We start from the raw sequence: 72,089 nt of genomic DNA, 5'->3' as shown, positions 1-72,089 counted from the left end.
CAAACTTTCAAAAATAAAAATCATTCTAGTTGTTCCTTGAACAGCTTCCAATTGCACAAGCTCCTCTTGCTCTGACATCCATCATTTCTGTGGTGAGACTCAGTTAACCACCCCCTCCCTGGTCAGGTCGGAAATAAAAGGACAGAATGGCAGTGCTCCCAGGGTTCTAATTGTGTCCAATGGAACCAACCCAAAGTCTACCACAGGGCTATTTTGTGTGTTGTGAACCGCACACTTTAGGAGGGACCTTGGCAAACCAGAGAAGAGTGACCAGATGGAGAAAGATCTGAAAACCTAATCAGAAGGCTGAAAGGTGTTTAGTTTAGAGAAGACTGTACTTGGAGCATATGCCCAAGCATTTGAAAAGCTGGCCTGGGAGAGGAGGAACATGAGGGACTGGGATGTGGATATATGCCTATCAAAAAAAGAGAGTTGGGTGGGTGAATAAATTTGGAAAATGCCACAAAGGCAATCCCCCCCCGAGATTCACAGAGCACATTAGCATACAAAAGATTCTGAGAAAATCCTCTAAGAAAGAAACCTGTGTTAGAATTTATTTACCGTATCTACTGTGTACACTACTCTTATTTCCCCATATAATGTCTCTATTGCAGGCAGATTCTTTACTGTCTGAGCCTCTGGGAAAGCAAATAAGGCAAATATTGCAGTAAAGTGAGTCACACGAGTTTTTGGTTTCCTGATGCATATAAAAGTTATGCCTACACTATACTGTGGTCTACTAAGTGTTCAGTAGCATTATGTCTTAAAAAAATGTATATACCTTAATTTAAAAATACTTTACTGCTAAAAAATGCTAACCATCATCTGAACCTTCAGTAAGTCATCATCTTTTTACAACTGTTACATCAAAGATCTCTGATCACACATCATCGTAACAAATATAATACCGATCAAGTTTGAAACATTGCAAAAATTACCAAAATGTGACAGAGAAACACAAAGTGAGCAGATGCTATTGGAAAAACAGTATTGATAAACTTGTTCAATGCAGGCCTGCCACAAATCTTCAACTTGTGAAAAACACAGTATCTGAAAAATGCAGTGAAGCAAAGCACAATAAAACAAGCTATGCCTATAGCAGGCTCAAGATTCTGTGGTTCTATGATAATCATCAGGAAAGAAAACAAAATTTCCACGTTGGGGTTCCCATGCTCATTTGGCCTTCCATCTGGAGTCAGGGGTCTCCACTTCATTAGAAACAAACAGTCTCACTATTCTTATGTTCCAACTACATTTATAGCGTTGTAAGTATTTATAAAGATGCCTGTCCCTCTAGACAATGACTCAGCCTGGAGGACCCGGTCCACCTGCTCCTCAGCTGTGTAATGGACATGATAATAATACCTACATCGTGTCTAGCTTCCATGGTCTTCATGACCTTCCTGCTACATTTCCCACGCAGGGCAGAGTATTGCAAAGAAGAGAACTACACAAGTTGCTGGGGGATGGGAGGAGTTGGGGAAGGGAAAGAGTGAGAGAGCGCACACACTCCAGAGATCTGTACAGTATTCCCTTGAATAATTAACAGAGTACTGATTAGAGCATGTGTGTGAGAACTACGTGAAAGGGTTAAAGGAACAGTACCTAGATTATCTGCAGACCTAGGATTAGTGTCTGTTCCTGCTAACTAGACTGGAAAACACTATTAATTCAAATATGTGGTACTCAAAAGCATCATGCATCAGTAATAAGGAATAATTAATCCTTTAATAAAGACAATTCTTGTTCTGCCTAACAAATCTTGAAAATAAGCCCTGAAAGGATTAAACTGTTCTTTTTAATTTTAAAATTTATTTTTTTACTGTTATAAATGCATTAACTGCATCCCAGAACAAAGCTCAAGAATCTTTATAAAGATATAAAAATATCCAGTACCCGAAAAGGTAAAATTTATAATATCTAGCATCCAATCAAAAATAACTAGACATGCAAAGAAGCAGAAAACTACAATCTACTACAAGGAGAAAAAAAAACAATTGAACTCAAAACATAATGGACACAGATGCTAGAATAATCATAAAATGACATTAAAATAGTTATTGTAACTATATTTTTATCCACAAAGCTGGAGAAAATATTGAACATGTTAAGTAGTGACATGGGAGTCATTCTTAAAAGAGGCAACTTCCAGAGATGAAACTCATAATATTTGTGATAAAAAATAAACAAAATGAGGTTAATATGTAAAATAGATAGCCAATGGGAATTTGCTGTATGACTCAGGGAACTCAGACAGGGGCTCTGTAACAGTGGGATGGGGAGGGAGATGGGGGTGGGGGACATGGGTGTACCTATGGCTGATTCTTGTTGATGTATGACGAAAACCACAAAATTCTTTAAGGCAGTTCAGTTCAGTTCATCGCTCAGTCGTGTCCGACTCTTTGAGACCCCATGAATCGCAGCACACCAGGCCTCCCTGTCCATCACCAGCTCCCAGAGTTCACTCAGACTCACGTCCATCAAGTCAGTGATGCCATCCAGCCATCTCATCCTCTGTCGTCCCCTTCTCCTCCTGCCCCCAATCCCTCCCAGCATCAGAGTCTTTTCCAATGAGTCAACTCTTCACATGAGGTGGCCAAAGTACTGGAGTTTCAGCTTCAGCATCTTTCCTTCCAATGAACACCCAGGGCTGATCTCCTTCAGAATGGACTGGTTGGATCTCCTTGCAGTCCAAGGGACTCTCAAGAGTCTTCTCCAACACCACAGTTCAAAAGCATCAATTTTGGGGCGCTCAGCTTTCTTCACAGTCCAACTCTCACATCCATACATGACCACTGGAAAAACCATAGCCTTGACTAGATGGACCTTTGTTGGCAAAGTAATGTCTCTGCTTTTGAATATGCTACCTAGGTTGGTCATAAGGCAATTATCCTTCAATTAAAAAAATTAAATAAACTAAATGAGGTTAGAAGCATATTAAATATTATGAGAAAATGATTAGAGTTTAAAAACATAGCAATAGAAGTTATCCAAAATAAAACACAGGAAAAAGACTAAAATATAAACAGAGCATCAAAGAACTGTGCAAAAACATCAAGAGGCCTAATACACAAATAGCGAGTTTCCAAAGGAGAGAAAAGAGACAAATAAGCAAAAACACGTGCATAAATCACAGCTTCAATTTTATAAAATTTGATAAAAATTATAAAAACATCCAAGAAGTTCAACAAACTCCTTACACAAGCCCAAGAGACATGAATACAACTATACCAAAGCATATAATGTATCAAATTTCTGAAAACCAATGTTAAAGGGAAAACTCGTTAAACCAAACAGAGAAAATAGACACTTTACACTCAGAGGAACAAAAATAAGCAAGATATTAGAAATAATGTAAACTAGCCAAAAATTAAGCAACACCTTAAAGGAACAAAAAGAAAAAAATTCACCTATACCCTGTGAAAATATCTTTCAAAAATATATGTGAAGTAAAGACATTGAGGCCTGTAATAGTGACAAAAACTTCTCATTGGCAGTTGTACACTATTGGAAAAAAAAAAAGGTAAAGTCCTTACCTTTGGAAATGAAAGAATGAGGAGGGAAAGAAATGGAAATGATGTCAAGTGAAAATGTGGATCCATTCAAAAGATTGAAGACCACTGGAAATGATGACTATGTTGGTCCAGTATTTTTATTCCTATTTAACTCTTTAAAAGACAACTGTCTATTTAAGAAGGATAACACATCATGACCAGTGTGTGGGGGTTAATCCCCCAAATGCAAAGTCAGTTTAACATTTAAGAATCTACCAATGTTTTATGAATACAATACACTGTATTAACAAACTAAAACGAAAATCCACATGATCATTTCAATAGATAACAGAAAAAATGCTGGACAAGATCCAACTCCTTTCTGATAAGATGAGCAAACTGAGAAACCTGAAAATATTAAGGAACTTTCTTAATTAGATGAAGGATTTCTATGAAAAACCTATTAATTACATCATATATAATTGGGAAAGACTAGGTTCATAAGGAAATACAAAGGGCATAGAATAGACAACTTTGGAAAAGAAAGTTGAAAGAGTAGCGCCATCTGACTTTAATGTTATTATAAAGCCACAGATATCAAGACAGTGTGGTATGAATGTAAAGGGAGACAAATAGATCAATGGAACAGCACAGAGTCCAAAAGTAGATCCACACTGTGGGCAACCAATTTTCAACAGCGGTGCAAAAGCAATGCAGACGAGAACGGACCATCTTCTCAGTAAATGATGCTGGAGCAACTACATCCACACGCCCCCAAATGGACTTCGATCCGTATATCGTATCATCTTTAAGAATTAACTCAGAACAGTTCATATACCTAAGTATAAACCTAAAACTATAAAACTTCTAGAAGGAAACCTAGGAGAAAATCTTGTGTTAGGCAAAGATTTCTTAGCTATAATAGTAAGTATACAATTCCAATAAATGAAAAAAAACTGATAAATCATACTTCATCAAAAAAAATAAACCTTTTGCTCTTTGAAAGATGCCCTTAAGAATGAAAACACAGTCATAGATTGGAAGAAAATGCTTAAAAATCATATATCCAAAAAAGGACTTACATTCAGAATATATAATGAACTCTCAAAACTCAGTAACAAGAAAACAACCAACATTAACACTCGGCGATAAATTTGAATAAACACTTCACCAAAGACGACATAAAGATCGCAAATAAACACGCTTTTAAAAAGACGCTTAACATCATTAGGCATTCAGGAAATGCAACATCGAGTAACAATGAGGTAACACTACACACCTGTTCCCAAGGCTAAATACTTGAAAACTGAATACAGTAAGGTTAGTGAGGTGTGAAAGAACTGGAAGTGGGGATGTAAAATAGAGCAGCTATTTTAGAAAACAGCACAAAAGTCTCTCAAAATGTTAAACACCCTTAGACTATATCCAGACCATATTCCCCTCCTAGGCATTTAGCCAAGAAATGAGGGCAGACATTCACACAAAGAACCACACATGAGTATCCACAGCAGCTTGATTTGCAGTAGCAAAAACTAGGAACGATCCAAATATTCACGAAGAGGCAAATGGATAAACCAATTGTAGGCTATCCATACAATATAATACTGCACAGCAATAAAAAGGAATGAGCTATTGATACCCTCAACAATGTCGATGAATCTCAAAATAATAATGCTGGATAAAGGAAGTCAAACAAAAATATAAACTGTTATGATTCTATTTCCATAAAACTCTTTAAAGTGCAAACTAATCTATAGAGACAGAAAGTTGATCAGCGGTTGCCTGAGGACTGAAGTGGGTGAGGGAGGAAGGAGAGGAAGAGATTACGAAAGGGCACAGGAAACTTTAGGGGTGATGGCTATGTGCCTTATCTTACTTCTCATGATAGTTCCATGGACATATGAATATGTGAAAACTTATCAAACTGTATACCTTAAAATGCACCCTTTATTATATGTCAATTACACCTCAACAGAATAGGTAAAAATGAACAAATAATAATAAATGCTAACTTGATCAAACCAGTAAAAGTAAACAGAAGGTAAGTTGGCAGAATACAATGAGCTTATCAATTGTCATTAAAAGTAAATAAACTGAATTAATTCATTAAAAGAGACAGTAAGACTGGCTTAAAAAGAAATTAGACTCTGTACTACACACAAAAAGCAGATGTAACCTACCATATGTTAACTTCCCTCACCCAGAAGAATTAAAATCTTAGTAAATTAACGATTTCTCTTAAACAGAGGAGTTAAAACTTAGGATACTTACTAACATGATTTTACATAAATCATGATCCGAGAGAGAAGGCAGTATTGATTTTTAAATTAACACTCTAAAGTCTAATTAACAAGTTTTTCAGAAGAATGTTGTCCTTGTTGGAGGTTCTGGGAATACCACCACTTGTTAACTAATGCACTGCAGTGCTCTTTAATCTTTTATTCCCAAGGTTTCCAAGTTGTTGCTTCTAAATAACTATACATGTTGGAGAGTCTTTGAGGGGGCAAGTCATAATCTATGATTTAACCAATGAGTTAACAGCATTTATCCATCTGGAAAAATACTGGAGGATACTAGTTTAACACATTATTCATTTGCTAATCATTGGTGGCCAACAGCTCTGATGAATCTTGGGTTAGAAACATATCTCCTGATTCTCCTTTCTAATGGAAAAGGGATTTGGGGTCAGTGTAATGACTGGCTCTGTATTTTGTTGCTTATTGCTTGGTCCAGAGTGTCCATCGGGGTGGGGAAGAGGAAGATAAGGATCATGTCCAATCTGTGATGGGCCTTGACTGGCCCTCTACAAAGGTCCAGAGCTCAGTAACTATTCACGGACGGCTTTAACCGGTACTACAAATGGGGTGGATTAGAAGGAACACTGGTTGTATCAGAATCACCTGAGGTTTGTTAAAACGCAGATTCTTGGGCCCCTGTCCCAGTGGCTGACTCGGGAGGTCTGGGGAAAGGTTAAAAATGTGGATTTCTACCAAGTTGCCAGATAAGCTGCTGCTGCTAATTGGGAGACCACCATCTGAGGATCATTCTTTTTCTTTTTTTGCCACGCAGCGTGTGGGATCCTAGGTCTCCAAAGAGGGATTGAATTCGTTCTCCCTGCATTGACAGCTCTGAGTCTTAAGCTCTAGACCACCAGGGAAGTCCCATGAGGAACACTGTTTCGCCTGTTTTCCCTTCTCAGCTTCAGCCTCCAGCATTTCTCTTGCCACCTTTTGAGGACAAGTGTGTGGTAGTGAGTGCCTTCTCCAGGTTCCCCTTGTAAGACTTGACCCCTCATTCCCTGACAGCGGGGAGTGTTAGGCACCTCTGATTGCACTAGCCTCAGAAAACTGGATGTTCAGAGATTTCCTGAGTGCCCCTGGGTGTCAAGAACATGGTGAACGCACACAGATAATCCTCCGAGGTGGTGGTCTGGCACGTAACAGGGATGCCTTCGCTGCCCTCCTGGCTTCCAGCTGGTCACAGGGTGAAGCAGCCGCCACTGCCAGGCGAGTCAGATGGGTGCCTGGTGTGCTCACCAGCCTGCAGGCAGACTCCCAAGGAATGTGCAGCGCTCCAGGTATGCACAACCACGCAGGCAGGCGGGGTCAGAGGGCCGGGCTGCGAGGGAGCAGGGAAGGAGCCTGGAGGGTTCCTACCCTGATGAGGGGTACTGTGATCTCCCAGCCCATTACCCCCAAGAGGCCAGCAAGTTCCATCCTGTACTCACAACCCGTCAGACACATTAGGTCTAAGAAATGCAGGGCAAGGAACAATGGTTTAACTAACGCCTTTTTTCATTCATTCAACCAACATTTGTTTGAGCTTCTACTATATGGGCTTTAGGTTAATCTTGATATCTAAAGGGGATTAAAACATAATCAATCCCTTTCAAGTTGTTCACAATATGGTATAGGAAGCTGGACAGGAAGAAGGTATCCCAGTGAAGCACCTTTAGAGGCGGTATAACCCATGGCTAAGAGCTCTAGAGCCAGAACATCTAGCTCCAAATTCTGTGCACCCTTGGGCAAGTCACTTAACCTCTCTGGGTCTCCACATCCTTACCCGTAAAAATGAGACAATACGTCATAGGTACATCTGGTGTAAGGTCTAAATGAATTAATAGAGATCCAGTGGCTAAACCTGTGTTCCCAACACAGGGGCCTGGGTTTGTTTTCTGGTTAGGGAACTATTAATAGATCCCACACGCTGCAACTAAGAGCTCACATACCACAGCTAAAGATCCTGCCTGCCGTCATCAAGACCCGGCACAGCCAAATAAAAATAAATAAATAAATATTTTTTAAAATGAGCTAATACATCCGAAGTGCTAACAGTGTAGCTGGTGCCGAATCCTGGTTGCTAACTATTGGCAATATTGGCATGACAAAGCGAAAGGTGCTGAGGACATGCAGGGAGGAGAGGTCGGAGACCCAGACATAAGGCTCAGCACCTCAGAGCGGCAGCCGGCCCTCTGTCACACGAGCAGGTGCAAACAGCACCGCAAGGCCCCTTCCGGTGAGAGCGGCGGGCCGGAGGGCCAGCCAGTAGGCACACTGGACACAGAAGTGGAATTTCTCCTGCCTAGATGTGGAGGAGTTAGGGAAGAGTGAAGGGCCTCTCTACTTCACTTGGATTCAGGGGACGTTTGACAACATCTCACTCACAGTCAAGGGCATCAGCTGAGACTAGCCCTGGTGGTTCCGTGCTCGGGCAGGCCTCTCCTCCACTCAGGGCCCCCCGGAATTCGGGGCTACATCCTCCGTCCCGGCCCCACCCCTTCAGTGCCCCCACTCCATCTCTGGGCCTGTTTTCCTGTTCTTTTCGCAACTGCCACTGAGAACCTGCTGCTGTGCACACACACCAGCTCTCCTGGCCAGAGGGCCTGCCAACACCGCAGCACTTGCCGGCTGGAAACTCTCAGACAGCCTCGGGCCAAGGCTTTTGGGAACACAGCCCTGTCCATGAAGACCCAGGTCAAGAAAGGATGACATGAGAGCCAGAGCTCACAGCAAGGCCAGTGGCTCCCTGGACAGTGACTCAGGGGCAAGTGGGTCAGGAGAGAACTGGCCAGCAGGCAGCCCTCCTCTCAGCTGCCAATCTGGGTGGCCCCGGCCATGTGGATCACCCTTGCTGGACTCAGCTGGACCTCCAGCTTGTGGTCTTCCGGTGCTCATGTGCCGTGAGGGTGACTGATCACAGAGAAGAGAGAAATCACCGAGCAAATTCAGAGTGTGCCCAGGGTCTGCCTTGTGCTGTCTTATTCTCTAAGCACTTCTTGCCTGCTCCCTTCTCCCCAACTCCAATTAAGAAAAAAGGGAGGGACCAAGTGCTTGGAACATCCTGGATGCTAATTTCAATCTAAAACCTTGGGTAAGAGCCCTGGCCTGCAGCCCTCAACTTCCAGCTCAGCCACCCTAGGCCTCCATGGCTATAAACACCCAAGCGTTTGATGAGGCAGCAACAGACCCCAGGCAAGCCTGGGGGTCTGGGTGCCCTGAGCAGCAGAGTGGACCCAAAGATCTCAGGTGAGACCCGCCAGCTGCAGACAACAGCCAGTGTGATGACAACGACAACATCTGGAGGGAAGGAGAGCCAGGGAAGGGAGATGGAGAGGGGTGAGGTTCTCACAGCCCAGAGGCACTGGTACTGCCAGGACCCAGGGGCCCAGTGCTGCCATCAGCAGATACCCAGAAGGTAGCATGAATGAGCAGAGCATAAAGATGGAAAGAAAAGGGAACGGTAGGAACTATGATGAACTGAAATTCAGATTTTTAAATAATACCATATCAGCCAAATAAAATCCTGCCTCAGGCCTGCAGATGTCGTGCATGACACACAGCCCCAGCTGTGTGGAGGAGGCGACCCCAAAGGGATATTCCACCATCAGCCATTCATTCTTTGTTTCTTCTGTCTCCGGGTAAAATGCAGACTGTGGGCTTTAAGATTTCTTAGCTAACACAGTTTTCCTTACTGGTTTCTTTAAGATAGAAGGAAGGAAGAATAGAAAAAATACTCAGCATGAATGGGTAAATTATTTGATAAATTAACATTTATTAATATGTTCGGAATCAAATGTTACTTGTATGAGGTGGCAGTTGTTCAAGGAAAGGAACACTTGGCTTGGAGTCAGACAGGCTTGAGTCTAAATCCTGGCTCTGCCACCCACTAGGAAGTTAATTAACTTCCCTAAGCTGCAGCTTCCTCCTTGGGAAAGTAGCAATAATATGCCTACCCTGGATGACTATGAAGATTCAATAAAACAAATCCAGGACAGTGTGCGACCTAAGATAATTCACACTCAATAAATGTTGTATGAACTCTAACCATCTGAGAGCCAGGTTCTGCAGGACAGAGACTAAGGGCTGGAGGAGAGAAGGGCAGGGAAGAGCCCTTCAGAGCAGCGCTCTCCCGGAGCCTGCGTCAGAGTCCAGTCTACCTCGGAGCCACATGGGGCCACACTGCCCCGCTGCGGCCACTGGCCGCACTACAGCTGCACCTGGCTCGTGCCTCATCTTTCCTCCGCCACTGGAGGACTAGCAGGCCAGTAGACCTACTTCACCCTTGTCTCTGCTCCCTGTGAGGCCCTCATGCTGTCTTACACAGAGCTGGTTGGCTGCTGAAGGTAATTATCTGAGACTGCAAGAGCCAGGCTTGTCCAATCTCCCAAGCAAGCTGCCCAGACTGGGGGGCATTTGCTTAGCTTCCCTGATCCAGCACTAACCTCAGATTTCCAGCCCAGATGGTGTATCAGGACACCTGGGGGAGACATTTAAAGAGGGAGTGATGTGTACATTCTACCCTACTCCAGTGGAATCAGAATCTCAGGGTGAATTGGAGAAGCCATATAAAATGAAAAAAACTCGAGGAATCTCAAACATAGTCAGTCTTGAAAACAGCATTGTTTCAACCTCCGCTGTGCCGCACCCAGTCCCCTCCCGAGTCTGTCGCGGCTGTATAAGTAGCACAAGCAAGAAAAGACAGTGTTCCGTGCACTGAAGTTAGTATTCTCGTGGAGCGGGAAAAGCGAGGGGTGAGGAGCCAGTGAGATGGGTAGAGAGAATAAGGGGCACGAGGAAAGATGCAGAAAGGCAGGACAAGGGGAAGCAAAACTGGTGTGCGTGTGTGTGCACACACACACACACGTGCACAAAGATGGGGCAGAAAGGAGAAAGGAGGGAGATACAGGAAGGCAGATATTCATGACCATGACAACATTTTGTAAGGCAAGAGATAATTCAAGCCAAATCAATGAATAAATCCTAGATTAAGAAAAAAATGTTTTAATCTAGGCAAAGGGTTAATATATGTGACATGCAAATGCTCTTACATATTGACAAGAAAACAAACAACACAATAGAGTCAGAAAGAGAAAATCCAAATAGCAAAGTCATGAAAAGATGGGGGAGTGCACAAGTGGTTGGGGAAATGCAGATGGTTATTTTATATCCAAGCGGCTGGCAAAAATCAAAAAGCCACTTACTTATGGCTAATTAGGATGCAGGAGAAGTGATTTCTTTAAATCTGCATGATAAAAATATCAACTGTCAAAGAACTTTGAAAAGCTATCTTACACCATGTAACAAAATTTACCTCTCATCATTTAGTCCACCTGTTCCAGTGCTGGGACTAGATGACCTAGAGATAAAATCCCCTGTACATAATGACGTATGTTCAAGAATGTTCACTGCTACACTGCTCGTGGTAACAAAAACACTGGTAACAAAGAGGAAGTCCACAAACAGGGTACTGTTGAATAATGTTAATACATCCCGCCAGCTTAATATGCCTTAAACATCAATCAAGGAGAATGAATAAAAGCCTTACCACAGTTGGATTGCAGAGACTGAGTGTTGTTGGATAAACTGCAGTAAGGCAAAATGTTTATAATATTGGTCCGTTTTTGTGAAGCATAAACACTGATAGAAACTCCTGTCTGTGTGTTCATGTGTGTGTTTACGTGTGTGTAGAGAGCTGGCTTGTAGGCAGCACACACTGATAGAGCCACTGGTATTCAGCTGGTGTTTATTCTCATTGGTTGCTACTGTGCGTATTTGTGCTACATATTTTGAATGTCACTCATACATGTATGTGATCATATTATTGCACGTAAGTACACAAGAAGTACGGGGCTTCCCAAGTGGCTCAGTGGTAAAGAAACTTCCTGCAACGCAGGAGACGCAGATTCAATCCCTGGGTTGGGAAGTTCCCCTGGAGTAGGAAATGGGAACCCACTCCAGTATTCTTGCTTGGAAAATCCCGTGGACAGAAGTGCCTGGTGGGCTACAGTCTGTGGGGTTGCAAAGAGTCAGACACGACTTAGTGACTGAGCATACATATAAGAAATACGGAGAAAATACAAATAGGAATATTATAAGGTGTTAACATGAAGTATGTGGGAAGGAAAACAGGGCTTTGGTGGGATGGGGGAAGAAGGGTAGCCAATCTAATAAACAAAGACAAATAAAGCAGTTTAAAAAAATGTGTAACATGATCATAGTTATGTTATCCACCCATGTAAAATTATATGCATATATGTTTTCATGTATACACACTTTCCTAAAATATAATTGTTAAGAGTTTATACAATTTGATTATTTTTGAAATAATGTTGTTTAATAAACCAAATCCCAGAGAAGCTACACAGGCTTAAGAATCCTGCCAGAAGAGGGAACTAGAAGTGTGGAGCGGGAGTACCCATACAAGGCAGAAGTAAACCTCTGATGTAACACGGCCAGCAAACTCTAGACCCCACCTGAATGCAACAAGTAAAGGCTTAAGGAGGGATCTGCTTACTTCAAATGCAAAAGCAGCGATGAGGAACACAAAGGATCAAGGAAACACGTCATCACCAAAAACTCCAGTAACCCTCAATTAGTGAGACTCTTCGACAAACGGTGCTGGGAAATCGGGACAGCTACAAGTAAAAAAAGCAATTAGATCATTCTTTAAATGATACACAAAAATGAGCTCAAAATGGATTAAAGACCTAAATGTGAGATTGGACACTATAAAACTCCTACAGAAAAACACAGGCATGACATTCTGGGACATAAAGGTATCTTTTTGATCTGTTTCTTAGAATAAAAGAAATGTAAACAAAAATAAATAAATGGGACCCACTTAAACACATTTGAACAGCAAAGGAAAAATTAAACAAAACGAAAAGACAACCGACAAGGAAAAAATACTCCCAAATGATGTGACCAACAAGGGATGAGTCTCAAAAGCTGACAAGCGATTCACAGCACTCAACAGCATGAAAACAAGCAACCCAATCACGAAATGGCACAAGATCTAAGTAGATTTTTTTTTCCCAAAGAAGACATATACCTGGTCAAGAGGCATATGAAAAGATGTTTAAAATCACTAATAATCAAACAAATGCAAATCAAAATTACAATGACATGGGGCATCACACCACTTTAAATGGCTGTCACCAAAAAATCAACAAAAAATAAATTCTGGGGAGGGTGTGGAGAGAAGAGAATCCACCTACACTGCTGGTGAAAATTTAAACTGAAACAGCCACGATGGAAAACAGCATGGAGATTTCTGACAAAAAACTAAAAATAGACTGTCATATGACCACACACTTTCACTCCGTAGACATAACCATGAGGCAAAACAATACACGCAAACCAATGTTCCCTGCAGAACTGCTTCCGAAGACATGGAAACACTTATATATCAAAAGATGAATGGAAACATGTGGTACATATACACAAAACAAACTTACTCAGAAATAAAGATGAAGAAAGAATGCCATTTGTACCAACATGCCAGGACATAGCAGAGATCACACTAAGGGAAGGAACTCAGACACAGAGAATGTGAAAACCATCTTGGTGTTCTGAATGGGGAAGCATCAGGGAGGGGAACTCATCAGGAGTTTGGAATGATCAAAGCCTGAAGCCTTGCTAACAATAGCCACGACATGGAAGCAACCATAACATCCATCCACAGAGAGTGGACCAGGAAAATGTGGCACACGTATAAAAGAGAATACTATTCACCCACTAAAAAGAAGGAAAATATGTCATTTGCAGCTAGCAGGACAGACCCACAGATTGTCATACTGAGTGAAATAAGGTAGGTGGAAAAGCAATTATTTCCAATTGCATCTCCGTGGACCTGAATGAAGTTACTGTTCTGATAACCGCACACAATATGGAGCATCCAATCTAGTCCAATACAAAAGAGACATTCATTTGGCACACAAATGGAAAGCCTACTGCATTCTGCTGAAGGCTCGGTGACCCGCGCTGGGGTCCCATGCTTGCACCCCTAACAGCCTTGGGGCCCATGGCTGCATGGTCATGGGACTGAGGGAGCTGAGAAACTGCTGCCTGAAACTGAGCCCCCACTGAGCCTGTCATGTTTCTCCCCACCGGATGAAGCCAAAATCTCCCAACAGGGGTCTCCCCTCCAGAGCTAAAGCAAGTCTAGTACACCCAGAGGATGGTGGACCCTGTGGCTAGAAGAGCTCTGAAAAGGTAAGGCGTCTCTGCCTCTCCAGGGGTGGGGTTCCCACCTCCAGCCTCCTTCCTAAAGACTTGCCCCACTTCTGGATGACAGCATTGAAGCCAGGCTAAATTCAAGGGCTTGGGACTGGTGGGAAGTGGGGCAGGGGAAGGTGAAGGGTAAGTTTAGGAGAAGACATTCACTGAGGCCCAGGTGCCCCTTGAGCACACATGGGAATGACCCAGTGCCGCCACCTTGTGGCCATTTCTGGTAACAACAACGTGAAAACCCCTGTCTCTGGGAACTTCAAACTCACAAGGACTGTGGAGCTAGAAATGACTCCAGCCCTCAAAGATTGGCCTGAGGTGGGCCATTTGAATCACAATTTGAAACAGGGCAGGCTTTCCAGAAGCAAATCTCAAAGGGTAAATTTAACAAACCTCGTACATGGGAGAAGAAGAAGAAAACCTATCAGATAAAATACTCCTCTCCATGGCTCATTCCCTAGAAAACTGCAGATCAAAGTGGCAAAGAATAAGCTCGAAGCTCATACAAAAGCCATCATCAAAACAGCTGCAAACAATGAAACCAAGAGAGGACCTGGATAAGAGGGAACACTCCTGTGCCTCTGCTGGGAGAAATGAATAGGCAAGAGCCACATGGGAGAACAGCATAGAGGGTCCGTCTAATCCTAAAGCAGAGAGACCTTCTGATCTGCAATCCCCAGTTAGGCTCATATACGGAGGCTTATCAAGGGAGAAAAGTCTAATTGAGAAAGACAGGCACCGCAAAGTTCCCTGCAGCCCTACTCACAACAGCCATGACAAGGAAGCAACCATAATGTGCACCGACACTGAATGGACCAGGAACATGGGGCACACATACAGGAGGGAATGCTACTCAGCCATTAAAAAGGATGAGAATATGCCGTTTGCAGCCACATAGATGGACCCAGAGACGACATACTAAGGGAACTAAGACAGATGGGAAAAGAAATGCATCTGATGACATGCCTTATATGTGGCATCCGAAAAGAAATCATACAAATGAACATATTTACAAAACCGAGACAGACTCACACACATACAGAATGAACTTATGATCACCATGGGGGAATAATGGGGGGTGGGGGAGGCTGGATCCTTAGGGAGCTGGCACTGACTGTACACACGGCTCTATTCAAAATAAATGACCAACGCGGTCATACCGTGGAGCACACTGAACTCTGTGTGACAGCATGGGGGGAGGGCTGTTTTGGGGAGAAGGGCTGTGCATATATGAAAGGCTGAGAACCTCGCGATCCACATGCAAAGAACACCACAATGTCAATTGGCTATTTTCCAAAACAAAATAAAAATTGGAAACAACACCCAACAACTTATTATCACCTTCGAGCCCACAGGATGGGCACCATCAACACGTGGGAAAACCAGGAATCCTACAGAGGGCCTGGGAAAAGGGAACGCTCTTCTGCCTCCCCTGGGAATGCCAATTAGTTAACACCCACTCTAGAGAACAGCAGAGCAGAGCCTGAGAAACCTCAAGAAAGAGATGGCCTAAGATCTGGAGCACACATCCTTGGGCCTGTTGCCAGAGGAAACTATACTTGAAAAGATACATGCACCCCAACCTTCACGGCAGCACTGCTTCCAAGAGCCAAACCATGGAAGCAACCAACAGGGAAATTGACACAGGCCTGGACAACACGATGTGGTACATACGTACAAGGGAAAGGCACAAGCCATCCAAACAAAAGGAAAGAATGCCACTGGCAGCGACAAAGGAGGACCTAGGGAGGAGCCCAGGAAGCCAAGCCAGTCAGAAGAAGACCGATAGCATACGGCATCACTTCCAGGAAGAAGCTCAAAATTCATTCAAATCGACTCACTGAGAAAAGAGACACCGACTCACACTGGAAACCCACTGGAAGTTCCAACTGGAGAAACCTCTGAGCGGAATCCATCAGGAGTCTGAATAGACAGTCACATACGGATATAAAAACAGGCCTCCACGAGGACCTACAGGAGAGGACGGGGAACCCTACCCGTCGCCCTGTACAGCCCAGACAGACAGGCAAAGCGCCAGAAATGACTACATATACATCTCTGTGGACCTGAATCAAGTTGCTGTCCCCATAACCACACACAACATGGAGAATGCACTCTAGTCCAGTTAAAAAGAAACATTGATTTTGCACATAAAATGAAAAGCCTACTGGATTCAGCTGAGGCCTCGGTGACCTAGGATGGGATCCCATGCCTGCACTCCTAGCAGGCTCGAGACCCAAGGCTGCACCGGTCCTAGGGCTGGGCAACTGACATGCTTGTGCCTGAAACTGAGGCCCCCGCTGGACCTGTCATGTTTGTCCCCTCGGGATGAAACCACGATCTCCAGATGGGGCCCCGCCCTCCAGGGCTAAATCAAGTCTTCAAACTATACTTCAAAATGACACATGCAGCCCAACCTTCACGGCAGCACTAATTCCAAGAGACAAATCATGGAAGCCACCAACAGGGTAACTGACACAGGTCTGGACAACACGATGTGGTACATACGTACAAGGGAAAGGCACAAGCCATCCAAAGAGGAGGAAAGAATGTCATTTGCAATGACAGAGGAGGATCTCGGGACGATGCCAGGCAAACACACACTAGAAGCTAAAGCAAGTCTAGTGCATCCAGATGATGGCGGACGGCGTGGTGGAAGAGCTCTGAAGTCATGGGGTCTCCACCTCTCTCAGGGCCAGGGTTCCCGAACCAGCCTCCTTCCTAAAGACTCGTCCCACTGCAGGATGATAACACCCTGAACCGGACAATATTCCAGTGCTTGGGATTGGAGGGAAGTGGGGCAGGGGAGGGTGAAGGGTAACTGGGAGAAGACGACTTTCACGGAGACCCAGGTGCCCCTTGAGCGCACATGGGAATGACCCGGTGCTGCCACCGTGTGGCCATTTGTGGTAACAACAACCTGAAAACCCCGCCTCTGGGAACTTCAAATTCTCAAGGCCTGTGGGGCAGGAAGACTCCAGCTCTTGTCAAAGATTAGCCTGAGGTGGGTCATCGAAAACAATTTGAAACAGCACCAGCTTTCCAGAAGTCAGTCTCACAGGTAAATTTGACACACCCCATGAAATTAAAAGACGCTTACTCCTTGGAAGGAAAGTTATGACCAACCTAGATAGCATATTCAAAAGCAGAGACATTACTTTACCAACAAAGGTCCGTCTAGTCAAGGCTATGGTTTTTCCTGTAGTCATATATGAATGTGAGAGTTGTACTGTGAAGAAAGCTGAGCGCTGAAGAATTGATGCTTTTGAACTGTGGTGTTGGAGAAGACTCTTGAGAGTCCCTTGGACTGCAAGGAGATCCAACCAGTCCATTCTAAAGGAGATCAGCCCTGGGATTTCTTTGGAAGGAATGATGCTGAAGCTGCAACTCCAGTACTTTGGCCACCTCATGCGAAGAGTTGACTCATTGGAAAAGACTCTGATTCTGGGAGGAATTGGGGGCAGGAGGAGAAGGGGATGACAGAGGATGAGATTGCTGGATGGCATCACCGACTCGATGGACATGAGTTTGGGTAAACTCCGGGAGTTGGTGATGGACAGGGAGGCCTGGTGTGCTGCGCATCATGGGGTCACAAAGAGTCAGACACAACTGAGCAACTGAACTGAACTGATACATGAAAAAAAAAAAACTTCATCACATAAAATGGTTCTCTCCAAGGCTCATCATTCAAAAACTGCAAATCAAAGTGGCAAAGAGGTATCACCTGAAAGCCCACATAATGACAATAATCAAAACGGCTGCAAGCAATGAAGGCAAGAGAGGACCTGGAAAAAAAGGAACCCTCCTGTGCCTCTGCAGTAAATAGCTAACAGCCACAGTGAAGAAATCATAGAGGGTCCTTCCAGTCCTAAACACAGAGACAGCTTCTAATGCGGCAATCCCAGAACTGGGCTCATATATGGAGGCTCATCAAGGGAGAAAAGTCTATTTGAAAAAGGCACAGGCACCACAAAGTTCACTGCAGTCCTACTTACAAGAGCCACAGCGTGGAAGCAGCCATCATGTCCATCGACACATGAATGGACCAGGAACGTGTGGGACACATATATGAGGGAATGCTACTCACCCATCAAAAACGATGAAAATGTCCTATGTGCAGGCACATGAATGGACCCAGAGACTGACATACTGAGGAAACTAAGAAAAGGGAAAAAGCAATATATCCGATGACATCCCTTATATGTGGCACCCAAAAGGAAATCATACAAATGAACATATTTACAAAATTGAGACAGACTCACAGATATCCAGCATGAACTTAAGGTTGCCACAGGGGGAAAATGTGGTGGTCGGAGTGGAGGCCAGATCATTAGGGAGGCAGCTCAATGTGTACACGCAGCTCTTTTTAAAATAAATGACCAACAAGGTCTTACTGTGAAGCACAGAGAACTCTGCTTGACGTCATGTGGCAGCCAGGATGGGAGGGCAGTTTTGCAGAAAGGTGTGCACATATAGCAGAGAAGGCAATGGCACCCCACTCCAGTACTCTTGCCTGGAAAATCCCATGGACGGAGGAGCCTGGTAGGCTCCAGTCCATGGGGTCGCTAAGAGTCGGGCACGACTGAGTGACTTCACTTTCACTTTTCACTTTCATGCATTGGAGAAGGAAATGGCAACCCACTCCAGTATTCTTGCCTGGAGAATCCCAGGGACAGAGGAGCCTAGTGGGCTGCCATCTATGGGGTCACACAGAGTCGGACACGACTGAAGCGACTTAGCAGCAGCAGCAGCAGTGCACATATACGGACAACTGAGAACCTCAGCTGTTCGCCTGGAGTGGCCACGTCACTGTCAAATGGCTAGTCTCCAATACAAAATAAATATTGGAAACAACACCCAACAACTCGGTGTCACGTTTGAGCACACAGGATGGACACCATCCACATGTGGGCAAACCAGGAACCCTGAAGAGGACTGGGAAAAAGGAAGCCTCTTCTGCCTCCACTGGGAATGTCAATTAGTTAACAACCTCTCTAAAGAACAGCAGAGTGGGGCCGAAGAAACCTCAAGACAGCGATGGCCTAAGCTCTGGCACCCCCATCTCTGGGCCTGTCACCAAAGGAAACTACACTTGAAAAAGACACGTGCACCCCAACCTTCACGGCAGCACTAATTCCAAGAGCCAAACCACAGAAGCAACCAACAGGAAATCGACACAGGCCTGGACAACGTGATGTGGTACAAACACACAAGGGAAAGGCACAAGCCATCCGAAAAGGAGGAAAGAATGCCACCGGCAGCGACAAAGAAGGACCTAGCGAGGACCCCAGGAAGCCAAGCCAGTCAGCCAGAGGAAGACCAGGATCACACGGTATCACTTCCAGGAAGAAGCTCAACATTCTTTCACATCAACTCACTGAGAAAAGAGACACCGACTCACACACTGAAAACCCAATGGGATTTCTGACAGACAAACCTCAGAGGGGATTCCATCAGGAGTTTGGATCATCACAGGCACACTCACATACAGATGTATATAAAACAAGTCTCCACGAGGACCTACAGGAGAGGACTAGAAACCCTACTCACACCTCTGGACAACCCAGACAGATGGGCAAAGAGCCAAAAGACTACACGTGCCTCTCTGTGGACCTGAATCAAGTTGTCTGATAACCACACATAACAGAGTATCCACAATGCCTGCTAAGTCTCTTCAGTCGTGTCTGACTCTCTGTGACCCTACGGACTGTAGGCTCACAGGCTTCTCTGTCCATCAGATACTCCAGGCAGGAATACTGGAGAGGGTTGCCATTTCCTTCTCCAGAGGGTCTTCCCAACCCAGGGTTCGAACCCATCTATGGACCGATACAAAAGAAACATTCCTTTGGCACAGAAAATGGAAAGCCTACTGGATTCTGTTGAAACCTCGGTGACCCCGGGCTGAGGTCTCATGCCTGCACCCCTACTAGCCTTGAGACCAAGGCTGCACGATCCTGGGGCTGAGGGAGCTGAGAAGCTGGTGCCTGAAACTGAGCCCCCACTGGGCCTGTCGTGTTTGCCCCTCGGGATGAAACCACAGTCTCCAGATGGGGCCCTGCCCTCCAGAGCTAAAGCAAGTCTAGTGCACCCAGCTGATGGTGGAACCTGTGGTGGAAAAGCTCCGAAAAGTCCTGGGGGCTCCACCTCTCCCAGGGGCAGGGTTCCCACCTCCAGCCTCCTTCCTAAAATCTCGCCCCACTGCAGGATAACAGCACCCTTAACCAGGAAAAATACCAGGGCTTGGGACTGGTGGGAAGCGGGGCAGAGGAGGGTAAGGGTAAAGTGAAGGTGAAGAGGACATTCAGGGAGGCCCCAGGGCCCCTGGAACACACGTGGGAATGACCCAGTGCTGCCACCATGTGGCAGTGTCTGGTAATAACAACTTCAAAATGCCTGCAACAGGGAACTTCAAACTCTCAAGGCCTGTGGGACTGGAAGTGATCACAACCCTCAACAACTGCTCTGAGGTGGGTCATCGAATAACAATTTGAAACAGGACAGGCCTTCCAGAAGCCTGTATCAAAGGGTAAATTACACACACCTCGTACATGGGGGAAAAAATCCATCACATAGAACAGTCCCCTCTATAGCTCATTCTTAGAAAACTGTGAATCAAAGCGGCCAATAGGTATCCCCACAAAATGGCCATCATCAAAACAGCTGCAAACAATGAATGCAAGAGAGGACCTTGGAAAAAATGGAACCCTCCTATGCCTCTGCTGGGAGAAGTCCATGGAAAACAGCATAGAGGGTCCTTCCAGTCCTAAAGACAGCGATAGCTTCTGTTCCAGCAATCCCCCTATTGGGCTAATACACGGAGGCTTATACATGTAGAATAACTACTGAGAAAGACACAGGAACCACAAAGTTCACAACAGCCCTACTGAAAATAGCCACGCCATAGACGCAACCATCATGTCCCCCAACAGATGAATGGGCTGGGAAGATGTGGGACACATATACAAGGCAATGTTACTCAGCCATCAAAGAGAATGAAAATATGCCGTGTGCAGCCCTGTGGATGGACCTCGAGATTGTCCTACTGAGCAAAGTGAGGCAGATGGAAAAAGCAATACATCCGATGACATCCCTTGTATGCAGCATAAAAGATAAATCATACAAATGAACATATTTACAGAACCAAGACAGACTCACAGACATCCAGAATGAAATTATGTTTGCTACAAGGCATTAAAGTAGGGGGCTGGAGGCTGCAGAATTAGAGCGTTGGCGTCGACGTGTACACATGGCTCTGTTTGAAATAAATGACCAGCAAGTCCCTACAGTGGAACACGGGGAACTCCGCTTGTCGTCATGTGGCAGGCTGGTTTTGTGGAGAGAGGATGCACATATACGGATGGCTGAGGCCCTCCACAGTCCAGGGGGAATGAGCACCACAATGTCAACTGGAAATTCTCCAACACAAAATAAAAATGGAAACGAACTCTTACAACTCAGGATCACCTCACAGCTGCCAGGATAGGTTCATCAACACACGGACAAAGGACGAAAGCTGCAGAGGGACTGGGAAGAGGGAACCCAAAAATGCCTCTGCTGCAAACGGCAACTGGTTAACAGCCATTGTAAAGAACAAGGGAGCGGGGCATGAGACATCAGGACAGCCATGGCCTAAGATCTGGCACCCCCATCCTTGGGCTGTTGCCGAGGAAACTATACTTGAAAAATACACATGCACCCCAAACTTATGGCAGCACTGCTTCCAAGAGACAAAATATGGAAGCAACCAACAGGGAAATCAGCACATGCATGGACAACATGATGTGGTACAAACACACAAGGGAAAGGCACAAGCCATCCAAAGAGGAGGAAACAGTGCCACCAGCAGCGACACGGAAGGACCCAGGGAGGAGCCCAGGAAGCCAAGTCAGTCAGACAGAGGAAGACCGATAGCACATGCATCCCTTCCAGGAGGAAGCTCAAAGTGCACTCACATCAACTCACTGAGAAAAGAGACACTGACTCACAAGCTGAAAACCCACTTGGTATTCCGAATGGAGAAACCTCAGACGGGAATCCATCCGGAGCTTGGTTCATCACAGACACACTCACATACAGATATGAAAACAGGCCTCCACGAGGACCTACAGGAGAGGACTGGGAACCCTACCCGTCACCCTGTACAGCCCAGACAGATGGGCAAAGTGCCTGAAAAGACTACACATACATCTCTGTGGACTTGAATCAAGTTGCTGTCACATAACCACATACAACATGGAGACTCCACCCTAGACCACACACAAGAGACATTCATTTGGCACATAACTGGAAAGCCTACTGGATTCTGCTGAGGTGTCAGTGCCCCCGTGCTGGGTCCCATGCCTGCGCCCCTAGTAGCCTTGGGACCCAAGGCTGCATGTTCCTGGGGCGAAAGGAACTGAGAAGCTTGTGTCAGAAACTGAGCTCATTGGACCTGTCCTGCTTGTCCTCTCAGGATGAAACCACAATCTACAGACAGGGGCCCGCCCTCCAGAGCTAAAACAAGTCAAGTGCACCCAAATGATGATGGACCCTGTGGCTGGAGGAGCTCTGAAAAGTCATGGGGGGGTCCACCTCTCCCAGGGGCAGGGTTCCCACCTCCAGCCTCCTTCCTAAAATCTCGCCCCGCTGGATTACAGAGCCCCCATTGGACCTGTCGTGTTTGTCCCCTTGGGATGAAACTGCAATCTCCAGATGGTGCCCGACCTCAGGAGCTAAACCAAGTCTAGTGCACCCAAAGGACGTGGAAGAGCTCTGAAAAGTCCTGGGGGCTCCACCTCTCCCAGGGCGGGGTTGCCACCTCCAGCCTCCTTCCTAAAGACTTGCCCCACTTCCAGATGACAGCACCCAAGTCAAGCAAAATTCCAGGGCTTGGGACTGGCGGGAAGTGGGGCAGGGGTGAGGGAAGGGTAATGGTAAAGAGGACATTCAGTGAGGCCCCAGTGCCCTTGAGCACACATGGGAATGATCTAGTGCTGCCGCCTTGTGGCCATTTCCTGTAATAACAACTTCAAAATGCCTGCAACAATCAACTTGAAGCTCTCAAGGCCAGTGGGACTGGAATTGACTGTAACCCTCAACAATTGGCCAGAGGTGGGTCATTGAATAACAATTAGAAACAGGGCAGGCTTTCCAGAAGCGAGTCTCAAGGGGTAAATTACTTCGTACATGGAAATAAAAACAAAACAAAACAAAAGTCCATCACGTTAAATGGTCAACTCTAAGGCTAAGTCTTAGAAAATTGCAAATCAAAGCAGCAAACAGGTATGCCTACACAATGGCCATCATCCAAACGACTGCCAACAATGAATGCAAGAGAGAACCTGGAAGAATATGGAACCCTCCTATGCCTTTGCTGGATAAGTCTGTGGAGAATAGCACAGAGGGTCCTTCCAAACACAAAGACAGGGAGAGCTTCTGATCCAGCAATCCCCCTATTGGGCTAATACACGGAGCCTTATAAACTGAGGAAACTGTAATTGAGATACACAGATGCATCGCAAAGTTCACTGCAGTCCTGCTTACAATAGCCCAGCATGGAAGCAACAATGTTATCAAAGGATGAGTTGACCAGGAAAATGTGGGACACATATGCTAGAGAATGTTACAAAGTCATTAAAAAGAAAGAAAATATGCCATTTGCAGCCATGTGGATGCACCCAGAGATTCTCTTCCTGAGCAAAATAAGGCAGATGGAAAAAGCAATATATTCAATGACACCCCTCCTATGCGTCATCCAAAAAGAAATGATACAAATGAACATAATTACAAAACCAAGACAGACTCACAGACATGCAAAATGAACTTAAAGGTTTCCACAGGGGAATAACTGGGGTTGGAGGGAGAGACAGAATCGTTAGTGAGTTGGCATCAAATGTACACAGCTTTATTTAAAGTAAATGACCAACAAGGTCCTACTGTGGAGCACAGGGAACTTGGTCGCATCACGTCCCAGACTGGATGGGAGGGCAGTTTTGGGGAGAAGGGATGCATGTGTATGAAAATGGAAAGCCTACTGGATTCTGCTGAGACCTCAGTGACCCCGGGCTGAGGTCCCATGCCTGCCCCCCTAGCAGCCTTGCGACCCAAAGCTGCAAGTCTGGGGCTGAGGAAGCTGAGAAGCTGGTGCCAGAAACTGAGCCCCCATTGGACCTGTCCTGTCTGTCCCCTCGGGATGAAACCGCAATCTCCAGACGGTGGCCTGACCTCAGGAGCTAAACCAAGTCTGGCACACCCAAAGGACGGTGGACCCTGCGGTGAAAGCGCTCTGAAAAGTCCTGGGGGCTCCTCCACCTCTCCCAGGGCAGGGTTGCCACCTCCAGCTTCCTCCCTAAAGACTTGCCCCACTTCCGATGACAGCACCCGTCAGGTAAAATTTCAGGGTTTGGGGTCGGTGGGAAGTGGGGCAGGGGAGGGTAATGGGAGCAGAAGACTCTCACGGAGGCCCAGGTGCCCCTGAGCACACGTGGGAGTGACCCAGTGCTGCCGCGTTGTGGCCGTTTCTGGTAACAACAACTAGAAAACCCCCGCCTCGTGGCACTTCAAATTCTCAAGGCCTGTGAGGCAGGAAAAGACTCCAGCCCTCAAAGATTGGCCTGCCGTGGGTCATTGAATAACAATTTGAAACAGCACAGGCTTTTCAGAAGCCAATTCAAAGGTAAAGTTTGTTTTTCATACATGAAAAAAAAAAACTTCATCACATAAAATGGTTCTCTCCAGGGCTCATCACTGGAAAACTGCAAATCAAAGCGGCAAAGAGGTATCACCTGAAAGCCCACATAACGGCAATAATCAAAACGGCTGCAAACAATGAATGCAAACAGGACTTGGAAAAATCGGAACCCTCCTGTGCCTCTGCAGTCAATAGGTTAACAGCCACAGTGGAGAAATCATTGAGGGTCCTTCCAATCCTAAAGACAGAGATAGCTTCTAATGCGGCAATCCCCCGACTGGGCTCATATATGGAGGCTCATCAAGGGAGAAAAGTCTGTTTGAAAAAGGCACAGGCACCACAAAGTTCACTGCAGTCCTACTTACAAGAGCCACAGCGTGGAAGCAGCCATCATGTCCATCGACACATGAATGGACCAGGAACGTGTGGGACACATACGAGGGAATGCTACTCACCCATCAAAAAGGATGAAAATATGCCATTTGCAGGCACATGAATGGACCCAGAGACTGACATACCGAGGAAACGAAGAAAAGGGAAAAAGCAATATATTCGATGACATCCCTTATATGTGGCACCCAAAAAGCAATCATACAAATGAACATATTTACAAAATCAAGACAGACTCACAGATATCCAGAATGAACTTAAGGTTACCACAGGAGAATAAACTGGAAAGGCAGGAAGGGGAGGGAACAGGTGGGATCCTTGAGGAGTTGGCATCAACGTGTACACACGGCTCTATTTAAATGACCAACAAGGTCTTACTGTGAAGCACAGAGAACTCTGCTCGACGTCATGTGGCAGCTGGATGCGAGGGCAGTTTTGCAAAAAGTTATGCACTATATGGATGGCCAAGTCCCTCTGTAGTCCATCTGTATCTGCTGCCACAATGTCAATTGGCTATTCTCCAATAAAAATAAAAATTGGAAGCAACACCCAACAACTTGGTATCACCTATGAGCACACAGGATGGGCACCATTCACATGTGGGCAAACCAGGAACCCTGAAGAGGACTGGGAAAAGGGAAGCCTCTTCTGCCTCCACTGGGAATGTCAGTTAGTTAACAACCACAGTAAGGAACAGCAGAATGGGGCCGAAGAAACCTCAAGACAGCAATGGCCTAAGATCTGGAGCACACATCCTTGGGCCTGTTGCCAAGGAAACTACACTTAAAAAGACACGTGCACCCCAACCTTCACGGCAGCGCTACTTCCAAGAGCCAAACCACAGGGCAACCAACAGGGAAACTGACACAGGCCTGGACAACGTGATGTGATACAAACACACAAGGGAAAGGCACAAGCCATCCGAAAAGGAGGAAAGAGTGCCACCGGCAGCGACAAAGAAGGACCTAGCGAGGACCCCAGGAAGCCAAGCCAGTCAGCCAGAGGAAGACCAGGATCGCACAGTATCACTTCCAGGGAGAAGCTCAACATTCTTTCACATCAACTCACTGAGAAAAGAGACACCGACTCACACACTGAAAACCCAATGGGATTTCTGACAGACAAACCTCAGAGGGGATTCCGTCAGGAGTTTGGATCATCACAAGCACACTCACATACAGATATGTATAAGACAAATCTCCACGAGGACCTACAGGAGAGGACTAGAAACCCTACTCACACTTCTGGACAACACAGACAGATGGGCAAAGAGCCCAAAAAGACGACATATACCTCTCTGTGGACCTGAATCAAGTTGTTGTCTGATAACCACACATAACAGAGTATCCACAATGCCTGCTAAGTCGCTTCAGTCGTGTCTGACTCTCTGCGACCCTATGGACTGTAGGCTCACAGGCTTCTCTGTCCATCAGATACTCCAGGCAGGAATACTGGAGAGGGTTGCCATTTCCTTCTCCAGAGGGTCTTCCCAACCCAGGGTTTGAACCCATCTATGGACCCATACAAAATAAACATTCATTTGGCACAGAAAATGGAAAATCTACTGGATTCTGTTGAGACTTCAGTGACCCCAGGCTGAGGTCTCATGCCTGCACCCCTACTAGCCTTGAGACTCAAGGCTGCAAAGTCCTGGGGCTGAGGGAGCTGAGCAGCTGGTTCCTGAAACTGAGCCCCCACTGGGCCTGTCGTGTTTGTCCCCTCAGGATGAAACCACAATCTCCAGATGGGGCCCCTCCCTCTAGGGCTAAAGCAAGTCTAGTGCACCCAAAGGATGATGTACCCTGCGGCTGGAAGAGCTCTGATAAGTCATGGGGCCTCCAACCCTCCTGGGGTGGGGTTCCCACCTCCAGTCTCCTTCATAAAAACTCAGCCCACTTTGAGATGACAGCACCTTCAGCCCGGTAAAATTCCAGGGCTTAAGACTGGTGGGAAGTCGGGCAGGGAAGGGTGAAAGGTAATGGGGAGAAGCCTTTCACTGAGGTCCAGGTGCCCTTGAAAACACGTGGGAACAACCCAGTGCTACCACCTTGTGGCCGCTTATGGTAAGAACAACTTCAAAACTGCTGCTGGGAACTTCACTCACAAGTCCTTGGGGCTGGAAAGGTCTCTGGCCTTCAATGATTGGCCTGAGGTGGGTCATAGAAAAACAATTAGAATCAGGGCAAGGGTTCCAGAAGCAAATCTCAGAAGGTAAATTTCATACACCTCATACATGGGGGAAAATAAAAAACTTCATCACATAAAATGGTCCTCTCCATGGCTCATCCCTAGAAAACTGCAAATCAAAGGGGTAAAGAGATATCAGCTCAAAAACCACACGAAGGCCATCATCAAATTGGCTGCAAACAATGAATCCAAGAGAGCATCTGAAAAAAAAGGGAACCCTCCTATACCTCTGCTGGGAGAAGTAATCGGTAACAGCCACAGCGGAGAACAGCACAGAGGGTCCGTCTAATCCTAGAGATGGAGAGAGCTTCTGATCCTACAATCCCCCAATCGGGCTTATATACGGAGGCTCATCAAGGGAGAAAAGTCTAACTGAGAAAGACACAGGCACCACAAAGCTCACTGCAGCCCTACTCACAACAGCCACAACAGGGAAGCAACCATAATGTCCACCGACACATGAATGGACCAGGAACAAGGGGGACACATATAGGAGGGAATGCCGCTCAGCCACTAAAAAGGATGAAAATATGCCATTTGCAGCCACGTGGATGGACCCAGAGACTGTCATACTGAGTGAAACAAGGCAGACAGAAAATAGCAACATATCCGAAGACATCCCTTATATGTGGCATCCAAAAAGAAATCATACAAATGAACGTATTTACAAAGCTGAGGCAGAATCACAGACATCCAGAATGAATTTGTGGTTGCACTGGAGGAAAAATGGGGCGGTCGAGGTGGTGGCCAGATCCTTAGGGAGATGGCTTGAACGTGTACCAACAGCTGTATTTTAAATAAATCACGAACAAGGTCCTACTGTGGAGCACAGGGAACTCTGCTTGACATCACATGGAAGCCTGCATAGGAGGGCAATCTGGGGGAGAAGGGATGCACATGTATGGAAGGCTGAGACCCTCTGCAGTCCAACAGGAACAACCACGACACTGTCAACTGGCTTTTATCCAGTACAAAATAAAAATTGGGAACAAAACTGACAACTCAGTATCACCAGCCAGCCAAAAGGATGGGCATCACCTTTTGGTGGGCAAACCAGGAATCCTCTTCTGTCTCCCCTGGGAATGTCAACTGGTTAACAGCTGCTGTAAAGAAAGAACAACGGGGCCTGAGAAATCTCAAGACTCAGACAGCCTAAGATCTGGTACCCCCATCTTAGGGCCTGTTTCCACAGGAAACTATACTTGAAAAAGACACCTGCACCCCAACTTTCATGGCAGCCCTAGTTCCAAGAGACAAAACATGGAAGCAACCAACAGGGAAATCGACACAGGCCTGGACAACATGATGTGGTACAAACATACAAGGGAAAGGCACAAAGCCATCCGAAAATAAGAAAAGAATGTCACTGGCGGCGACAAAGAAGGACCTAGAAAGGATCCCAGGAAGCCAAGTCAATCAGATAGTGAAGACCAATATAATACAGTATCACTTCCAGGAAGAAGATCAAAATTCATTCATATCAACTCACTGAGAAAAAGGACATTGTCTCACACCCTGGAAACTCACGTGTCGATCTGACTCATGAAACCTCAGGAAGGGGAATCCATAAAGAGTTTGGATCATCACAGACATAATCACATACAGATATAAAACCAGGCCTCCATGAGGACCTAGGGGAGAGGACACGGAACCCTACCTATCCCCCTGTACAACCCAGACAGATGGGCAAAGTGCCCAAAAAGACTTCATATATATCTCTGTGGACCTGAATCAAGTTGCTCTTCTCATAACCACACACAACATGAAGAAACCACTCTCAGTTCAGTTCAGTTCAGTCACTCAGTGGTGTCTGAGTCTTTGCGACCCGATGAATCACAGCACGCCAGGCCTCCCTGTCCATCACCAACTCCCGGAGTTCACTCAAACTCATGTCCATAGAGTCGGTGATGCCATCCAACCATCTCATCCTCTGTCATCCCCTTATCCTCCTGCCCCCAGTCCCTCCCAGCATCAGGGTCTTTTCCAATGAGTCAACTCTTCGCATCAGGTGGCCAAAGTGTTGAAGTTTCAGCTTCAACATCAGTCCTTCCAATGAATATTCAGGACTGATTTCCTTTAGGATGGACTGGTTGGATCTCTTTGCAGTCCAAGGGACTCTCAAGAGTCTTCTCCAACACCACAGTTCAAAAGCATCAATTCTTTGGCGCTCAGCTTTCTTTATAGTCCAACTCTCACATCCATACATGACCACTGGAAAAACCAGAGCCTTGACTAGATGGACCTTTGTTGGCAAAGTAAGGTCTCTGCTTTTTAATATGCTGTCTAGGTTGGTCATAACTTTCCTTCCAAGGAGCAAGTATCTTTTAATTTCATGGCTGCAGTCACCATCTGAAGTTATTTTGGAGCCCCCCAAAAATAAAGTCTGTCACTGTTTCCACTGTTTTCCCATCTATTTGCCCTGAAGCGATGGGACCAGATGCCATGATCTTAGTTTTCTGAATGTTGAGTTTTAAGCCAACTTTTTCACTCTCCTCTTTCATCAAGAGGCTCTTTAGTTCTTCTCTTTCTGCCGTAAGGGTGGTGTCATCTGCATATCTGAGGTTATTGATATTTCTCCCTGCCTCCTGGAAATTCAAACTCACAAGGCCTGTGGGGCAGGAAAAGACTCCAGCCCTCAAAGATTGGCCTGAGGTGGATCACTGAATAACAATTTGAAACAGCACAAGCTTTCCAGAATCCAATATCAAAGGGTAAATTTCACACATCTCATACATGAAAAAATAAACTTCATCACAGAAAATGTTTCTCTCCAGGCCTCATCATTCGAAAATTGCATATCAAAGCGTCAAAGAAGTATCACCTCAAAGCCCACAGTGGCCATCATCAAAATGGCTGCAACAATGAATGCAAGAGAAAAAAGGAAAAAAGGGAACCGTCTATGCCTCTGCAGTAAATAATTAAAAGCAACAGCGGATAACAGCATAGAGGGTCCGTCTAATCCTAGAAACAGAGAGAGCTTCTGATCCTACAATCCCCTGATTGGGCTCATATATGGAGGCTCATCAAGGGAGAAAAGTCTAATTGAGAAAGACACAGGCACCACAAAGCTCACTGCAGCCCTACTCACAACAGGGAAGCAACCATAATGTCCACCGACACATGAATGGACCAGGAACAAGGGGGACACATATAGGAGGGAATGCTGCTCAGCCACTAAAAAGGATGAAAATACGCCATTTGCAGCCACGTGGATGGACCCAGAGACTGACATACTGAGGGAATTAAGAAAAGGAGAAAATCAATATATTCGATGACATCCCTTATATGTGGCACCCAAAAAGAAATCATACAAATGAACATATTTACAAAACCAAGACAGACTCACAGATATCCAGAATGAACTTAAAGTTGCCAAAGGGGAATAAACTGGAAGGGAGGGGGGAGGGGGGAGGTGGGGTGGGCAGGATCCTTGGGGAGTTGGCATCGACATGTACACACGGCTCTATTTAAAATAAATGACCAACAAGGTCTTACTGTGAAGCACAGAGAACTCTGCCCAATGTCATGAGGCAGCCTGGATGGAAGGGCAGTTTTGGGAAAACGGATGCATGTATATGGACGGCCAAGTCCTTCTGCGGTCCACCTGGATCTGCCGCCACAATGTCAACTGGCTCTTCTCCAATACAAAATAAAAATTGGAAACAACACCCAACAACTCGGTATCACCTCCCAGCCAACAGGATGGACACCATCAACAAGTGGGCAAACCAGGAACCACGCAGAGGGCCTATGAAAAGGGAACCCTCTCCTGCCTCCACTGGAAATGTCAGTTAGTTAACAACCTCTCTAAAGAAAAGCAGAGAGGTGCCTAAGAAACCTCAAGACAGCCATGGCCTAAGACCTGGAGCACACATCCTTGGGCCTGTTACTGAGGAAAATACACTTGAAAAGACATGTGCACCCCAACCTTCACAGAAGCACTACTTCCAAGAGCCAAACCACAGAAGCAACCAACATGGAAATCAACACAGGCCTGGACAACATGATGTGGTACAAACATACTAGGGAAAGGCACAAGTCATCCAAAAAGGAGGAAAGAGTGCCACCGGCAGCGACAAAGAAGGACCTAGCGAGGACCCCAGGAAGCCAAGCCAGTCAGCCAGAGGAAGACCAGGAAGACCAATATCATACGGTATCACTTCCAGGAGGAAGCTCAAAATTCAATCACATCGACTAACTGAGAAAAGAGACAGTGACTCACACACTGAAAACCCACTTGGTCCGACTGGAAAAACCTCAGAGGGGAATCATCAGGAGTTGCATCATCAGAGACATGCAGACATACAGATATAAAAACAGGCCTCCACAAGGACCTACAGATAAGGACAGGGAACCCTACTCATCCTCCTGTACAACCCAGACAGACGGGCAAAATGCCCTACAAGACTACATATACATCTCTGTGGACCTGAAGTTGCTGTTCCCATGACCACACACATCATGGAGAGTCTACCCTAAGCCACACAAAAGAAACATTGATTTGGCACATAAATGGAAAGCCTACTATATTCTGCTGAGGCACACTGACCTGGGCTGGAGTCCCATGCCTGCACCCATAGCAGCCTTGGGACCCAGGGCTGCATGGTATTGGGCTGAGGAAGCTGAGAAGCTTGTGCCAGAAACTGAGCCTTCACTGGGCCTGTCGTGCTTGTCCCCTGGAATGGAACCACAGTCTACAAATGGGGGTCCGCCCTCCAGAGCTTAAACAAATCTAGTGCACCCAAAGGACAGTGGTCCCTGTGGCTGGAAGAGCTCTGTAAAGTCATGGGGTCTCCACTTCTCCCGGGGCAGGGTTGCCACCTCCAGCCTCCTTCCTAAAGATTCACCGCAGATTGGGATGACAGCAGCCTCAGCCGGGCAAAATTCCAGGGTTTGGGATTGGTGGGAAGGCGGGTGAAGGGTAACCGGGAGAAGCCGACTTTCACGGAGGCCCAGGTGCCCCTCGAGCGCACATGGGAATCACCCAGTGCTGCCACCTTGTGGCACTTTCTGGTAACAACTTCAAAACCCATGCGGAAACTTCAAATTCACAAATTGTGTGGGGCTGAAATTGACTCTAGCACTCAAGGACTGCCTGAGAGTGGGTCATCAAATAACAGTTTGAAGCAGGGAGAAGGCAATGGCAACCCACTCCAGTACTCTTGCCTAGAAAATGGACGGAGGAAATGAAAATGCTCCTCCTGCCATGGACGGAGGAGCCTGGTAGGCTGCAGTCCATGGGGTCGCTAAGAGTCAAACACGACTGAGCGACTTCACTTTCACTTTTCACTTTCATGCATTGGAGGAGGAAATGGCAGCCCACTCCAGTGTTCTTGCCTGGAGAATCCCAGGGACGGCGGGGCCTGGTGGGCTGCCGTCTATGGGGTCGCGCAGAGTTGGACACGACTGGGGCGACTTAGCAGCTGCAGCAGGCTTTCCAGAGCCATTCTCAAAGGGTAAATTTCACAAACCTTGTACATGGGGAGGAAAAAAGAACTCCATCAGATAAAATACTCCTCTCCATGGCTCATCCCTAGAAAACTGCAAATCAAAGAGGTATTGCCTCAAAGACCACACACTGGGCATCATCAAAATGGCTGCAAACGAAGAATGCAAGAGAGGACCTGGAAGAAAGGGGAGCCGCCTGTGCCTCTGCAGTAAATAGGTAACAGCCACAGTGGAGAACAGCATAGAAGGTCCTTCCAATCCTGAAAACAAAGAGAGCTTCTGATCCAGCAATCCCCCGATTCTCTTGATATATAAGGAGGTTTACTGACGGAGAGATGTCTACTTGAGAAAGACACAAGGACTGCAAAGTTCGCTGCAGCCCTACTGACAACAGCCACGACATGGAAACAACCATAACGTCCATCGACAGAGAATGGACCAGAACATGGAGGACGCGAATACAAGGGAATGCTACTCAGCCATTAAAAAGAATGAAAATATGCCATTTGCAGCCACGTGGATGGACCCAGAGACTGACATACTGAGGGAACAAAGACAGACAAAGAAAAAACAAGATATCTGATGATAGGCCTTACATGTGGCATCCAAAAAGAAATCATACAAATGAACATATTTACAAAACTGAGACAGACTCACATACATACACAAATTTGCCCGGCTGAGGCTGCTGTCATCCCATTCTGCAGCAAATCTTTAGGAAGGAAGCTGGAGGTGGCAACCCCACCCTGGGAGAGATGGAGACTCCATGACTTTTCAGACTCATGTGGCTCTTCCAGCCACAGACACCACTGTGCTTTGGTGTAACTAGACTTGTACACATACACAAATGTAAGTTCATTCACTATGGTTGCTACAGGGGAATAACGGGGCATGGTGGAGACAGGATCCTTAGGGAGTTGGCACCGACTGTACATATCAGTTCAGTTGAGTTCAGCTGCTCAGTCGTGTCCTACTCTTTGCAAACCTGTGGACTGCAGCATGCCAGGCCTCCCCGTCCATCACCAACTCCCGGAGTTTACTCAAACTCATGTCCATTGAATTGGTGATGTCATCCAACCATCTCATCCCCTGTCATCCCCTTCTCCTCCCTGCCTTCAATCTTTTCCAGCATCAGGGTCTTTTCAAATGAGTCAGCTCTTCACATCAGGTGGCCAAAGTGTTGGAGTTTCAGCTTCAGCATCAGTCCTTCCAATGAATATTCAGGACTGATTTCCTTTAGGATGGACTGGTTGGATCTCCTTGCAGTCCAAGGGACTCTCCAGAGTCTTCTCCAACACCACAGTTCAAAAGCATCAATTCTTCGGCACTCAGCTTTCTTTATAGTCCAACTCTCACATCCATACATGACTACTGGTAAACCATAGCTTTGACTAGATTGACCTTTGTTGGCAAAGTAATGTCTCTGCATTTTAATATGCTGTCTAGATTGATCATAACTTCTCTTCCAAGGAGCAAGTGTCTTTTAATTTCATGGCTGCAGTCACCATCTGCAATGATTTTGGAGCCCCCAAAAATAAAGTCTGACACTGTTTCCACTGTTTTCCCATCTATTTGCCCTGAAGTGATGGGACAAGATGCCATGATCTTAGTTTTCTGAATGTTGAGTTTTAAGCCAATTTTTCACTCTCCTCTTTCACTTTCATCAAGAGGTTCTTTAGTTCTTCTTTGCTTTCTGCCATAAGAGTGGTGTCATCTGCATATCTGAGGTTATTGATATTTCTCCTGGAAATCTTGATTCCAGCTTGTGCTTCATCCAGCCCAGAGTTTCTCATGATGTACTCTGTATATAAGTTAAATAAGCAGGTTGACAATATACAGCCTTGACGTACTCCTTTCCTGATTTGGAACCAGGAAATTAGGTTGTTGTTCCAAAGCCTGTTGTTCCATGTCCAGTTCTAACTGTTGCTTCCTGGCCTGCATACAGGTTTCTCAAGAGGCAGGGCAGGTGGTCTGGTATTCCCATCTCTTTCAGAATTTTCCACAGTTTATTGTGATCCACACAGTCAAAGGCTTTGGCATAGTCAATAAAGCAGAAGTAGATATTTTTCTGGAACTCTCTTGCTTTTTCTGTGATACAACAGATGTTGGCAGTTTGATCTCTGATTCCTCTGCCTTTTCTAAATCCAGCTTAAACATCTGGAATTTCACATACTGTTGCAGCCTGGCTTGGAGAATTTTGAGCATTACTTTACTAGCATGTGAGATGAGTACAATTTTATGGTAGTTTGAGCATTCTTTGGCATTGCCTTTCTTTGGGGTTGGAATGAAAACTGACCTTTTCCAGTCCTGTGGCCACTGCTGAGTTTTCCAATTTGCTGGCATATTGAGTGCAGCACTTTCACAGCATCATCTTTTAGGATTTGAAATAGCTCAACTGGAATTCCATCACCTTCACTAACTTTGTTCATAGTGATGCTTCCTAAGGCCCACTTGACTTCACATTCCAGGATGTCTGGCTCTAGGTTGGTGATCACACCATCATGATTATCTGGGTCATGAAGATCTTTTTTGTATAGTTCTGTGTATTCTTGCCACCTGTTCTTAATATCTTCTGCTTCTGTTAGGTACATACCATTTCTGTCCTTTATTGTGACTATCTTTGCATGAAATGTTGTTCCCTTGGTATCTTTAATTTTCTTGAAGAGATCTCTAGACTTTCCCATTCCATTGTTTTCCTCTGTTTCTTTGCATTGATCACTGAGGAAGGCTTTCTTATCTCTCCTTGCTATTCTTTGGACCTTTGCATTCAAATGGGTGTATCTTTCCTTTTCTCCTTTGCCTTTAGCTTCTCTTCTTTTCACAGCTATTTGTAAGGCCTCCTCAGACAACCATTTTGCCTTTTTGCATTTCTCTTCCTTGGGGATGGTCTTGATCCCTGCCTCCTGTACAATGTCATGTACCTCCATCCATAGTTCATCAGGCACTCTGTCTATCAGATCTAATCCCTTGAATCTATTTCTCACTTCCACTGTATAATCATAATGGATTTGATTTAGGTCATACCTGAATGGTCTAGTGGTTTTCCCTACTTTCTTCAGTTTAAGTCTGAATTTGGCAATAAGGAGTTCACAGTCTGTGCCACAGTCATCTCCTGGTCTTATTTTTGCTGACTGTATAGAACTTCTCCATCTTTGGTTGCAAAAAATATAATCAATCTGATTTCGGTATTGACCACCTGGTGATATCCGTGTGTAGAGTCTTCTCTTGTGTTGTTGGTAGAGGGTGTTTAGTATGACCAGTGAGTTCTCTTGGCAAAACTCTATTAGCCTTTGCCCTGCTTCATCTGTACTCCAAGGCCAAATTTGCGTTACTCCAGGTATTTCTTGACTTCCTACTTTTGCATTCCAGTCACCTATAATGAAAAGGACATCTTTTTTGGGTGTTCTAGAAGGTCTTGTTAGAGAAGGTAATGGCAACCCACTCCAGTACTCTTGCCTGGAAAATCCCATGGACGGAGAAGCCTGGTAGTCTGCAGTCCATGGGGTCGCTAAGAGTCGGGCACAACTGAGCAACTTCACTTTCACTTTTCACTTTCATGCATTGGAGAAGGAAATGGCAACCCACTCCAGTATTCTTGCCTGGAGAATCCCAGGGATGGGGGAGCCTGGTGGGCTGCCAACTATGGGGTCACACAGAGTCGGACACAACTGAAGCGACTTAGCAGCAGCGGCAGCAGCAGCAGCAGGTCTTGTAGGACTGTACACATGGCTCTCTATTCAAAATAAATGACCAACTCGGTCTGCTGTGGAGCACACTGAACTCTGTGTGACATCATATGGCAGCATGGCAGGGAGGGCCATTTGGGGGAGAAGGGATCCACATATATGAAAGGCTGAGGCCCTCTCGATCCACAGAGAAGGACCACCACAATGTCAATTGGCTATTTTCCAAAACAAAATTAAAATTGGAAACAACACCCATCAACTCATTATCACCTTTGAGCCCAAAGGATGGGCCATATTAACATGTGGGCAAACCAGGAACCCTGCAGAGGACCTGAGAAAAGGGAACGCTCTTCGGCATCCCATGGGAATGTCAATTAGTCAACACCCACTGTAAAGAATAGCAGAGCGGTGCTTGAAAAAACTCAAGACTCCAACAGCCTAAGATCTGGCCCCCCTATCTTTGGGCCTGTCGCCAGATGAAGCTGTACTTTAAAAAGACATGTGTACCCCAAACTTCACGGCTGCACTAGTTCCAAGAGACAAAACACAGAAGCAACCGAGAGGGAAATCGACACATGCATGGACAACATCATGTGGTACATATTTACCAGCGAAAGGCACAAAGCCACCCAAAAAGAAGGAAAGAATGCCATTTGCAATGACAAAGGAGGACCTAGCAAGGGTCACAGGAAGCCAAGCCACGTTTATATTGTAACCAGCTTTGTACGTGTGTGAGTCATGATTAAAATTTCCTTGAGAACTTTTTATAGGCCTCCATATAGATAGACAGATTTAGAAAGAGCAACCCAAAAAAGGAATCTGGGAGGCTAGAATGTGTGTTTTTAGAGCAACATCCCCTGAAAACACTGGCAAATACGAAGTCCACACCTGCCAGGGCCATGCTTCAAAGGATGGACACTGATACACGGAAAGTGACCAACTTGGGAGGAAAAAGAAAACCCACTGTAAATCCCTGCTGTGGTTCCAACTAGCTGTACCTAAGATCTGTGCATCTAATGCTTCTCCATGTCACATTAGTGTAATGACACAGAATCAATCAGCAATCAGTAGTCAAGGGATTAGCAGGTTAGGTGGCAGCTGCAAGGGACTACTTGCCAACAAAGATCTGTACAGGCAAAGCTATGGTTTTTCCAGTAGTCATGTATTGATGGGAGAGTTGGACCATAAAGAGGGCTGAGTGCCAAAGAATTCTAAATTGTGTGCTGGAGAAGACTCTTGAGAGTCCCTTGGTTTGCAATGAGATCAAACCAATCAGTCCTAAAAGAAATCAACCCTGAATATTCACTCAAGGACTGATGCTGAAACTAAAGCTCCAATACTTTGGCCACCTGATGCAAAGAGCTGACTCATTGGAAAAGTCCCTGATTCTGGGAAAGATTGAAGGCAGGATGATAAGGAGATGACAGAGGATGAAATGGTTGTATGGCATCACCGACTCAATGGACATGAATTTGAGCAAACTCTGGGAGATAGGAAGCCTGACGTGCTGTAGTACATGGGGTCACAATTAGTCACACACCACCACTCAACTGAACAATAATAACAACAATCAAAATGACAAGGGTATATCACCTTCCTCCTGTTTGTTTGCTATACATCTAATAGTGTGCCAAAGATAGATGCAGGAGAGGGCCTGGAGCAAAGGGAACCCTCCTTTGCCTCTGCTTAAGAATGCAGTCTCATAATAGGCCCTGCAGAGAACAGGATGGAGTTTCCTTAAAAACCTAAAAACAAAGGTACTGTATGATCCAGCAATCTCACTGTTGGGCATGTATCTGCTGGAAACTGTAACTGGAAAAGACACATGTACCCCAACTTTATGCAGCACCATTTACCACAGCCAAGGGATGGAAGCAATCATAATATACATACACAGATTAAAGAAGATGTGTTATATACATACAAGAGACAGCTAGTCATAAAAAAGAAATAAATAATGTCATTTGCATCTACATGACTGGACCCAGAAATTATCATACTAAGTGATGTTAAGTGAAACTTAGAAAGTTAAGTACAGTATCCCGGTTGATTAATGATAGCCTATAACTTTTTTGCTAGATACTATCACAGGGAAATATGTATTCCCTTTTGTTAAAATGTGGTATAATTCATCTGGCAGGATGAGACCTTTTAGAGGCATATAATGTGCACATTGCTTTTCATGTAAATGTGAAATGGTTTTAGATTTAGAAGACATAGAATCATATCAGAACATAATTACTGAAAAAAATGGTTATGAAAACAGACAAACCAAGGGCAAATTAATCATTTACTATTATAAGTGCTTGAGAAATCTTCATCTTCTTCCTCAGATACTGGCAAATTTAAAGTGTCTCCTGGTATTAAATTAACTATTGATAACTCCAAGTCTGACCCCAATATTAGTGAATATCCATCAGACCAGAGGCAGTAAATGGAATAATACCTATTATTCAGGAATTCTGTGAAAAAAGATTTATAATTCCTTGTATCAGTGCTGTAATACTCAATTTTCCTGTTAAGAAAGCCAAATGGAAAAAGACTGTAGGTTTGTTCAGGAACTGAGATCTATAAATAATTTTCTGACTCCTTTCCAGCCTGTGATTCCTGCTTATTCTCACACTCTGTTCTCAGCCCTTCCAGCGGACACCGACTATTTCTATGTAGTGTATTCTTTAGCATTCCAGTTGAAAAAGCAAGGCACCAACTCTTCACCTTCACATGGGAAGAGGGTCAATATACCTGGCTGGTTATACTACAAGGCTATACTAAAAACCCTACTTATTTGTTTCAACTGATTTGGCTGATGTGCAACTTTCCTAATGGCTCTGCTTTATTTCCATACATAGATGATTTACTTCCAGGACTGAGCAGCGAGACTGCCAAAGAGATACTATCCATCTATTACAACTGTTAGCTTCTAAGCAGCATAAGACTTTCAAAGACAAACTACCATTCTGCTAACCCGCTGTGACATAAATATTCAGGTCACTTAATATTAAAGAAGGAATATTGATTGACTCTGAAAGAATTAAAGGAATCCCAGCTTTATCACTCCCCTAAGCAAACCACTAAGAGGATTTCTAGGTCTAACCAGACATTGCACAAATTGGGGACCTAGTTTTTCCCACATTGCCCAACCTCTGTACACATTATTAAAGACTGACCAGCCAGACCCAACTGAATGGATGATAGAGGGAGGAAAGTTATAAATGGTTTAAAATCTGCATTAGCTCAGGCTTTAACATTCAGCCATCCTAACTATACATCACCATTTTTTCTCTTGGAGCATGAAGACAGAGGAAACACCTGGGTGTATTAACTCAGAGCCACGGTGACCAAAATTGACCTGTAGGATATTATTGTCAGGAGTTAGATTTGATGACAAGAAGGCTCCCACCCTGTATGAGGGTTATTTCAGCAACATCTCTCTTATGCAAAGCTATTAAAGAACTTACAATGGTCTCCATCAAAGGTCTCCTCTATTTATGTTCCTCAATCAGTTGACTGTCAAATTCTCATCATACTCAACACTATTCTGTGAGTGAGTCGCTTGTCCTCTTAGGAAGTACTGTTACTCTCGTCACCCGATAACATTTTGGCTAATTTTTTTCAATCGGAGGAAAATTGCTTTACAAAGTTGTGTTGGTTTCTGCCACACAACAGTGCAAATCAGCCATAATTATCCATGTATCACCTCCCTCTTGAGTCTCCCTCCTCTCCCCCGCCCCCATCCCATCCCTCAAGGTCATCGCATGGTGCAATACTTGGCTTGATGTAATAGTCTTAACCCCACAACTCTGCTTCCAGGGCATCAGGATGACAACAGCATGGCCGCATCACGCTAACTCGTATTTTCTTACTCCTAGGACTGATTCACAAGAATGTTAACTATCTTCTCACTCCTAGGACAAGTTCACAAGAAGTTCCCATTGATAAGGCTGATTTAATTCGGTTTAAGATGGATCCTTGTCAAACAATGAAGAAGGACATTATCAAACTGGGTATGCAGTAACTTCAACAGCAGAAATAATTGAAAGTTCTTATCTACTAGGCACCAAATCAGCCTAACAAGTTGAACTGACTGCATTGAGTAGGGTTTGTCAATTAGCCAAAGATCAAGGAGTCAATATTTATACTGATAGCCTCTATGGTTTCAGAGTAGTGCATGATTTTGGAATGCTATGGATATTTCTTAGCTCTTCTAATCAGCTTATTAAAGAATAAACAGCTAGAGGTTGATGAAACTGTAGCCTATTATACAGAGTGAAGTAAGTCAGAAAATGAAACACCAATATAATATATTAACACATATATACAGAATTCAGAGAGACAACAATGATGATCCTATATGCAAGGCAGCAAAAGAGACACAGATGTAAAGAACAGACTTTTGGACTCTGTGGGAGAAGGCCAGGGTGGGATGATTTGAGAGAATAGCATTGAAACATGTATGTTAACATATGCAGAATAGATGACCAGTGCAAATTTGATGCATGAAGCAGGACACTCAAAGCTGGTGCTCTGAGACAAGCCAGAGGGATGCAGTGGGGAGGGAGGTGGGAAGGGGGTTCAGGATGGAAGGACACATGCACCCGTGGTCGATTCATGTTGATGTATGGCAGAAACCGTCATAATATTGCAAAGCAATTATTCTCCAATTAAAATGAATTAATTAAAAAAAAAAGAATAGACAGCTAGTCTCAAAACCATGAGACTCCATCCAATTGCCCAAACAGCTGGCCATCATTAAAACATCTGGACATTCCAAATCTGATTCAATAGAAGCCAAAGGGAGTCGACTGGCTGACGAAGAAACCAAACAAGCTGCCTTAAGTCTGTTCTCTCCTAATTTTGAGTATGTCCTCTGCTCAAACATAACTCTGATGAAACTGTTAAGAAACTTCTTTTGCAGGCTGAAGAACTAGCTTCAGAAAATGAAAAGCAGGCCTGTAAGAAAAAAGGGTATATTTTGATCCCATCTCACAAATATGGTTCAGATCAGATAAAAGGTTTATAGTACCCATAAGTGTTCAACTCGGAGAAGGCAATGGCACCCCACTCCAGTACTCTTGCCTGGAAAATCCCATGGACGGAGGAGCCTGGTGGGCTGCAGTTCATGGGGTCGCTAAGAGTCGGACACGACTGAGCGACTTCACTTTCACTTTTCGCTTTCATGCCTTGGAGAAGGAAATGGCAACCCACTCCAGTGTTCTTGCATGGAGAATCCCAGGGACGGGGGAGCCTGATGGGCTGCCTGCTGTCTATGGGGTCGCACAGAGTTGGACATGACTGAAGCGACTTAGCAGCAGCAGCAGCAGTAAGTGTTCAACTGGGGTTCCCAGGTGGCTCAGTGGTGAAGAATCTGCCTGCAGTGCAGGAGATGTGAGTTTGACCCCTGGGTCGGGAAGATCCCCTGGAGAAGGAAATGGCAATCCACTCTAGTATTCTTGCCTGGGAAATCCCATGGACAGAGGAGCCTAACAGGCTACAGTCCATGGGGTCATAAAAAAGTCGGACATGACTTAGTGACTAAACAACAGCACAGGGTTTAATTACCTTTACTCCAACATGTTCATTTCCTGATCCACTGGGCATCTAAAAAAAAAGTGATATTATGGGGAAAACAATACATCTCAAAATCTTCTCCCACTATAGCTTGTAAAATTTATGACCAACGCTTTATCTATCCTAAATATAATCCTGATAAGCCCTTTCATGGCTCTCAAGGCCACCTTCCCCTCCCAAAGGAATCCTTTCAAGTTTGGCAACTGGATTTTATCCAGGTGCCTTCCTCTCAAGTCTACAAATACATCCTGGTAATGGTAGACATGTTTTTCACACTGGATGGAAGTGTCTCCTTGCAGAAGAGCAACAGCCTTAACGGTAGGCAAATTACTATTGAAAAGAACAGTTCCAGTTTGAGGGATTCCTTTGAGCTTCACAGTGACCAGAAAACCTATCTTACTGGACCAGTCATTAAATCTACTTGTGAGACTTGGCTGATAATGCAGCATTTTCACTGTGCCTATCACCCTCAGGCCTCAGGATTGATAAAAGATCCAACAGCACAATTAAAACACAATTGCCTAAACTTTCAGAGGCTTTTCCTCTTCCATGGCCAAAAGTCCTTCCCTTGGTATTCTTCAACCTTAGGTCTATCCACTTTGGTCAGCACTGTCTCCTTTTGAAATAATTACTAGACAACCTATGCATCTAGATGAAGGTACTTATAAACCAACGCTTCTTAAATGTGATATTCTACATTACTGTCAAGGACACATCAAAGCGCTTGACAAATTAGTAACTGATTCCTTCCATAGTGAGCTCCAGTGAGAACTAGACTTTAAGGACCCCAGAAGTTTTGTCCATTGGAAAAGACATAAAATAAAGGACTCTTTACAATCATGTTGGAAAGGACCATATCAGTATTGTTAGCAAATCCCTGTGCTGCAAAACTTCAAGGAGTAGGCTGTGGGATTCACCTTTCTCACCTCAATAAGGCCTCCCCTCCTGAATGGAGTGCAACTTGTATTTCTGACAGCCGGCTTTGACTAAGAAAGGCCCCACCAAGTCAGAACAAGAAGATGACAGCAGTGGTAGACAGCTAATCCAAGAGTTGAGGCCGGTCTGTAATACTTATCTTACTAGTTCCAATTACCTCTCTGTCAAAGTGTCTGTCTCCATCAAAATTGAAAGTTATTGTTCTATTTCTGGCCATGATTTTGTGCCAATGCTTAAGATGGAATGAAAACTCTTTAGTAAAACTATCACAAAGCTACAGGGGACAATTAACTGTTTGATTTGTCATCAAATTCCTCGGGCAATACAAGGTCAACTTAAATCTCTTGGAATTCCTGTCACTGACTTCTCAGTGTTCCTAACGTTGGAGAAGACTCTTGAGAGTCCCTCAGACTGCAAGGAGATCAAACCAGTCCATCTGAAAGGAAATCAGTCCTGAATATTCATTGGAAGGACTGATGCTGAAGCTGAAGCTCCAATACTTTGGCCACCTGATGCAAAGAACCGACTCATTGGAAAAGACCCTGATGCTGGGAAAGATTGAAGGCAGGAAAAGAAGGGGACGACAGAGAACGAGATCATTGGATGGCATCATCAATTCAATGGACATGAGTTTGAGCAAGCTCCGGGAGTTGGTGACAGACAGGGAAGCCTGGCATGCTGCAGTCCATGAGGTCGCAAACAGCCAGACACAACAGAGCGACTGAACTGAACCGAATGTTACCACTTACTCAGATCAATCTCCCTCTGGCCTAACCTTTCAGGTTCAAATTTCCAGCACATTAATATGTCCATCCCTTTTCTGAATTATATTCAATTCTTAAAGACCAGACACAACTTACCCTAGGAACCTTTGCTCTGTCCCTTAGTTGGTTAATAGATACATTAAATTAAAAAAAAAAAAACAACCATAAGTCACTGATGCCAGCAGCCCCCGCCATGTCAAGTATCATACAGACAGCTTTTGGAAAGCCTGCAAGACAGAGATCTGTGGTTTAATATTATGTTAACACATAACATTTGTGCTATCGCTCACACTACTTGTTGCACTTTTGTCAGCAGCTCTAAAGAGGTTGACAGATGCCTGGGAAAAATTTTCCAAAGAGCAAAATAGTTACAAGATGTAAGAAACACCGCCCTTTTAAATGACCTATTTAGTTGACTCCCCTCAGGACTAGGAAATTTTTTCCTCTCTGCTTTCCAGACAGTTGTTAGTTTCATAATATGCGTTATCATCCTTTTCCTGGCTATCAAATTACTCATGACATGTATCACTGCTTGCTTTAAGTCTACTGTCAAAAGCACATGTACAATGATTGTACAAATTGAGATGACTGAACGAATGCATAATCTATAAAACTTTTCTCCATCAATATATTTATATGCTTATTTACTGCATTTAATTAATTTACTATGATTATATATATACACATACAAAGCCCCGCTCACAGCTCAGTTGGTAAAGAATCTGCCTGCAATGCAGGAGACCTGGGTTCATTTCCTGGGTTGGGAAGATCCCCTGGAGAAGGAAATGGCAACCCACTCCAGTATTCTTGCCTGGAGAACCCCATGGACTGAGCAGCCTGGTAGGCTACAGTCCACAGGGTCACAAGAGTTTGACACGACTTAGCGACTAAACCATCGCCATACACATATACAATGCTTAGTGAATTAAACTGAATTTTAACATGAATTTAAAATGAATTCAAATGAATTGAAACTCTTGATCAAATCTATAATTCTATACAAGATACTGGACATGCACAATGCACATGTAAGATAAAATTGGCCTAAGTCCTCTTGGACACCCTAGGATTGACTATAAGCCCTTAGCATAACTCTCTAAAAGGAAAGAAAGAAAGAACTCATTTTCAAGGCCCAGCACTGAGGGACATGATCTAGGGCAGGCAAGGAACCATCCGGGCAACAAGGGACCAAATAGTTGATCACCTAATGCTTTCTTTGTAAAGATTTACGATCAAAAGGAGGAAGATGAGGAGGAAAAATCATAAATGTTTTTCTATGGTAGGACAATCAAATGAAAACAAAAAGAAGAAAATAATGACGTGAGCCCTTTGTGGTAGGACTTTCCCAATGTGCAGTGTACATCTAAGTTATACATTAACCAGACCTCCTTAAAACAGGAGGATGCCCCGACATGCCTCGCAGAGGCCATCAACCGCTGGATTTGAATCGAGGCATCACTTGGTGGCAGTGGGATGGGCACCCGGTGGTTGCCTCCGGCCTGGGAGCTCTACCTCAAGAACCACTGCATCTCCACATTTAAGAACTGGCCCTTCTTAGAGGGCTGCGTCTGCATCTCGGAGCAGATGGCTGCCGGCAGGCTTCATCCACTGTCCCACTGAGAGCAAGCCTGACTTGGCTCAGTGTTTCTTCTGCTTCAAGGAGTTGGAAGGCTGGGAGCCAGATGACGACCCTATAGAAGAACATAAAAAGCATTCATCTGGTTGTGCTTTCCTTTCTGTCAAGAAGCAGTTTGAAGAATTAACCCTCAGTGAATTTTTGAAACTGGATAAAGAAAGAATCAAGAACAAAATCGCAAAGGAAGCCAACAATAAACAGAAAGAATTTGAAGAAACTGCAAAGAAAGTCTGCTTTGCCATAGAGCAGCTGGCTGCCTTGGAATGACACCTCCCTATCACTGCCGCACAGCAACACAGACATGTCGTTTCCAGGGCACACCCCTCAGCATTACCAGTTTTTCTGGGGCCTCTTAACTGTGCCTTAGGAAAGGAGAACATCAACATTTTGAAATTCAAATATTTAAACTGTATTTTTCACTTTTTTTTCTTGAAGTTGGTGCCAGGGGCTACTTCTGTTATATAGCTGGAGCTAAGTATAGTAACTGACCCTGTCTTTTATCTTTGGTAGTTTTCACTTTATTGCTTCCTGGACTCAGCAGGGTGAGGGGAGATGTTTGTTCACATGCATATATTCCTTTTACAGCAAGGTGTTTGGGCTTCACGAAGCTGGTAAATGGCTGTCCAGCTGAGATGTGATGGGTGAATGTGACCACAGGTCCGTTATGACTGGACAAACAGGATTAAGAATGCCATTTTAAGTTTCATTTGCATAATAATCTGCATTTATGGTGTGCACTTATCATGTTCCAGATGTTCTGTATTATCTCACATTGACCTCTGCAGGTCTGGTGACCATCCCTTTTACCCCCTCAGGTCTGTGGTGTCACAGCAGCTCCCTTCCTCCTAGACAGATTGTGTGACCCATCCCTGCCACACCTCTGAAAGTGCCCTGTGGGTTAGGGGTTCCTTGCCATCCCATCTTGTGATTTTCAGGTTCACAGGAGTCACCATGGGATTAGACCCCAGGCTCTCCCTTTGGACTTTATCTGTGTCAGAGTCCTTTCCATGACTGTCGTATGTGTGGCTTGGTGAGGGGGCATGCAGAAGGACTGATGTCTTGAGAGTAGAGCTGGCCTCGTGGCAAGGTTGCAACATTTTTCTACAATAGAAAAGAAGAAGGTCTTTCACGCAGAAAAGGAATATTTCAGAGGCCTGATTCACTGCTTCTGGATAGTAGGGCAGACAGTCAGAGTGGACTCTTCCCGGGGAGTCCTGCTCTGGACCAGCTGTCATCCATTGAATGGGACACACAGGAGCAGGATGAAACATCCGAGGAAGGAGTTCATGGTCTTAAGTATTTTTAATACTCTTTAAATACCTACTTCCCATTAATGATGTGAATTAGGCAACTGATAATTCTCCTGTCTTTTCAGTGTGAATCTTCCAAAAGGAATAAATTAATTTAAAAAGTAGATTGCAAAACCTCTTTGGGGGAAACTTAAAAAAAAAAAAAGGCATGGCTTTTTTATGTTGTTTTCAGTCTTGCAAGATCATAAATGCAATGATGTATGAGTTTCAGCCCCAGCACAGACTAAGCAAAGAATTGGAGCAGCTGTATAAAAGGTGTGTGGAAGACCCACTCTGGCCCTGATCTCTGCCCTCTAAGGGGATGCTTGCCTTGTGGGTTTGGTTGGGCCTGGCGCCTATTGAACTGGAGCTGCAGTTTCCTCACCAGTGATCTGAGGGTCTTAGAGACAGCTGCCTCAGCTGGCTTTTTTTTTTTTTTTTTTTTCCACTGTGGCAACAGGATTTTCATGTAAAGAGGAATTGGGACAAAGCCCTCAGCCCCTCCTAAGACTCTGCAGTGTTGTTTTCTTATTTTGTTTGAATTATTATTTTGCATAACAGGATCAACTACAATTAAAAATGAGCACAGCAAAAGAGACACAGATATAAATAACAGACTTTTGGACTCTGTGAGAGAAGGCGAGGGTGGGATGACTTGAGAGAATAGCATTGAAACATGTATATTATCATATGTGAAAGAGATCACCAGTCCAGGTTTGATGCATGAGACAGGGTGCTCAGGGCTGGTGCACTGGGATGACCCTGAGGGATGGGATGGGGAGGGAGGTGGGAGGGAAGGTCAGGATGGGGAACACATATATACCCATGGCTGATTCATGTGAATGTATGGCAAAAACTACCACAATATTGTAAAGTAATTAGCCTCCAATTAAAATTTTTTTTAAAAAGTGAGCACAAAGCCTTTCTTAGTCATTGGGGACACCAGTGTGTACTTTAGGTGGATTTGGACACAAAGTAAGATAGCAGGAAATATCTAGCAGAAGCTGTCATGAAATTGCTGCACGGTTTCCCAGCCCTAGTGAGCAGGAGGGCGCACGCTGGCTGCTCCTCTGCGAGAACAATGCAGTGGCCTGAATCCCTTCTAAACGACTTGGCTCAAATCTGTGGGGACTTGGTGGGCTGTGCAGGCAATCAGTCAGCCCTGACTGGCTGTGTCTCCATTGCTCCACATCTGTGCCTTGTTCTCCACAGCATTGCCTCCGCCACAGCGGTCCCCTCCTCTCTTCCCCGAGGCCGGCTCGTGCTGAGGCCCGATCTTCAGATTAGATAGATTTGATTTCACCCTCCTTCATGAAGTAAAGCTGCAGGGTGGATTGTTACTGTCTTATTGGAACCTCTGGGGGTCATCTTGGTAGTTGCTGAAGAATAAAAACTATTTCATTTCAAACAAACAAAAAAAAAAAAAACAGGAGGAGGAAATCAACCTTTGAGAAAAATTGGTCCCTTTCTTCAGATGCCAGCACTGTAATCCTAAAATTATCAATATTTCCTTTTCATCTCATATAGGGGTCACATTGGCCAAAGGCTTGTTCTGTATCAATACATATACAACTGGCTTAAAAAAAAAAAAAACTTTGATGAACTGTGTGCACAATTGTTAACCTATCAATATGACACACAAATTCTTTGTCTTAAAAATGTATAAAATTGCATCTCTAACTCCTGATTAATCAAACAGTTCTCAGAGCTTCTGAGAATGTTTCCTGGGTTATAACCTTCAGTTTGGCTCAAATAAAATTCTCTTTTCTTTTTTCTTAGCTTGACTGTTATTTGATTTTTTGTTGACGTACTCTACACATTCATGTGTATAGACACGTCTAAGATATATTATTAGATTTTTAAAATCTAAGTTCAGAAAAATGATCAAATAATACAAAGTGGCAAAGGAAACCATAACCCAGTCAATAAATATGGAAACATGCTCAATCTCTAATAATTGGGTGTCTCCTATTATAACAACCATAAGATACCATTTCACCCTCACAAAACTGACAAAATTACTTCTGATAATATTAAGTGTTAACAAAAATATGGAACAGCAGAACTCTTACACATTAGCAATAATATAATGCAAAAGTTATAAAGAAACCTGCCTCCTGGGGCTTCTGAGTGACGGAAATACAGATGATGATTTGGAAACAATAAAATATTTTTCTTTTTTGATAAGGTTGTAATAATGCAGACCACATACAGAATATGAATTTTAATCAAGTACTTGAAAGGGGCTTTTATGGCACTCATGTGGACTATATGAAGCCATGTTGAGTTGACAATTAGAACCATTAGGAGCATCCATAGCCAACTAAACAAAGAGATCAGGTTAATTATCAGCCAAAGTGGATCTAGAATGAGCTCACTCAATGCTTTGGGGGACAGGATGGACGGCATGTTCACCCAACGGACAAACTCTCCACCCAACAACAGTGCACATCCACCTGATTTGCTGGACAAAGGAAAAGATTCGAAAGCACTGGGCACAAACAACGAAGAATGTTATAAGCATCAGTGTTCAGTAGCTGAGTTCAGAATAGTGACAATGCGATTACCAGCAGTTCACATAAAACAAAAGCGGAGACTTTTTGTTCATTATAAGATCAACTTGAATCAATGGTATGATGTGGCAACACTTGTCCCCCCCTCAAAAAAAAAAAAACACATGTATTGCAGACTGAACTATATTATTAGAAGTGTTCAGAACAGGGTGAGCTGATTAATCATTATCTGAAGTGCCAAGTGCAGATTTTGTTTCTACATTTAAAGAACAGTGGAAATAGTAATCCTGTTGATGATGTAGCAGATATTTACTAAGTTCCAGGGTCCACCTAGAGTCAGAGTCTCTCACAAGGCTGCAGTCAACATGGTGCCCAGGAGCACAGTCTTCTCAAGGCCCCAGTAGGAGAAAGGCTGTACTCACACGGCTGTCCTAAGTCTCAGAAGACCCACTTAAAAGCTAGCCCATGTGGCTATTGGCAGGCCTCTGGTTCTTACTGGTTCTAGGATTGAAACGTCCATTTCTTGCCACCTGGGCCTCCCCACAGGGCTACCCACAACATGGCAGCTTGAGTCACCCAGCCAGAACTCTCTGGAAAAAATGAGTGAGCAATTGCAAACAAGGCAGCAGTCAGTGCTTTCATGCCCTCATCTGGGAAATGACATCTGTCACTTTTGCCCTTTTCTCTTTGAAGCAAGTCTCTAGGTCCTACCTTACACTCAAGAGAAAGGGAATACAGAGGGCAAGAATACCAGCAGGCAAGAATCACTGGGAACCACTGTAGAGACTACCTGATACAACACCATTCAAGCCCCTGGCGTCAGCCACACCTGAAGCCAGATCACTCCTTGTCTTCTCAGTTATGAGAGCAAATATAACCTTCCTTTGCTGAAATCAATTTGAGTTGGGTTTTTGTCATGTCATGTGTAACCCATGGAGTCCTCCACACACTCTGAAAGCAAACACCATCATCAATAAAACCAGAGTGGCAAGGGTGAGGTCAACAGAACAAGCTTTTTCTGGAGTGGACAAATAAGCCAACCAGAATTCTTAAATGTCCTGTATGATCCTGGATGATATTTTTGGATTTTTTTTCTGCCTGGATTTATTCTAGCAGTTCTGAGATTCTGCTCAGCTAATTTAGCAAGCCCGTGTCAGTGTGAGAGCATGCCAAACTCGAAATTTTACTGCCAAAAATGACAGTGAATAGAATTAGACCATGAGGAGTGCAATTAGTTTGACATGCTATTAACACTCCAACGTGAACACAGAAGGAAAAGCTTGAAAAAAAGTAGAAAGTTAAAATAAAGTTTAGTTCAGTTAATGGCAATGATAAAATTACTACCTCAAATTGTTTTGTTTGCCATACCAACTGAATGAAAATAATAACATACAAATGATGTGAAATTTAATAAAGACTTGTATAATTTTAGCAGGAAGACAATCTATCATGTTTCTCTGGGTAATCAACCATACTGAGACTTGAGAATGTTCCTCTACACCCATCCTTAAAAATGGATCCTATTTAGCACCCAATCATGGGAGATGATGTCACTTATCTCCCAGACAGTAACCATGAGAAAAGAAAAAAAAAAAAGCCAGATAAATTGGTTTCCTTTAGAAAATAAATCAGCTGTGTAGTATTGCCTAAAATACACTATTTTTTTAAGAAAAATTTCAGTAATGATGTTTTTAATAGAACATTTTCACAGGCACAGTGGTGGCCCACCTCCCTCCAAGCAGATGTCAAACCTAAATGGGCTTCAGAATCATCAGGGGGCTTGTTAAAACCTAGATGGCTGGGCCCTGACTCTAGAGTCTGATCGTGTTGGTCTGGGGTAAGGGCCTAGAATCTGCTTTTTTTTTTTTTTTGCCTGCACCACATGGTTTGTGGATTTTAGTTCCCCAACCAGGGAACAAACCCAGTGAGAGCACTGGAGTCCTAACCACTGGACTTCCCAGGAATTCCCTAGAATCTGCATTTCTAACAAGCTCTCAGGTGCTATGGCTACTGCTGCTTGGTGACCACATCCCGAGAACCACGCTCCAATGGCAAAGGAACTCAGTCCTCTTGCAGGGACTCTCAAGCTCCTTGCTGGTTCTTGCAGCCTCCAGAACTCTGCCTCTCTCTCGGGCATTGCTATTTAACTCCTTCTCTCTTCACATCTGCCATTTCTCCTAGCCTTCAAGACAGACAACCCATGCCGCTACTGGCTTCCTCCAAGAATTTCAGATTTCCCAGTTTCACTTCAAAAAGTGTGGGCTGTGAGTGGGTTTCACCTCATTTCTTGCTTACAGAGTAACAAAACTGGAAGCTGAATACTGATAGAGCTCAAAATATTAGCCACAGAGTAGGATTCTAATTGATTTATTATACAGCCTAAGAGGACGTTATTACCGAAAAGATACTGCATTAATTCAATTAAGATCCCAGTTGTTTTTTTTTTTTTAGTGTACTAAACAATTGTTTGGGAAAAGTGAATAAATTCAAACAAATGAGATTTCAGTGCCGCTCAGGGACAATGATCTCTTAAATTAGATCTTTTTCTTCTTTGTTCAAACAATTTGTGTTTAGACAGAGTCTAGGCATGTATTCAGACTTCAAGGGGGAAATATATTCAAAACAGATGAAAGAATTTAGGAGTTGCACAACAAAGAAATGCCGTCCAATTTTATATATGTCAGTCTAAGAAAATTTGAAGCTGTCATCGACTATAACTGAAAGAACAGAAAAAAAACGTTTAAAGAAATTCTACGTTTCTTGGCCTTTCTTCACCAAACTGCTAAAGCAAATTGTTTTCCAGAACCGCTCAGAAGAGAAGATGCCAGAGAGTGGTTTCAAAGAGTTTCTAATGAAAACGAGCTGTATTTATTCTGACCTCCATGTGAAATGGACTTGGTCTGTTGGGTTTTTTGTTTTGTCTTCACTTTTCTCATATTTAAGACTTCTCCTTTCTGATGAAGAGTTAAATGGGACCGACTGAAAGCCACTCTGATAGAAACTGCTGTATTTTCCACTCCATATAAAGTACTTCACACATGGTTAAGCATTCCAACTTAATGGTATATAACTTCGGTCTCATCAGTAAACACTCATCTATTCATTCATTCAGACACGTACTAGGTACCTGCTGGGTATGGGAGATACAAACCTAAATGATATATGGTCCCTGCCTTGAGCCCACAGTCTAAAGGTCTAGGCTGAAGATCTAGACTCGGAAGGCAGAGCAAGCAGGTATCCACCACTGTTTATGAGAGTCCCTGGTGGCTCAGTTGGTAAAGAATCTGCCTGCAATGCAGGAGACCCAGGTTCAATCCCAGTGTTGGGAAGATCCCCTGGAGAAGGGAATGGCTATGCATTCCAGTATTCTTGCCTACAGAATTCCATGGACAGAGGAGCCTGGCAGACTACAGTCCACGGGATTACAAAGAGTCAGACATGACTGAGCAACTAACACTTTCCATTTCATTTCATGCCATCACTCCAGGCTGTGTGTAGGCCAAAAAGCTGGAAAAGGCTGGAACCTGAAGGAAGGCCAACATTTAGGAAGACAGAGACAACAGCAGGGTGAGAGAGGAAATCAGAGTATGGTGAGGCGCAGGGGTTATGTCATGGAAGCCAAAAGAGCTGTTTCTAGGAGGGAAAATGCAAAAATGTGACAATGCGCAAATGCTGTGTGGAGGCCCAGTGAGAGAGACCTGAAAGAGTTGTTGGGATTCCAAGTTTGCTGATGGCCTTGGTAGAGGTGGTATCAGGAGATAGACGGGCGAAGTTCACTGCTGGGACTGAGGAGCAGATGTAAATGAGGTAAAGGCGACAGGCAGGGAGAAATTCTTCCCATATAGAAGAGAGGGCATGCCTTTCTGGTGTGAGAAAGTATTCCTCTTTAATAGGGAAGAGCAGGGGAGAATTTACCATGAATCTTAAGCTTCAGGTCCCTCACCAGTATGGATCCGCCACCCCCACCAGGCCCTGGGAGGGACTCTAAGGTAGGCAGACCTGAGAGATACCACAGGTTTGGTTCCAAACCACCTCAATAAAATGAGTATCAAATAAAGCAAGTCACATGAATTTTTTTGATTTCCTAGTGCATATAAAAGTTGTTTACACTATAAGGTAGTCTATTTAAATGTACAATAGCATTACGTCTAAAGAAACAACACACATATCTTAATAAAAAATACTTTATTGAAAAATGCTAACCATTATCTGAGCCTTTAGTGAGTGGTAATCTTCTTGCTGGTAATCTTGTGGCTGGTCTTGCCTCGATGTTGATGGCTCTGCACTCCTGACCCAATTACCTCCCAAGAGCCCCACCTCCAAATACCAAGACCATGATGATTAGATTTCAACATCTGAATTTGGGAGAAGGGCATACAAACATTCAATCCATAGCACCATCCTGCTGTTGTCTCTCACAAAATGATACTAGAAAATCTTTCATGTGTGAGGATGTGCTCGAAGAGTGTGTGCATGCTAAGTCACTTCAGTCGTGTCCGACTCTGTGCGACCCTGTAGAGTGTAGCCCACCAGGCTCCTCTGTCCATGGGATTCTCCAGGCAAGAATACTGGAGTGGGTTGCCAGAATATGCAGTTACAGATACAAAAGTATTATAGAGATATACTGGGCAGTTAATAACTACTGTTTTGCTGAATTTTTGTGACATTTCTGGTGTTTGTTAGCTTAATTATTTTTTAATTTTCTATGACTTCTTTCACATTCTAAATATACACCTTCATATCTAATTATTATGCCTAATTTTGCATTATTTTCTTTAAAGTGCTTGCACGGGCACACACACACACATGTGCATGCATGCGTGCACACACACACACAATTATATAAGCTTCAGACCTCACAAAACCTGGGTCTGCCCCATGGTGTTAGCCTTCAGGGGAGAGGCCTTGAGGGAAGGAAATGAAGGTTGAGTACCCAGCGTGCCTCTGGGATCGACTCCTCACTCCCAGATGGACAGAGAGAAGCTCACTGAAAGGTTCTGACCATCTAGCAGGGAAGCTGGCACTGAGTATGTAGGTGGAGGCTGCATGGCCTTGGGCACAGCACAAGGAAGTGGGCTTCCCAGGAGCACTGGTCACCAGATTTCCAGTCCCTCCAAGACCCAGGGCCAGGGGAAGCTGTAACCAAGCAGGACGCTACGGGGCCATCCTCTGCTGCAGCTCCTCTCTGAAATACCCAGATAACAGTATTTGATGCACATTTCCTGAGTTGTTTTGCAGAAGTGAAAATGCCCCACCAAATGAAAGATGTTAACTGCTTGACCTGAGACACAGCCCCAGGCCTCCTGGAGCCTAAGGACCGACCCCTGTGATACCATCCTGTTCACGTACCATCACCCAACCAGAGAATTGTGCATGAGCTGATCACATATCCTGTGACCACCCCATCTGACTTGTAAAAATGCTTTGCCAAAACCCTTCGGGGAGCTCAGGACTTTCTAGGGCATAAGCCAACCATTGCTTTCCATACCCTACAATAAACCTTTCTCTGTTCCAAACTCTGACATTTCAGTTTGCATGGCCTCACTGTGCACTGGACACACACAACTGTGCTAACAAAGCCGGCCGGGGTCAGTAGATCCTGGAAGAAGTTAACAGCTTTTGCCTGTACAGAGGGTGAGTAGTATTTTGAATATTTTCCCTGGAAGCCAAAGGACCTAGGGTTAGAGAGAAAGAGAAGCCTGGCATGGTGGAGGCACGGCTCCCATGGACTTAGGGATTTAGCTACATGCTCAACAGTTCTCTTTGCTGCAAGAATGTAAGCTCCTTTAGGTGAGCAACCTTGGCCATCAGTGTCACATCTGCATAAAAACAGAAAATTATAAACTTAGGGGCCTTGATTCAACTTGATTAAGATTATAGTTGAAATCAGAGGCTACATATTTCAAAAACGGTTAAGGAACTTCAAGAAGATGAAGATACTATTCTTATCACACATATTTGAGAATACAAGCCCAGAGTGAGTCCAGAAGACACCAAAAAACATAAATCTTAGCCAAGATGGAGTGAAGGCTCTTTGAAGACAAATCATAAAATTGGGTTGTTTGCCACAGGCGTTCTTGTGAAATTCTATTGTAGCTGCAATGATTTACTGTTACAGAATTAGAGACTGTGACACTTGTTCAACTTTTTGCTGTAGAAAATTGAATTTACTCATTGTACATTTGTTATGGTCAATTTGGTTTACCATAAATCTTGTCTTATTTATCCCATTATCTATGACTTATCTGATCTCATTACAATTAACCAAGCTAGTACTCTTGCCTGGCAAATCCCATGGATGGAGGAGCCTGGTAGGCTGCAGTCCATGGGGTCGCTAGGAGTCGGACACGACTGAGTGACTTCACTTTCACTTTTCACTTTCATGCATTGGAGGAGGAAATGGCAACCCACTCCAATGTTCTTGCCTGGAGAATCCCAGGGATGGGGGAGCCTGGTGGGCTGCCGTCTCTGGGGTCGCACAGAGTTGGACATGACTGAAGCGACTTAGCAGCAGCAGCAGCACTACAAAAGTGGTGTAGATTCACTTGGGCTTAGAAAGGACAACACAAACTTTTCGTCCCTATGTAAGTCATGCAAGTTTGTGTGTGTGTGTGTGTGTTTATTTCATTGTCAATAATAATAATGAAACAGTTGTTGGAATACAGTGGAAGACACTTTCTTCCAGCTGGATCCTAGTATCTAGAAGAGTGTACAGTACTTGTAAGCATTCAGTGAGTGCCTATTGACTGACTTATTTGCTGACTTCTCATTAACACTGAGGAAAAGGATCTATTAGAAGAGGTATCAACTGGACATCAAGACGTTAGAGGAGGACTTTCCTTGGATTCTCTGAGTAATTTTTATTAATTTGTTTCAAATATTTCATTTAAATAACTGTACCTTCTTTAAATACATAATTTAATATTATGAAGGAAACTGAATCCAGTCAGAGATGAAATGCAATCATGAAACACATCCTTTAAAACCCTTGTTTCAACAACTGCATCCAGCATACTGGCTGGATCATATACCTGCAGTAATTCAGGAGGCCACTAGAGGGTATAAAATGGCCAGAGAGTTATTGAAAACTAAGGAAGACGTGCAAACGGACCACAGCCATGTCTAATTCAATGAAACTATGAGCCATGCCGCATAGGGCCACCCAAGACGTATGGGTCATGGTGGAGAGTTCTGACAAAACGTGGTCCACTGGAGAAGGGAATGGAAAACCACTTCAGTATTCTTGCCTTGAGAACCCCATGAACAGTATGAAAAGGCAAAAAATAGGACACTGAAAGAGGAACTCCCCAGGTCGGTAGGTGCCCAATACACTACTGGAGATCAGTGGAGAATAACTCCAGAAAGACTGAAGAGACAGAGCCAAAGCAAAAACAACACCCAGTTGTGCATATGACTGGCGATAGAAGTGAAGTCTGCTGCTGTAAAGAGCAATATTGCATAGGAACCTGGAATGTCAGGTCCATGAATCAAGGCAAATTAAAAGTGGTCAAACAGGAGATGGCAAGAGTGAACGTCGGCATTTTAGGAATTAGCAAACTAAAATGGACTGGACTGGGTGAATTTAACTCAGATGACCATTATATCACAGTAATCCAAGTCTATACCCCGACCAGTAACGCTGAAGAAGCTGAACAGTTCTATGAAGACCTACAAGATCTTCTAGAACTAACACCCAAAAAAGATGTCCTTTTCTTTACAGGGGACTGGAATGCAAAAGTAGGAAGTCAAGAAATACCTGAAGTAACAGGCAAATTTGGCCTTGGAGTACGCAATGAAGCAGGGCAAAGGCTAATAGAGTTTTGCCAAGAGAACGCACTGGTCAGAACAAACACCCTCTTCCAACAACACAGAGAAGACTCTACACATGGATGTCACCAGATGGTCAATACTGAAATCAGACTGATTATATTTTTTGCAGCCAAAGATGGAGAAGCTCTCTACAGTCAGCAAAAACAAGACCAGGAGATGACTGTGGCTCAGATCAAGAACTCCTTATTGCCAAATTCAGACTTAAATTGAAGAAAGTAGGGGAAACCACTAGACCATTCAGGTATGACCTAAATCAAATCTTTTATGATTATACAGTGCAAGTGACAAATAGATTCAATGATTAGATCTGATAGACACAATGCCTGAAGAACTAGGGACAGAGGTTCGTGACATTGTACAGGAGGCAGGGATCAAGGACATCCCCCAAAAAAGAAATGCAAAAGTCAAAATGGTTGTCTGAGGAGGCCTTACAAATAGCTGTGAAAAGAAGAGAAGAGAAAGGCAAAGGAGAAAAGGAAAGATATACCCATTTGAATGCAGAGTTCCAAAGAATAACAAGGAGAGATAAGAAAGCCTTTCTCAGTGATCAATGCAAAGAAATAGAGGAAAACAATAGAATGGGAAAGACTAGAGATCTTTTCAAAGAAATTAGAGATACCAAGGGAACATTTCATGCAAAGATGGGCACAATAAAGGACAGAAATGGTATGGACCTAATAGAAGCAGAGGATACTAAGAACAGGTGGCGAGAATACACAAAAAAGATCTATACAAAAAAAATATCTTCATGACCCAGATAATCACAATGGTATGATTACTCACCTAGAGACAGACATCCTGGAGTGCGAAGTCAAGTGGGCCTTAGGAAGCATCACTACGAACAAATCTAGTGAAAGTGATGGAATTCCAGTTGAGCTATTTCAAATCCTAAAGGATGATGCTGTTAATGTGCTGCACTCAATATGCCAGCAAATTGGAAAACTCAGCAGTGGCCACAGGACTGGAAAAGGTCAGTTTTCATTTCAATCCCAAAGAAAGGCAATGCCAAAGAATGCTCAAATTACCACACAATTGCACTCATCTCACATGCTAGTAAAGTGATGCTCAAAATTCTCCAAGCCAGGCTTCAGCAATATGTGAACCATGAACTTCCAGATGTTCAAGCTGGTTTTAGAAAAGGCAGAGAAACCAGAGATCAAATTGCCAGCATCCTCTGGATCATGGAAAAAGCAAGAGAGTTCCAGAAAAACATCTACTTCTGCTTTATTGACTATGCCAAAGCCTTTGACTGTGTGAATCACAATAAACTGTGGGAAATTCTTCAAGAGATGGGAATACCAGACCATTCCTCAACTGTGTCCCTTGGTAAAGAAAAAGATTTTAGGTTGTTAGGATTCTTCTAACGTCCTGTATTGCTCATCACCCTGGAAGTCAGTAGTCACTGTGTAATCTTAAACTTTCTCTACACCTTCATTACCTCACCTGTTAAATGGACACAATAACAGCCCAAGGTAGTTGTGTTTTCTATGAAGGATTCAACAGAGACTTCATATTATGGAAGACAGTAATTTAAGATTGATCCAGCCAAAGAATATCAAGCAATTCTATTGTCAAGCTGCATAGTTTACAATGCACTCAACCAGTCAATCTTGAAGTTACACAATTCTTGGCAAAATTTGGTTGTTGGGTCATAGACGAGACACAGATTTTTCTTTATTTCAAAATTTTCACACAAAGTAAGACTTTGATTTTTTTTATTACACTATATAAATTTTTTTCATTAAATTTTAAACTAAGTTAAGTACTAATTAAATGGAGTCTTGGACAAAAAGGACGTAGAGTAGAATTTGATAAATATTTTTATCTGTCGGCTACTGCAGTGCAACAAAACACCCAAAACTCAGTAAGTAAAAACAGAAACCATTTGTTAATTCCCACCTATCTGCCAGTCAGCTAGGGAGCTGGCTAATCTAGGCCAGGCTTGCCTGGAAGGTTCCACTGGTCTCATCTGGCTTCACTCACACATCTAGTAGTTAGCTGCTGCTGCTAAGTCGAGTCAGTCATGTCCGACTCTGTGCAACCCCATAGACGGCAGCCCACCAGGCTCCCCCGTCCCTGGGATTCTCCAGGCAAGAACACTGGAGTGGGTTGCCATTTCCTTCTCCAATGAATGAAAGTGAAAAGTGAAAGTGAAGTCGCTCAGTCGTGTCCGACCCTTCACGACCCCAAGGACTGCAGCCTACCAGGCTCCTCCGCCCATGGGATTTTCCAGGCAAGAGTACTGGAGTGGGGAGTAGTTAGCTAGGGGTCACATAATCTAGGCTAAATTTAATTGAGATGGCCCTATCTTTTCAGCTTCCTCCTGTGATTATCAAGCCAGGCAGGGCACATCCCTTTCCTGGAAGTAACAGAATTACAAGAAAATGAGTGGAAATAGACAAAGACTCGAGGTCCAGTCTTGGAACTGGAGCTCCATCACTTCTGCCTCATTCCATTAGCCAAGCAAAATTATGCAATCAAGTCCAGATTCAAGAATGTGGAAATAGAGTCTGCTAACATATATTACGTATTTTTTTTAATGTCTCCCACAACTAGAAGGTGCATATGCTAAGATCCCCTAAATGTTCAACAACAGACAAAGGAATAAACATGTGATACACGTATACAAAGGAATACTACTCAGCCATAAAAAAGAATGAAATCATGCCATTTGCAGCAACATGGATGAACCTAGAGATTATCATACTAAAGGGAAATAAGTCAGAGAGAGAAAGACAAATACCATATTATGATATCACTTTATATGTGGAATCTAAAACAGCACATAAATGAACTTATCTACAAAAGAGAAAGAGTCACAGATGTAGAGAACAGACTTGTGGCTGCTAAGGGGGAGGGGGTAAGGAGGGAACTTGGGACTAGCAGATGCAAAATATTATATACAGGATGCATATACAACAAGGTCCTACTGTATAGCACAGGGAACTATACTCAATATCCTGGGATAAACCATGATGGAAAAGAGTATGAAAAAGAATGTACATATATATGTATAACTGAATCACTTTGCTGTACAACAATGTAAGTAAACTACACTTCAATAAAATAAATTAAAAAGAAAAGTATAGGGATCCAATCTGTCTTGTTCCCATTTTACTGGTGGGGAAACTGAGACACAGAGAGGTCACATAGGTATGAAGTGGTAAAGCCAGGATTTGAACTAAAATAGTCTTCCCCTAAAGTGCATGCTGTTAACCACTACATTATATCATCTCTCCTAACAAATGCAAATAATTAACAATATAGAAGATTCTGGGCCCTAAATTAGACCTAAATACTATAATGCCTTTGACTGTGTGGATCACAATAAACTGTGGAAAATTCTGAAAGAGATGGGAATACCAGACCACCTGACCTGCCTCTTGAGAAACCTGTATGCAGGTCAGGAAGCAACAGTTAGAACTGAACATGGAACAACAGACTGGTTCCAAATAGGAAAAGGAGTATGTCAAGGCTGTATATTGTCCCCCTGCTCATTTAACTTATATGCAGAGTACATCATGAGAAACTCTGGGCTTGATGGAGCACAAGCTGGAATCAAGATTGCCGGGAGAAATATCAACAACCTCAGATATGCAGATGACATCACCCTTATGGCAGAAAGTGAAGAAGAACTAGAGAGTCTCTTGATGAAAGTGAAATAGGAGAGTGAGAAAGTTGGCTTAAAGCTCAACATTCAGAAAACTAGGATCAAGGCATCTGGTCTCATCACTTCATGGCAAATAGATGGGGAAACAGTGGAAACAGTGAGACTTTTAGGGGGGCTCCAAAATCATTGCAGATGGTGACTGCAGCCATGAAATTAAAAGACACTTGCTCCTTGGAAGGAAAGTTATGACCAACCTAGACAGCATATTAAAAAGCAGAGACATTACTTTGCCAACAAAGGTCCGTCTAGTTAAGGCTATGGTTTTTCCAGTAGGCATGTATGGATGTGAGACTTGGGCTATAAAGAAAGCTTAGTGCCGAAGAATTGATGCTTTTGAACTGTGGTGTTGGAGGAGACTCTTGAGAGTCCCTTGGACTGCAAGGAGATCCAACCAGTCCATTCTAAAGGAGATCAGTCCTGGGTGTTCCTTGGAAGGACTGCTGATGAAGCTGAAACTCCAATACTTTGGCCCCCTGATTCAAAGAGCTGACTCATTTGAAAAGATCCTGATGCTGGAAAAGATTGAGGGCAGGAGGATAAGGGGATGACAGAGGATGAGATGGTTGGATGGCATCACCAACTCAATGGACATGAGTTTGGGTAAGCTCTGGAAGTTGGTAATGGACAGGGAGGCCTGGCGTGCTGCGGTCCACGGGGTCACAAACAGTTGGACATGACTGAGCTACTGAACTCGGAGAAGGCAATGGCAACCCACTCTAGTACTCTTGTCTGGAAAATCCGATGGATGGAGGAGCCTGGTAGGCTGCAGTCCACGGGGTCGTGAAGAGTCAGACACGACTTAGCAACTTCACTTTCACTTTTCACTTTCATTCATTGGAGAAGGAAATGGCAACCCACTCCAGTGTTCTTGCCTGGAGAATCCCAGGGACGGGGGAGCCTGGTGGGTTGCCGTCTATGGGGTCGCACAGAGTCAGACACGACTGAAGTGACTTAGCAGCAGCAGCAGCAGAGCTACTGAACTGAACTATAACGATTTTTTTCTGAAGCCAGAATGTTTCCATGAAGCATCAGATCACTGCATTTATTATTGGGTCAGATGATAACACAGAAGGAAAGTATTAAGAAAACTGAATTTGTTAGATAGGCTAGACAATCCATTAAACAACCCAGAAAGGTCATCCTGTTCATCTTCCTGCTTCCAAGCAGGGCTGTGTATCACTCTTATCAGGAACACTACAGTTAGCTGTGATTTTTAGTCTTCAGAGACTATTTCTTACAACCACCTATGGAAGTTCTGTCCATGTTTCATAATTCCATAATTATGAAACATAATTCCATGTTTCATAATTTCATAAGGTAAGCAAGTTTCCTTACCATTAGACCTAAACTGTTCAATTTAATTGCACCATGACTTGGATCAGCTCTGTAAAGTTTAGATCAAGGGTTGCAAACTGGCAGACTGTGGGCTCAAACCAGCCTGCAGACATACTTTGTTTTGCCTGCACTGACACAAATGTTTCAATAGTTGCCAACATTTAAAAATAGGGATCTTCATATTAAAAATCCAGCTCTTGTTGAATTAAATTCTCTAAAAGGGTTTGCTTATAATCAGAATTGTCTCGTGTTTGAAAGTTTGGCAGTCACTTATAAAACCTGAACTTGGTGATTTTTTTGAAGAAAAAATGACGTTAACTACCAATTCATTTCTACATTTCTATGAATAGTTATTTAGACTGTCTTCAAATATAATGACAAAAAGTTGTCCATAATATCCTTTTATTATCACAATCTGTACATGTCTGTAGTTGTTTTTCTCTTTTCATCCCTATTATTGTTAACCTATAGCTTTTATTTTTTGTATGGGATAAATTTTGCCTGAACTGAACCAATTCTTGGTTTTTATTTTCTTATTGTTTCTTTATTTGCTATGTATAATTATTGAATTAAGCTCTTATTTCTAAACTGCTATTTTTCACTAGGTATGATATGCTAGGTTTATTCTTAAATTTTTGAAGCTGGAATCTTAGCTCACTGATGTTGATCCTTTCTTTTCTGACATAAGCTATTGATTTCTGAGTATAATTTTAAGTGTACCTCACAAGTTTGAATACATTGTGCTTTTAGTTTTCAGTGCTAAATAATTTTAAATTTACATTATGATTTTTCCTTTGACCCATGAGTTGTAGTGGGTTTGGCAAACTAGCATTCATCATCCATGCCAAACCTCTTTCTAGTTGCCTTCCAACCCTCCAGAGCATGGAAAGATAAAGCTTCATATGTCAGTCTCCCATACTTCATATTCAGACCCATGAATGTGAATTAGGTTCTTTCACTGGATGTGCCAACCCATGAATTGAAAGAAGGAAAAGGAGTACGTATCATCAGGACAATCTTTTAAGATGGTGACATGGAAGGGTCCTGAGCACCACCTCCCATCCCACCGCCCCCTGGACACATAGAGCAATTACTTCTGAAAGAAATTTGGAATCTACCTAAGCAACTGCAGGCTTCCCTGGTGGCTCAGCAGTAAAGAATCCACCTGCAATTCAGGAGACACAAGTTTGATGCTTGGATTGGGAAGACCCCCTGGAGAAGGAAATGGCAACCCTCTTCAGTATTCTTGCCTGGCAAATCCCATGGACAGAGGAGTCTGGCAGGATACACTCCATGGGGTCACAAAAGAGTCAGACACGACTTATCAACTAAACCACCAGCACATAAGCAACTCCTCCACACTGGGCAAACAAGAAAATAGCCACATCAAAACATGTAAGAAGGGCTGAGACACACTCCCATCATAAACCCTGCTACAGTGCTGCTGCTGCTGCTAAGTCGCTTCTGCAGTGCCATACAACTGGAGAGAACCCCTAACTCCCAGCTTCTCCCTGAGGAGAGAAGAGTTTGGAACCCATATTGAAAGTCTCTCACCTAAGGGACAGGTCCCCCAAAATACCTAGCTCTGAAAGCCAACCAACAAGGTTTGCATGCATGAAACCCACAAGACTACAGCCAGCAAAGCAGCTATTACTAAAGGTGCAAGCACTCACCACGGCTATGCCCTCGGGGCTTAAGGCAGAAAGAGCTGGCAGAAAGGGCCATTTCCCCATCTTTCCCTGAAAGGGGTCTAATTTGCAAACTTCAAAAGCTGCTGTCTGAGGGTCAGGCTTCTAACTCTGCACACATCTGTGATTATCTAGAGATCATGTGAAACCTCCCCTGTCCTTTCCCCTTGCCCACTCTGGGTCACCAGTAGCTCCCTAGAAGGAGTTTGTACACGTCTGGTACGCCAGTTTTTGCTGCCACTGCCTGAGAAACATCTCCCCAGATCGCCAGTCTCTCACAGCAATGGGGATTGATTCAGGAGTCCCGGAGATCTACAGCAAATACTCTTCCAGGCCTGTACATCAAGGGCAGAATAACAGACAACAATGCCTATTTTGCAGTTTCTCCCTAGAAGGGGCCTAACTACTTATTTTCCAAGCTGTTGCCTAAAGGTCCAGCTTCCAACTGACCTGCATCTAGGTGCTGACTGCAATCTTCCCTTTGGGATACTTAAGAGTTTTGACACACCCTTCACTACTAGGAGCCACTAGAAATAAAGAAGGAAATCTGGACAATCTCAAACGTTTGAGACACAACCAGGGGCATAGGCCAAGCCGCTTGACAAGGTTCATCTCCAACATAAGACTACTCTATCAAGACTGGGAGAGGTCCAGTCTTGAAGTCCTAACCCTGGTGGTCCAGTGGTTAGGACTCCACGATTCCATTGCAGGAGGCACAGGTTCCATCCCTGGTTGGGGAACTATGACTAAGATCCTGTATGCCACTCAGTATGGCCCAAAAAACCCAAAACAAAGCCCCCAAACCAAATGACAAGTCAAGTGGCCAAGGCTCTTCTACCAATAAATTTTAAAGAAAAGAATGGAGGGGGAACCTGTAGATTAAAAGTGACCTGACATACCACATAAACTTCCAAAGGGCAGATACTACTGAATGACGGTGTCTAGAATTACACACTTACACAACAAACTAGAAAGAAAGGAGACATTTGTGAGGAAGTAATTGCTATAGAAAGTAGTTGTGTTTGGATGTTTGTTCACACAAGGTGGATATTCACTTTGCAATAATTCATTAAGCTAGACTTTTGTAGTTTTGTGCATTTGGTTTCATTTCACAATAAAAAGATTAAATGGCGGGTGGGGAATGATTCCTATTTCAAAACATGATCTTATTGCATAGCCTTTATTGATCCAACCCCACATGAACTATTCGCTAGATCTCAGGATTAGTCTCTAAGAAACCTAAAACAATCTCATTCCACTATTTTACAAACACCTGGGTACATAAATAAACATAAGCTATTTTATACTTGTGTATACATCTCTAGATGTGTGTGTCTATATAGTTAAGAGTGACAATAAGTAGATTCAGTTTATCAACCATGAATATAAAACAATACCTGAATATGGAATAAAGAGGGAAAAGAGAAGTTCATTCCCACAATAGAGTATATCACAGTCTGGTACTCTATTCTCTGGACACACTTGACCACTCTCCAGTTCCAAACAGTCCATTCCTCCATTCTCCCCTCTGCGGAGACCTTGTTCCTACAGTTCATTTGTCACTGGAACACTCCCCTCTTCACAACCTAGGTGCCTTTGCTGCTTGTCCAAGACCTCTATGATCTCTAACTGAACCTGAGCGCTCCCTCATCTGAGTTCCATCATGGTCTGGTACTCTCTCATGCAATTTATTCTGAATTGCCTGGTTTTGTAATTGCCTCTCCTCCTCTTAGATCATGTGATTATAAACTCACTGCAAACAGAAGCTGTATAACTCATTCTATGTGTCCCTTTAAGAATGAGCACAATATCTTATACAGTATAGCCATCAATAAGCTTTTCTTTTTTTAGTACAAGAAATTTACTATCTTTTTTCTTGGTTGATAGTTCAGTTAAAAAGCAACTGTCTTCATCAGTAGCTTGTTAACACTGAAGATGCCCATTCTATGTTAACATAGCATTGATTTTACTTAGTATTCAGTTATAAGTACAAAAATCTGTAACCTGTATGTCAGTTTCTCAGTTATAGTCCAAAGTTATCAAGAATTCACCAAAAGCTCTAAGAAGCTGTCACCTCTAGTGGTGCTGGCAGCAACCTTCCAGCAGAGGGCAGAAGAGGGCTGAGAGAAGGGCAGTGACCTGCTGGGAGGTTCCAGGATGCCTTTGTGAGCTGAGTGAGGGACGTGGATCCGGGTGGTTTACTCGTTAAGTCGTGTCCACCTCTTGCTGCCCCATGGACTGCAGCCCGCCAGGCTCCTCTGTCCATGGGATTTTCCAGGCACGAACACTGCACTGGGTTGCTATTTCCTTCTCCAGGGCATCTTCCCAACCCAAGGATCAAACCCTGGTCTCCTGCATTGCAAGCAGATTTTTTACCAACTAAGCTACCAGGACATAGATCCAGGGGAATCTCCCATTTCTCATTTCAAGGTAGAAGTTTTCCAGAGCTAGGGAACAAGCAACGCTAGAACACTCGACGAGCCTCTTAGATCTCAAAGCAGTCATAGCCCTGATGTGATCTTTTCTTTTTCAAAGTTTAGACTGGGAGGGATGCAGACTGGGTGGGGGTGGAATAGAGGGCTCTGCTGCTGCTAAGTTGCTTCAGTCATGTCCAACTCTGTTGGACCTCATAGACGGCAGCCCATCAGGCCCCGCCATCCCTGGGATTCTCCAGGCAAGAACACTGGAGTGGGTTGCCATTTCCTCCTCCAAGGCATGAAAGTGAAAAGTGAAAGTGAAGTCGCTCAGTCGTGTCCGACTCTTTGGACCCCGTGGACTGCAGCCTACCAGGCTCCTCTGTCCATGGGATTTTCCAGGCAAGAGTACTGGAGTGGGTTGCCATTGCCTTCTCCAATAGACGGCTCAGTTTCCTCTTATGTAACATCCTGAAGCAACTTGTAGACCCAAAATCTGCCTCCTGAGAAACCACCTCCCTTCTAAATGCTACCTTTGCCTGGGAATTCCTCCCAGGGGCAGCTTCTCCCATGCTCTCTAAGAATGGAATCAGCTCTTAAAGCCAGCCTTATGTTTCCTTCCGTGGACTGCCCTCTGCCTTACCTAATTCTGGTCAGCAGGTTCTCTGCAATTACAGGCTGTCCCATCCGGGCTTTGAAAGAGACCATTATTTTCAGGCCCAAATAATGTATTAGCACAATTTTTCCGTATTTCAAGGAGTACATGTTTAGAAGAGAGATTCTGTGACAGTTCTACCATAATCATTTGTCATACAAGATGAGTTTTTTGTAAGAAGCCCATTTCTAGTCATTGGGGGGTCCCTGGGTCTCACTGCTCAAGGTTTACTCCACCCCACAAAACTGTAGCGGGTTCCTTCTAGAAACTGCAATGCCAAGAATATCTGCAACTTTGGTGATTTAGTCACTAAGTCGTGTCTGACTCTTGCAACCCCATGGACTGTAGCCCTGCCAGGCTCCTCTGTCCATGGGATTTTCCAAGCAAGAATACTGGAGCAGGTTGCCATTTCCTTCTACAGAGGATCTTCCTGACCCAGGGATCGAATCCACATCTCCCACATTACAGGTGGATTCTTTACCGCTGAGCCACCAGGGAAGCCATCTGCAACTTTCAGTTCAGTTCAGTCACTCAGTCGTCTCCGACTCTTTGCGGCCCCATGAATTGCAGCATGCCAGGCCTCCCTGTCCATCACCAGCTCCTGGAGTTTACCCAAACTCATGTCCATCGAGCTGGTGATGCCATCCAGCCATCTCATCCTGTGTTGTCCCCTCCTCCTCCTGCCCCCAATCCCTCCCAGCATCAGCATCTTTCCTAGCATCAGTCAACTCTTTGCATCAGATGGCCAAAGTATTGGAGTTTCAGCTTCAACATCAGTCCTTCCAATGAACACTCAGGACTGATCTCCCTTAGGATGGACTAGTTGGATCTCCTTGCAGTCCAAGGGACTCTCAAGAGTCTTCTCCAACACCACAGTTCAAAAGCATCAATTCTTCGGTGCTCAGCCTTCTTCACAGTCCAACTCTCACATCCATACATGGCTACTGGAAAAACCATAGCCTTGACTATACAGACCTTTGTTGGCAAAGTATGCCAAAGAATGTTGGCAAAATATGCCAAAGAACGCTCAAACTACCGCACAATTGCACTCATTTCACGTGCTAATGCAAAGTAATGCTCAAAATCTGCAACTACACTGTCAAAAGAATTTCAGGGGCCCAACCATTTGTGGACAGAGGCAACAGGGGCATGACAATTAAGAACTTTCTGCTCCTGTGCTGGCTTTCCTTGTTCATCTGCATTGAGACCACTGAGCACTGACAGATGCCAGCCCACCTGCTGTACTCTGCCCTGAGAGTGAACATGGGGAGGACCCTGACTGACCAACTGCAGCAAAAGAACCATCTTGTTGAGCAGAGTTCCCAGGACACTCTTTGTAACACCTTTAGGTTTCCAGTTTTTCAAAAGTCTACCTTGATCCTGAAGTCTCTGGAACACTATGAAGTATGGACATTGCTGTGAAAAGCAGAGCTTTTAGAATATCTGAGATGGCTTATTGCCTGCCTGGGATCTAGCTTCTCCCCCTCTTTAGAAACAGACCTCTGGACAATGTGCCAGGTTGTTTGTTTATAAAAATAAATATTTAAATAAAACATCTATTTATTTATGTATATATAAATAAATAAGCTAACTACTCTGAGCCTCTTGTGAAGATTGGATGATTACAGTACAGTGTGTGCTTAGTCATGTCCGACTCTTTGTGACCCCATGAGCTGTAGCCCACCAGGCTCCTCTGTCCATGGGATTTCCTAGGCAAGAATACTGGAGTGGGTTTCCATTTCCTCCTCCAGGGGATCCTCCTGGCCCAGGGACCAAACCCGAGTCTCTAGCATCTCCTGCATTGGAAGGCAGGTTCTTTACCAACTTCGCTACCTCTGAGCCTCTTGTGCAGATCAGATGTCACTAAATACAAGTACAGGCTTTGGGGTGAGGCCTCTTGGAAGCCATGTCTGTTCTCTCCTCATCCAGTCCCAGCTTAAACAGGGACACAATGGCTGAAGGTCCAGCCCTGGTCTTGTGAGCCCAGTACTGGGGCAGAGACAAGAAGAGCTTGGTCACTGAGGACCTCTGGAGCCACCATACCAGCCCCACTCTTCCCTCCATCTGTTACTTGAGAAAATGAACCCCTAATTTTCTTGGGCAGCCCCCACTGTAAACTGCAAAAGGCAACACTGACTGATGTTACACAAACATCACCGCCAGACACTGAGGACAACTAGACAAAAGATGCCCACTTATGTTTCCCCAATCCAGACAGAACCTTCCGGTTTTATTTTCCCATATTGCATGCAAACAACCTTAGCCACACCTTTAAGGTTTAGGTGGGGGCGGGGTTTCACTCTAAAACTGGAAGGAGGCCCACATTTGGCAGCTGGACGGACCAGCTGCTAAATGTGGGCCTCCTTCCAGTTTTAGAGATGGCACCCCACTCCAGTATTCTTGCCTGAAAATCCCATGGATGGAGGAGCCTGGTGGGCTGCAGTCCACGGGGTCCAAAGAGTCGGACACGACTGAGGGACTTCACTTTCACTTTTCACTTTCACGCATTGGAGAAGGAAATGGCAACCCACTCCAGTGTTCTTGCCTGGAGAATCCCAGGAATGTGGGAGCCTGGTGGGCTGCCGTCTATGGGGTCGCACAGAGTCGGACACGACTGAAGCGACTTAGCAGCAGCAGCAGCAGAGGCCAACATGTGAAGGTAAACCTGTAACAGGTGTGTAAGTACGATACTTATTACATGCATAATACAAGTGACGCTTGATCCCAAATACTGACTCTAACAGAAACCCATGAATCTACCCCCACTCCAGACAAGTTAAAGGCAACATCCTAATGATGTTTCTTCTCTTTTTATTCTAATTATAAAAGTAATATAAAAATTCATACAAACAGAAAAATCTGCAGATACAGCATACAAATGCAGAAAACAGAGGGACATAAAAGGCACAAATAATTCCAACCAGAAATAACTTTTATGCCATGGAAATAACCTCCTGAACCTTTTGAGACAGACAGTTGCCCACACATGCATTGACTGTTAGATGGGATCAGAGTAGAGGTGTAACTGTGCCATTGTACCTGTGTGATTGTGTAACTGGAACCCCTGTTCAGCGCACCGCAAACATATTTCCATTTTAGCGCCACAAGTGCAGCCTCCTCTGTCCAGGTGCTGGACTAGGACTGTCCCTCCTATACTGCTACCTCCCTGTTTCTAGAAGGGCTTCCGAGGTAGTGGTAGCCTTTGGGGAATGGTCCTGAAGCCAGGACAGCCAAAGCCACTTCTCTGGCAAGCCTTGTTTGCGGGGCAGGCTGGCTGCCCCAGGGCGTGTGAGCTGTTCTGGGTGACTACCCCACACCATCCCCCAACCCAGCCTTTTGACTTGCCCAGGATCACATCTCTTCTCTCCTCCAGGCCCTCGGCCCCCTCCAGTGTGCTCCAGGGAATCATACATACATATATACATACCTGCAGACACACAAACACACACTCAGTCGTTCACTCCTCCCTGTCTTTCTCTCTCTCTGTTTCTGTCTCACTGCTATCCAGTCTCTTACAGATATCTTACTGCTCTGCTCCATGGGGCTCTTTCATTTTCGTTCCCTAGTTTTCAGCCAAGAACATAAACCATTTTTCCCCTCTGTACTGCTGAGGGGCAGATGATATTAGATCACCCTGCTGCTGACTGTACAGAGGAAAGCCCTCTGCATCTAGAAACGCAGGAGGAATGTCCATCTACCATCTTCCCACGTGGGTCTCAAAGCCATGGGAGGGAAGAGAAATTCTTCTCAAGAATAATGGCATGCTTGCTTCTGCAGCACATATGCTAAAACTGGAGCAATACAGAGAAGATTAGCATGCCCCTTGTGCAAGGATGACACACAAATTCTTGAAGCATTCCATATTTTTATGGAAGCAACCTAGATGTCCACTGACAGATGAATGGATAAAGAAGTTGTGGTACATGTATACAATGGACTACTACTCAGTCATAAAAAGGAATGCATTTGAGTCACTTCTAATGAGGTGAATGAACCTAGAACCCATTTTACAGAGTGAAGTAAGTCAGAAAGATAAAAACAAATATCATATATTAACACATATATATGGAAACTAGAAGGATGGTACTGACGAATCTGTTCACAGAGCAGCAATGGAGATGCAGACATAGAGAACAGACTTATGGACAAGGCTGGGGGAGAAGTGGGAGAGGGTGAGATGAATGGAGAGAGTAGCATGGATGTATATACACTATCATATGTAAATAGATAGCCAACAGGAATTTGCTGTACAGCTCAGGGAACTCAAACTGGGGCTCTGTAATAAACTAAGGGGTGGAAATGGGTGGGGGGTAGGAAATAGATCCAAGAAGGAGGCAACATAGGTACACCTATGATTAATTCACATTGATGTATCACAGAAATCAAACCAATGTTGTAAACCAATCATCAATCAATTAAAAATAAATATTAAAAGGAAAAAAAGAAGAATGGTTAACATTTACCAAGCACTCACTCTATGCCAGGAACTTTTCATATATTATCTCGTAACTCCCACGAATACCCATGATGTAGATACTATTATTATCCCATTTTACTGACGAGGATGGACTTCTTAGGTGGTGCTAGAGGTAAAGAACATGCCTGCCAAGAGAAGCAGGTGGGTTCAATTCCTGGGTCAGGAAGATCCCCTAGAGGAGGGCATGGCAACCCACTCCAGTATTCTTGCCTGGAGAATCCCACAGACAAGGAACCTGGCAAGCTTGCCAGGAGCCTGGCAAGCTACAGTTCATAGCTACAGGTCACAAAGAGTTGGACATGACTGAAATGACTTAGCATGGACACAAATTGAGGATGGGGAAATTAACTAACTTGGCCAACATCACATGACTAGTAGCTGGTATACCCAAGAACTGAACCCCCAAACCTGACTTCAAAGCTCATTCTCTCTCCAGGGTGCAGTCCTCAGAGGAGGATGACCTCTTTGTCAGCTATCCATTTCTAGAGGTCAGGTGACTTGTCCTAAAAATTCACCAGATATTTCAAATTCAATTTCTATACTTCAGCCTGTTCTGAGAAGTAGAATTTAGCAACTGTGGGGATTCCAAACACTGGACTTGCATGAGCTCAAACCAGATCTTTATTTAAGCCATGGATAGCAAATTCCCTGGAAAGGACCAACTAGGAATTTAGATAAATCACTTCTGAACACATAGCCCAGGAAAGACTAATAACCCCACGATCCTTATCCAAAAGGGAAGCTCAGGTTTGAAGCTTGTATAAAATGTCAAAATCTGAGCCAAGGCATTCCTGAAGTAATACAGAGGAAGAACTTGAACAGCTGGATGTCAAGATTTAGTATAAAGGTACAGTAACTAAGAAAACATGTTGGCACAAGAATAGAAAAATAGAACACTGTGTATACTGGAGATCTCTCAACCCACACATATA

The 72,089-nt window shown here is 44.2% G+C and overlaps 1 non-coding gene and 1 pseudogene across 1 annotated transcript; both read left to right on the top strand.

Moving 5' to 3' along the window:
• Positions 1-45,123: 45,123 nt before the first annotated feature.
• LOC109558089 (baculoviral IAP repeat-containing protein 5 pseudogene) lies at positions 45,124-45,553 on the top strand (annotated as a pseudogene).
• Positions 45,554-70,445: 24,892 nt separating this feature from the next.
• LOC139182881 (U6 spliceosomal RNA) lies at positions 70,446-70,548 on the top strand. The gene has a single exon (XR_011566440.1). It is a non-coding gene; the product is annotated as a U6 spliceosomal RNA (small nuclear RNA).
• The last annotated feature ends 1,541 nt before the right edge of the window (positions 70,549-72,089 follow it).

The sequence above is a fragment of the Bos indicus genome, chromosome 4 (genome assembly GCF_029378745.1).
Source record: "Bos indicus isolate NIAB-ARS_2022 breed Sahiwal x Tharparkar chromosome 4, NIAB-ARS_B.indTharparkar_mat_pri_1.0, whole genome shotgun sequence".
NCBI classification, from domain to species: Eukaryota; Metazoa; Chordata; class Mammalia; order Artiodactyla; family Bovidae; genus Bos; species Bos indicus.
Note: the sequence above shows the minus strand (reverse complement) of the source record. Positions and strands in the feature narration are given on the sequence as shown.